Source organism: Vulpes vulpes, chromosome 12, assembly GCF_048418805.1.
Source record: "Vulpes vulpes isolate BD-2025 chromosome 12, VulVul3, whole genome shotgun sequence".
Lineage (NCBI taxonomy): Eukaryota > Metazoa > Chordata > Mammalia > Carnivora > Canidae > Vulpes > Vulpes vulpes.
Genome location: NC_132791.1, coordinates 165,708,579 through 165,778,492, shown reverse-complemented (window position 1 = coordinate 165,778,492; position 69,914 = coordinate 165,708,579). Strand labels below are relative to the sequence as shown.

The 69,914-nt window shown below is 53.8% G+C and overlaps 1 protein-coding gene across 14 annotated transcripts; it reads left to right on the top strand.

Annotated features, from left to right (window-relative positions):
* Positions 1 to 15,745: 15,745 nt before the first annotated feature.
* ACSF3 (acyl-CoA synthetase family member 3) lies at positions 15,746 to 66,969 on the top strand. 14 transcript variants are annotated; one of them, XM_072731332.1, is made up of 11 exons: positions 16,560 to 16,687; positions 21,355 to 22,178; positions 23,308 to 23,463; positions 26,641 to 26,767; positions 35,111 to 35,265; positions 36,384 to 36,529; positions 42,166 to 42,278; positions 52,927 to 53,053; positions 60,577 to 60,711; positions 61,321 to 61,432; positions 65,203 to 66,969. In XM_072731332.1, exons 3-11 carry the CDS (start codon positions 23,453 to 23,455, stop codon positions 65,378 to 65,380), a joined length of 1,104 nt encoding a protein of 367 aa, XP_072587433.1. In that variant the 5' UTR covers positions 16,560 to 16,687; positions 21,355 to 22,178; positions 23,308 to 23,452; the 3' UTR covers positions 65,381 to 66,969. The 14 variants fall into 14 exon arrangements, 11 of the variants coding, with proteins under 11 accessions (XP_072587425.1, XP_072587432.1, XP_072587429.1 ...); XM_072731333.1 differs by having other exon boundaries at positions 16,633 to 16,687; positions 21,486 to 22,178; XR_011996086.1 differs by lacking the exon at positions 16,560 to 16,687 and adding an exon at positions 28,606 to 28,798 and having other exon boundaries at positions 20,789 to 22,178.
* The last annotated feature ends 2,945 nt before the right edge of the window (positions 66,970 to 69,914 follow it).

Below are 69,914 nucleotides of genomic sequence, written 5' to 3'. Positions count from 1 at the left end.
TTTGGTTTCAATTTCCTGGCCTGTCTCATTCAACTTCAATGTCAACCTTTCTGATTGGCTCCTTTTACACCCTTTCTTACATATTTCAGTTCACTCTTGACTTTTTGCCAAATCTGAGAGCCTTTGTCTTTGAAAATGGAGTCAGATGTATTTGTAGTTATTGTCACAATGGCAGTGATGAGTGCGCTGTCCTTCTTGTGTCCCATGCTTGCCCTGCATGTTTGCTGTCCCTGCCACTGGGCCCTCGCAGGTGCTCTTCCTGTTTTTCATCTCCTTGTACTCACCTTGATCAGGGGTGAACCTGCCCTCCTGTCTCTAACTAGCTGCGTCAGCCACTGTGGGAAGCCCGTCCACCCCCGCGGGCTCCTGCTTGGCTGCCTTGCCTGACTCTACCCTCCTGGATTGTGGAGGGATCTTAGGAAAAGGAAGACTTGCTTGGTGTTGTTTTAGCATATTACATTTTCTTCGAAATTCTTTTATGGCGGGGTGCCAGTGGAGGAGGGGTGCTCCATCAGGTAAGCATCTGCCTTCAGCTCAGGTCAGGAGATCAGGGGCCTGGGTTTGAGTCCTCTGTCAGGCGCCCTGCTTGGTAGGGAATCTGCTTCCCCCTCATGCACACACGTTCTCTTTCTCTCTCTCCCAAATATAAATAAAGTCTTTTTAAAAATAAAAGTAAAATCACCTATGGCCTTGAGAGGTGCTGAGCTGACTCAGTCAGTGGAATGTGTGACTCTTGATCTCAGGATTGTAAGTTTGAGCCCCACATTGGGTGTAGAGATGACTTAAAAATAAAATCTTTGAAAAATTGTTGATGGCATTGGTATATTCTGTTATTTAACCACATCATACCGGTCATTTGGATTTGCTTCTGTGTTTAAGTTTTTGCTCTCAGTTAGTCTTCAGTAACACCATGTCCTGATTCTGATGGGATTTCCCCCGATTCCTCTCCTTAAATTAGGTTGCAGCTTGCCCTTGGCATAATATATGAGTTTCGCAGCTGTATATAAAATCTTGGATCAAAATCATTCTCTCTCAAAACTCTGAATACTGCCCTATGATTTTTAGAACATATTATTTTAAGGTTGTGACAAATTTAGTGTAATATTTAAATTTTTTTCTCTGCCTAGAGGTTTAATAGATGTATTTCTTTACCCTCAACACCTAGAATGCTTTTTCCTCTGAGAATCATCTAAGGGTTTTCTTCTTTCATTGAGTCATTTCATCCTTAGATGAGAAGCATCTCCTTCATATCATAGATTGTTGCTCTGTCCTGCCCATTCTTGGCTGTTTGTGGGGGATGTCTGCCACCTGCACAGGACCGGCCCACTGCCCACCCATGTTCTGTCTTCTCTTGGACTTCTGGGGTGACTCCTGCATGTCTGCTATCCTGGGTGCTAACACCATTTTTTTAAACAGCTTTATTGCAACATAATTTTTTTCTAAAGACTTATTTACTCATAATAGAGACAGAGAGATGCAGAGACACAGGCAGAGGGAGAAGCAGGCACCCCACAGTGAGCCCAGTGTGGGACTGGATCCTGGAACCCCAGGATCATGCCCTAAGCTGAAGGCAGATGCTCAACCACTGAGCCACCCAGGCGTCCCTATTGTGACATAATTGACATATGATTAAGTATGTATATTTTAGATGTAGGGTGTAAGTTTTAACATACGCATTCAGAAACCACAACCAAGATACTGGACACATCGCCTTTTGCAAACCCTCCCTCCCACCGTTTCCCATCCAGCGGCAGGCACAGAGCCTGGGTGACCTGTGACCAGTGGGTAATTGGGATAGGAAGGGCCCCAGGACAGCCCCCAAGGAAGGCATGACAGGGAGTGCCGTGGATGCAGATGGGTGGGACCAGAAGGATGAAAGTGCCCTGTCTGTGTGACCATAACAGAGCAGCTCTGGGCATGTTGTGGCTGGAGTTGGTCTGCTATGGGTCCGGGGAGGATGTGCTCGGCAGGAGGCAGAGGGAGGGTCTGGAGAGCATCCAGGCACGAGGGCCTGGGACGTTTATAGGGACTCCCATGCCCTGGAGAGAAGCTGTGACATGCTGGCCTGAAGATCCCCTGAGAGGCAAAGCCCTGGGAAAGGGAGTGCAGCTTTCTGCTCTGAGGTCATCTGAAGCCACATAGAAGACTGTGCTCAGTGCAGGGTGGAGATGAGTGTTTCTGAGTAGGGATGTGGCTGGGGGCCAGGCCTGTCCTGGAGGATGTGGGGTTCCTGAGCCTACATCATCTTTGGGTAATAGTGTCTCCAGCAGCTACGTGTTGACCCAAGGACAGAGAAAGGACACCTGGTGTAAAGGGTCAGCTCCTCACACCTCATGGGTCCTGAAGGCCCAGCACCATCTTAAGATGGGTCGTTATGGCCATGAGACTGAAGGCAATGGCCTCTGGGCCTCAGTTTTCCCTTCTGCTCCATGAGGAGTACAGGGTCTCTGAGAGATCCTCACCCCAAGTACCCCCTTGTGGGAGGAGACTTCTGGCCCTCAGGATGCTGAGGTGTCCACAGAGTGGGAAGAGGCTAAGAACGAGGAGGTGTCAGCATCGTGGCCGCAGGTGTGGTCCAGCCAGCGCAAGCCCAGGCCAGAGGAAAGAGGAAGGGAGACTGGCCATGGGGAGGCTTGGCTTGTGGGATTTTCCCCTGTTAGACACCCAGTGAGGCCCCGGAAGCGGGGGCTAACCCTCAAGCAGGCTGAGCTCATGACTCACCCAGGCCCACCTATCCTATATCACGAGACAGCGGACAGCTGTCCGCAGCCTGGGGTCACATGTTACCTGGGGGCACCCATGGCCCACCAGGAAGGAAGGTCACCTAGAAGCTCTGGCTCTGACCCAGGCTGCCCCATCTTCTCAACATGAGGCCTCCCTTGGGGTGCGGGCCCTTCTGCTGCTGTGCCAGAAGCCCTAGGAGCCTTGTTCCTGGCTGTGCCCGGCCCTGAGCTCTGCAAGTGACCACAGCTCGGCCCTGTCCACTCTGCAGCCTGTGGGGGTAGGGGTAGGGGTGGGGAACAACCAGCGACAGAAAGGCAGGGACCCTCGGGCCCCTAACTGGGCCCTGGGCAGGTGGAGTCAGCGGGACTGGTGCTAGTTGGAGCTCATGACCAGCTAACCGCTGCTGCATCTCTGAACCTTGGTCTCCCCATCCCTGGGCCGGGAACAGAGGTCCCTACCACAGCTGGCACATCTGAGATGGAGCCCGACCGCCTTCCCATTACTTCCTGCCCTGCACACTTAGGGCTAGGGAAGTCCTCCCTTCTCTTCCCCACAAGTGAACTCCTTTTGGGAAGGCCACGTGGTGATCCAAGGAGAAGATGTTTATCAGATGAATGTCTTCTCTGTGCCTAGTACGTGTGACCTTGAAAGCTTTGCAAACCTCCTATCTTGGGACCCCTGGGTGGCTCAGCAGTTTAGCACCGGCTTTCACGCCCAGGGGCTGATTCTGGAGACCCAGGATCGAGTCCCACGTCGGGCTCCCTGCATGGAGCCTGCTTCTCCCCTGCCTGTCTCTGCCTCGCTCTCTCTCTCTCTCTCTCTCTCTCTGTGTGTGTGTGTGTGTGTGTGTGTATCTTGAATAAATAAATAAAATCCTTTAAAAAACACAAAAAAACCTCCTATCTTGAGCACCATGCTTCTAGCATGAGCATCCCAACTGCTAATCTTAAAACAGATGGCCATTCAAAGCCAGTTGAGCCACGCCGTTTTGCCTGTAGAGCAAATCCAAGATGCCCCGACTGTGGGGGCCCAGGGCTCAGCCCCACCCCTCAGCAGGGCTAGGGTTCCAAGATGTGGGCACCTTGACTCTAGGTGGATGCTCAGCTCTGGGAGTCCCCGAGCCTGTGGGAATATAGGAGGTCCCACCACTGCCCCTGGAGACTGCCTCCTCAGAGTCAGACCCCTGCCAGCCCTCCATGCATTGTCCCAAGCCAGAAGCACCCCTAGAAGAGAGGGTGAAGGCTTGTTCATGGTCCCCCAGCAAATCCATGGCCACACCTGACCAGGACCAGGCCTTGCATCCCACAGAAGGGTTTTCCCTCTGGCCAATGCATCCCTCCTTCCAAAGCCCAGGAAGGCCTGGAGGCTGCAGGAGTTTGCAGGAATTGCCCTGAAGATGGCTAGGGCCACATCCCGGCCTCAGGCTAGGTCACTTTGCCCTGCTTCTAGAAATTTCTATGAACTTGAAGGCATGATCATGTGAGCCACTTTCTTTGCAATCACACATTGACCCTGCCGCGTGGCTGGGGAGGTGGATGGTAGTGTCCCAGACCCAGGTCCTGGTTTGGAGTCCCTGGCCAACCCCTCCCCCAGCATGTCCCTTATGTTGCTGTAGTCCATCCTTGCCCTGGGAGGCAACCATCTGCTCTGGCTGTAGCCTGGGGGGTGGTCCCAGCCGGCATGGGCTGGCAGTGATGCCATCCGGCATCTGCACCTGAGCCAATGTGTACAGTGCGTGGGCGCAGGGATGATCTGCCCCTCACCCACCCAGCACTGGGAAGTGAAATTGCTGGGTGTGCAGGCAGCAGGGGCCACCAGGTGGGTTTTTCAGGGTGGCACGGATGCTAGTCTCTTGCCCAGGCACCTGGGTAGACTCTGGTGTCCTCAGCAGTTGGTTTTGAAGGGCTGGGCCCCCGGGGGTGTGAGAAAGAGCCCTGTCCCACCCACACGCCACCAGCCACCAGCTTCCGGAGGAGGCGACTCTGTAGCCGGAACACCAGGGTGCCTGTGCACACAGCTTCCATGTCCCAGGATCCTACATGGGCAGCTGCAGGAGAGCCCATGTGGAGAGACACCTTCCCCCAGACCCTGTCGTCATCCCTGTCCACCTTGTCTTTTTCTTCTTCAAAGGGGGAAGCAGACTCAGAGCCAGAACTAGCCACACTCTCTGGGTGGGAGGTGGCGGAGGAATGAGCATGTTCACAGGAGCCTTGACCAAGTACAGACCCCTGGGGGCCTTGCTGAGCAATCAGTGCTTGCTCTGTTCAGCCCGCAGCCCCCAGGAGGAACTCAGGCCACCCCTCACTCCCGGGCCAGGCTGGGAAGGTCTGCTGTGCCACCCAATCCAGGAATTCTCAAACTAGGTTCCCGAGAGGACCAGGGTTCCAGGGGCCTCTTAGAGGCTGCCCTAGGGAGTGGCACAGCAAACCTCCCAAGTTCTGCCCCTACTCCCAGCAACTCTGGCCTTCCAGTTTACATATTCCTGGGGAGTATTGTTTAGAGTAAGTCAATGTTAGGCTTTCATATAAAAAATTTCTTTGGGGGCAGCCAGGGTGGCTCAGCGGTTTGGCACCTACCTTCAGCCCAGGGCCTGACCTGGGATCGAGTCCCACGTTGGGCTCCCTGTGTGGAGCCTGCTTCTCCCTCTGCCTGTGTCTCTGCCTCTCTCTCCCTCTCTCTGTCTCTCTCCCTCTCTCCCTGTGTGTGTCTCTCATGAATAGATAAATAAAATCTTTAAAAAAAAATTTCTTTGGGAAGAAGGATGGTTCCAGGAGATACATGTGTTAAAACTGTTAACCATGGATTTCATCCAACCCTATATTTCAACATAAGGGAAACTGAGGCCCCAAGAGCAGATGTGAGCTTCTGGGATGCTGTGTAGCCAACTCAGAATGCAGGCCCCTACCTGGCCAGTGGTTGTGGGTCACCCCATGGTTGCAAAGAGCTTGGCTGGATGGACTTGGGGCTGGTCCCCCAAGTCAGGGTCCTGTGGGTATGGCCTCACTGGTCTGAACTTCTCCAGGAATTAACCTGCATCTCACAGCCACAACCCCTGACTTGGGGAGCCCCTCACACTGCTCCCCACTGTGGCACTTACACAACTATATGAGTGACCACTCGTGTCCTGTTCATGGGACTGCGTTGCTGCATCTTGAGAAGCTTGTCATGCTATGGGATTGCCTGGTGGGGGAGGTGTGAGTGACCAGTTGATACCTGCCAGCCACGGGCAAGGAGCAGTGACTGGGAAGGAGAGAAGTGGAGGGGCGGGGGTAGAGGGTGGGAGGTCACAGCTCACCCAAAGAGAATCAAAGTTTTTTTAAAAGATTTTATTTATTTATTCATGACAGACACAGAAAAAGAAGCAGAGACATAGGCAGAGGGAGAAGCGGGTTCCTCGCAGGGAGCCCGATATGGGACTCCATCCCCAGACTCGGGATCACGCCCTGAGCCAAAGGCAGATGCTCAACCACTGAGCCACCCAGGCGTCCCAAGAATCAAATTTAAGAATGTGATCATTGTGCTGGTCAAAAGAATTGCACCTACGGCTGGGTTTGATGGGCCCTGGCTGTGGAGGACCTCCCTCCATTGCAGATGCAGATAGGTACCCCACCCACACACCACCAGCTTTGGCAGATACTTACAGGGCAGCATGTTCTAGACAGACACACCAGGAGCAGAGAGCAAACCTGCCCTGGGGGCAGAATTTTGTCTGTTGTTTGGGAGGAGGGTGTCCCTATGATCCTTGTGGCTAAAATAAGATGAGGGGTTAGGGAGGGGACAGCCTCTGGGGGAATCCCCAGGGACCAACCAAACATTGGCAGTAATGCTGCAACAGCGCCAGGCCCTAGAGCTGCAGCCACTGTGGAGAGCCATGACCCTGGTGTGCGTCTCCAGTGCCATCGTTCCTGGTGGGGCTGTGTGTGGCCAAGCAACAGGCAAACATGGGACAGGCAGCCTGGCACTGAACGCATGTGCCCAGCACTGCCCCACAGCTGCGGTTCTGGTTTGCCAAGTGTGTTGGCCAGAGGAAACGGGCCTCACTCGGCAGCCCTGCCCCTTACTTCCCCACCCAGAGCCGGAGGCCAATGCTGTGGCCCTTACCCCTCTTCCCATGCTGGCTCTGCCGAATACCACCCACACAGGAATTGCCAGCCACTGTACCACCCAAAGTGTCAGCCAATCACGGGTGATTACTGAGTGCCAGGCACCATGGGAGACCCAGAGTGGGGTTTGGGTGATCCCAATGCCAACATTGAGCTCATGCAAAGGCTCTCTGCCCTGGCTGCTGCATTGTGAAGCCCTGAGAAGCCTGGAGTAGTCTTGATGCCCAGGCACCAGCCAGACCAGCCCTTCCAGCACACTCGTTGTTGGCAAGCTCACAGGGTATGATTCAGGAGAAGATCAGGGAAGGGATGTGAACAGAGTCCACCTCCAGTCAATCCCAGGTTGCTCTCCCAGCTCCACCACCTACTGATCCTAAGTCCTTGGCCAGAACCTGTGCTCCCCAATTTAGTTTTTCCATCTGTAAAGTAGGTGCCTCCTAGGTCCCTGAGATCAAAGGAGGACAGATTATTTCCATTCCTAGCAAGAGAGGGCACCAACCCAATGTGCACTGTCATGTCATGGGCACAGGTTAGTACTTTAATCCTCACAGGGATGAGGATTAATCCTCTGGGAGCTGAGATGTTGTTACCTCAACTTATAGGAGAGGAAGCTGAGGCACTGAGAGGGTCAGCAGTTCACCTGAGACCATGCAACTAGTATGGAAGAAAGCTGACAGTCAGCTGATACAATGATGGTGGTCATGGTGGTCATGGTGATGGCAGTGATAATGGTGGTGGTGATGGTAATGATGGTGACAGTAGTAGTGACAGTGATGATGGTGGTGGTGATGGTGGTAGTGGTGATATCTAGCATACAGCACTAATCCACGGCTGGCAGCAGTTTATACAGCTTAACTCATTTAACTCTCACAATTAGCCACTGATTATCTCCAATTGTAGATGAGGACAGTGAGTCATGAGAGAATAAATAACTTGCTTGAAGCTGCACAGCCAGCCAGTGGCAGAGCAGGGACTCAGAGCGTCAGAGGCCTGACTAGTTTAATGTAATGGTGCCTGTGAGTCTCCCCCACAAGCCTGCTGCCCACTCCAAGTGTCCCTGCCCCACTCTCCTTGACTGTTAAAGGCAGGATATTGTGGCCTTTCTGTGAGCTTGAGAAGTCCATATGGGATGATTCTATGGAGTCCCTTGGCCCCCGCTGACCCAGGGTGAAGGTTCGGCATACTACCCATGTCACTGTAGTCACTGTCCTGCCTGTGCCTTGTCCAGTCCACCAAAGGCCCAGCTGTCTCTGCATGCAGCCTCTGTGGATGCCATTATGTTGGGCCAAGGACTGGTCTTCCTTTGCGGCTATGGCCACCAAGGATGCCAGGGGATGGCTGGCCCCTATACTCCCTCCCCAGTGTAGGGATCGGGGGGCAGGGATGGGATAGAGTCTTGCACAGAAAGGCCCTGGGAGGGCACAGGACCATCTGGTCCCACCTCTTGCTCTTGGGGAAGGGGGACTGAGGCACAGAGGGGCCAGTGGGCAGCAGGGAGAGTACAAGCACAGGGCATTTGTGCCATGGACTGGCTGGCATGGAGCCCACTCTGGAATGGGCTCGGCTCAGGACTGAGACTGCTCAGGTGTTCGTTTTATGAAATCAGATGCCCCTACTGCCAGTGTACATATGTTTCAGGAGTGTTGAAATGAAAATCATGAGCATGGGAGAAGTGTTCCCGGGAAGGGGCTTTGTGGGGACCCCAGAAGGGTGGAGAAGACTATGGAAGCCCCAGGCTCCTTGCTGATGGCCAGTAGCCCAGTGAGGGGTGGCCCTACCACCCACCAGCCTTTGACAACTTCTTCTAGCCTCTGACAATAGCCCACGCTGTTAGCCTCCCCTGCTGGGAGGCCAGGAGCTAGGCAGGTGCTAGGATGGGGCCCAGGGCCACTTTGCTCCCCCGAGACCACCCAAGGTAAACCTAGTGGGAACGTGGCTGACATGACTTGCTGTGGGTCTGGAAAGGGGATGTGGAGCCCAGAGTGACCTGAATTCCACAATCATTCCAGCAGAGAATAGAGAGACAACCAGCAGCCAAGGCTAGGCCTTGGAAAGGAGGGTGTGAGGTCAGCCACCCCCCGGCCCAGGAGCGGCTCTGGGCTCCCCTAGGGGCCAGCACTGTGTTCAGTCCCCCTCCAGCCCCAAGACCATGCTGAACCCGGAGGTGGGTGTGAGCCTGGGCAGAGCTGGGCTCTGGAACTGCTGGGAAGCTCTCCTGGGCCTCTTGTTTCCTGACAGTAAACATATTCTGAAGCCCACACCATCTCCCCACCCTTCAGCCCCACAGCTCTGTTCTGGGCAGCCCGAGACCCTCCTGAACTCAAGAGCTGTGGAATCTTGAGTGAGACCATGGGCTGTTGTCCCCTCTGGAGCTCTCAGCTCACGTTTGACCACAGGAAAAAGGCCATGCAGGTGTCCGGGTATCCAGGTGTCTTGTGTGGCTCAGCTGCTCCCACTCCGTGTCCAAGAGCTCCCTGTGGCACTCACCTTGCTGACAGCAGCCCCCTCTGTTCCTCTGGGGCCTATGCTGCACACCGCTGGTCCTGCTCTGTGTCTTGTTGGACGACAGGCCAGGTACTGTGCATCCTGACAGTTCACATACCCTCTCTGATCTGATCTCAGGGTGAGTCTTCCTTTAAAAAAGGGGGGAGGGGAATTAGGACATCTACTGTTAAGAGGCAGGACCTAAGAATGATGCAGCTGAGGTGACTACTCCTTTGTGCCCTGGCTCAGAAGCCCAGTAAAGTAGGAGGAAAGACATAAGGAACAATGCCCCTGTGCACCCTAGCTCTGTTTCCAGTCAGCTCAGTCCCGTGGTCCCCCGACTCCTGGCTCACCCGTCTGTGTGGTGCAGAGGCCCGTGGGGAGGCATCAGCATGCCCTAGTGAGAGAGCGGGGGGCGGGGGGGGGGGCAGGCTCTGCAGGTAGGAGTCCTCAGTGAACATGAATCCAGCCGGTAGCTCGCTCTGCGGACACCCCCATCTTGTCCCACACCACGTCTGCATCTGTTTCTGAGCCCCCGCCCAGTGCCCCCTGGCCTCGCCTCCCTTCCCTTCGAAGGGCCTGTCAGTGGGCCTGGGGATGACCGCATGGCCCCTCCTGCCCTCCTGGCCCATGTGCTCATCCCACGACATCCACCTTCCTGCAGTGTGCAGGTGCATCATGCAGGTTCTCCGGGAAACAAGCAGCAGGAGGTGTGTGTGCACCAGGAGACCTGTTGCTGGAACCGCCTCAGCCTTCATGGAGGCCAAGATGTCCCTTGGTTTGTTGTGCATGAGCTAGAGCGCCTGCGGTGCTCTGGTCCAGCCACATCCAGAGGCAGAGAACCAGTCTGAGGGCAGGAGCAGGTACATGTCACAGCCCACACAGACAGCAAATTCACCTCCCTCCACCTCGTTCCACTCAGGCCCTTGGCGGACTGGACAAGGCCCGTGCGCAGGTACCGACGCAAAGGCCAGCCCTTCCAGAAACACACTTGCAGACATAGCCCACCTGCACGTTCCTGAGTGCAGGCAGCCTGACCAGGGAGTTAACTGCCAGAGCTAGAGAAGTGGTCCCTGTGTACTTCCTGTTTTGTCACAGAAGACACTAGAAGATGATTCAGTATGAACAGTCATTGTTGCTGCTTCATGAAGGACCGTCTCAGGGGAAGCTGGGTCTCCTTGACTGTGTGTGAGCTGCCAAGGTCTTGGCGCTGTGGCCTCCATCGGGCTCTGGCTCAGCCCCTCAAAGCGCTGCAGGGCAAGGCCAACTCTGGAAAAGGCAAAACAATGGTATGTTCTTACGCAGGTGGTTGTGATCTTGCAGAGCACAGGATGCGTGGCGGGCGCCACAGCGGTGCCCACGTGGAGCGCCTGCCCAGGAGCCACACACAGGTGCCGAGGGGATGAATTTCTGCCCATCCCTGGCCTCTGGCCTTGATCTGAGGGCTTCCCCATCTGAGCAAAAGGTCCACCTGCCACAGCCGAGAGGCTCCCCAGCCTCCAAACCCTGCTTCTGGGAGTGGGGATCACAGTCCATACTTGCAGCTCTGGGCTGTGTTGTAGGGTTTGAACCCCAGCGGTGTGGCCCCTCCTCACTTCTTCCTCCCTGGTCCCTGTGCATTGAGGAGGGATGAGCCTGTCCTTCCTCCCACTGCCACCTTCAGGGAACTTAACTGTAAATAACAGAAAACCAAACTCAAAGTGGCCAAAGCTACTTAGCTCGCCTCAGCACCGGTCCAGAGGCAGGACAGTCCCTGATAAGTGCACTGGCTCTGCATATGGCCCAGGACTCAGGCTCTGTCTGCCTCTTCTGTTAGCTCCCTCTCCAGATGGTGCTTCTCACGGTTACAAGATGGCTGTAGTGGCTCCAGACATCACAGACACAGCATCCACCATGGCTGGGTGGGGGCTGCTTCTTCCCATGCATCTGGCTTTCACTGGTGAGAACAACATTCCCAGGCTTGCCCTCTCATCTCATGACCAGAGTCTCCACAAGGAGAATGAGCCCATTGTGACTGGCTTGGGTCAGTGATGATTTGCCCTCCAGGGCTGGGCATCTGGGGCCCCCCTTCCTTGAAGCACTCAACTCAGGGATGGTGGGAACGTGAACACAGGATCCAGAGGAAAGAGGGAAAGTAGACTGGCTAATGTTCGTCCAATGGTTATCAACAGAATCTGCCAGAGTGGTTTCCTGGGTTTTGTGATGTCAATCCCTGACCTGGTGGCAGTGGTCTTGATGGCAGTTCCTACCAATACCAGTCACCCTCCTTAATAATCAGCAGCTCGTGCTTTGGGGTGACCAGATGTTAGAGTCAGGAGGGCTCCATTCACTCATCCTTGTCTTCTGAGCACCTTCCTCACGCGGGCACACCCCAGGAACCAGACATGGCCTGGCCTCGAAGTGCCACACGGTGCGGTTCCTTCCAGCCTCTGCCCCCACAATGTAACTTCCAGATTCTTTCCGGCCAGTGCCAATGCAACCCCAGCTGCCCTCCACAGTCTGCTTGGGTCCAGTTTCCCCTGAGCAAGGACTGCTCCCAGCGGGCCCTGCCTGCCCTCCTCCTCCTCCCCATGTCTCATCCTGCTTGTCCTTCCAGCACCCGTTCAGATGTTGCTCCCAGAACACCTGCCTTGAACCCACCTGTCTGAATGGAGGTTCTCCTGTTCCCACCCTACTCCAAGAAGCACATGTTTATGTAGACGTTGTGTAACGATGAGAGAAACTACTTGTTCAGCCTTGGCCATATCATGGGCGGTGCTGAGAGCTTTACATGGAAAATATTCCTTAACTGTTACAATATCCTTTTGAAGTAGGCACCTCACCTCAGGTAGGAACAGACCCAGAGAAGTTAATCTGTCAGATGTCACACAGCTGTAACTGATTGGACCAGGGTGTTCATCCTTTATTGCTGTATTCAGATCACCCTGGAACCTAGTTCACAAGTGTTTATGGTCTCACACAGTTTCTGAGGTCAGTAATCCAGAAGAGGTTCAGTGGGGCGGGCTGATGCAGGGCCTCCTCGGATGTTGCTCTGGAAGGTCGGCAGGGGCTACTGGCTCATCTGGAGGCCTGAGCGGGACTGCCCGTGTGGCTGTGGGAAGGAGGCCTCACGCACTCAGTGTCCTGCAACGTGGCTGCCAGTGGCCCCCAAGTGGGCAGCTAACCAGGAGCAGGATGGAATCTTAATGCTTCGTATGACCTCGCCCAGAAGTCACACACTGCCGTTCCAAACCTGGTGTTGACACAGGCCAGCCCAGTCACGGGAGGTGATGTGCGTGGGCACAGGCAGTGGGAGGCTGACAGTGTGAATGGGATCAGAACAGGTCCTCCAGGTGCTGCAGGCTAGCCCACCCCCATATGTGCATCCAGGGCCCGACACCCGCTCCCCATGCCACAGTGCACCGGCCTATGGCAGGAAGGGAATGTGTTCAGACATTACCAAGTTTCCCTATCTGTGGAAGCTGCTGCCAGCCAGATCTGTGCTTTGCTTTAATCAAGTGAAAAAGTGCGACTCAGGTGCCCCCAGCAGTTTGGGATCATTAAGCTGGGGGTGTGAACAAACTTATGGGGAGGGGGCCGTGATTCCTACCCAGCCTCTCCGCACATTCCCAGAATGCTCTGGTTTCCTCTGGAGAATGCTAGGGGTTGGGAGTAGACTGGGGGCCTCAGGGTGAGGCTGGGCTGCACCTGATTCTGCCCGCGTTGTTGGGGTACCACTTGCCCCGCCATCTGCCTTCTGAAGGAGCCACCCTAATCCTCTAACTTCCACATCCTGAGCACCCACTCTAAGGCCTCTGTGGAGGGGCTGCTGACCAGCAACAGTGGTTAGTGTCTGAGAGCAGCTGGGAGCATCCTGGCCCCGCCGTCCTCCTAGCTGGAGGATGCCAGGAACGGAGGTGGGGCTGCCCCTACTGTTCTGTGGATGAGGGGCATCGGGCCACATCCCCTTACGCTCTTGGGGGCTCTGCTTGGAACCAGGAGCAGTCTGGGTGGCCAGGGCCACACAGCCTCATGGAGGCCCTGCACCCCAACTCCCTCCCAATGGCACTCCTCTTCCCAGGGTCAGATCCACGGGCAACCTAGGTTTGGAACAGGTAGGAGTCTCCCTCTGGGAGACTCTGGGGGTCTCCAGGGGAGGTGAGGAGCTCACCTGCCCCTGGATGACATGGGCCTGCCAGCTGTAGGATTCAGCTCCCCCACCAATTCACAGGTTTGAGGAGCATGTGTGGCTCTCAGAGTGGTACTGGGGGGCCATGCAGGAGCTCATCCCTTCAGAACACGCCTGCTTCCACTTCTCATGCTGTCCTATATGCTTTGCCCACATGCAGTGGGAAACCCTACCACACATGCAATTTTGTGTTCTAATTTTTGAATGTTAGGATTTTTTAAAGTACTTCTTTATTTTTAAAAAAGATTTATTCACTTATTTGAGAGAGCGCATGTACAAGTGGGGCGAGGGGCAGAGGAGGAGGAGAGAGAATGTCGAGTGGATTCTGCACTGAGCACAGTGCCCCCCGTGGGGCTTGATTTCATGACCTTGAGACCATGACCTGAGCTGAAATCAAGAGTCAGATGCTTAACTGACTGGGCCACTTGGGTGCCCCAGAAAGTACATAACAAAAAAAATTATGTATTAGATAGCGAGCACAAGCAGGGTTAGGGCAGAGGAGAGGGAGAAGCAGGCCCCATTGAGCAGGGAGCCTGATATAGGGCTCAACCCCAGGACCCCAGGGTCATGACCTGAGCTGAAGGCAAACGCTTCACCGACTGAGCCCTCCCGGTGCCCTGAGAAAGTACTTTATGCTATTTTTTTTTAGAACATAGGTGGTCATAAGCAGTTCTAGGGTTCTGTGTGGCTTCCCTCTTGTCTTTTCATGGCAACCCAGTGTTCGCCAGGCCATGAATATCTCTGAGGGCACACCTCATGGAGAGGACTTCTTATGGAAGTCATTGGTCTGGCATTGTGTGGGGGAGAGTCTCAATTTAAGCCAAGGGACACACATGTCTGGTGGCTCACCCAGCCTCACAGCCATGAGAAGGTGGGAGGAGTGCAGCAGAGGGACAGGACTGGGTTCTGTGTTCGAAATCTCAGCTCCATCATGTGGTAGGCATGTGAGCAGGGACAGGCGACAGGACTTCCCTGTTCGTGTGTGGGGACAGGTGCAAGGCAGTCATGACAGTCTTGCCCTTTGCCTGACAGTCACACAGCTCCTTGCCTCACTACCTGGACCCCTGCTTGGAAGCACCTGCCCAGAGGGGCCCCAGAGTCTCCTCCATGTTTGAAAGCCGTCGTGGTCACCTTGCCGGGCTTGATTCTAGAGAGCACTTACTGTCAGCCTCAGCCAGCATGGGCAGCCCTGACAAAGTGCCACAGACTTTGACTTCCCACGGTCCGGCCAAAGTCCTGAGGGATAGAAGGCCAACGGTTGGGCGCCGGCTTCCTGGCCAGGGCCTGTCGCCTGCTTGTGTCCTCACACAGCGGAAAGCATACAGGAGGCAAGCTCTCTGGGACTCATCATGGGGCTCTGCCTCACGCCTTCGTCTGTCCTAATTGCCTCGCAAAGACCCCACTTCTTCACATAAGGGGCAGAGTTTCAATATGTGAACTCTGGCAGGGGGGCCACATTGAGGCCACAACCACAGACGGCATACAACCTGTCCACCTACTCACCATCACCCCCACCCCGCAGCCCATGAGCCACGGGAGTGCCTGCATCCGTCTGTCTGCAACACAGCTGGGGATACACGAGTGCCTGCAACACCCACCCGCCCATCTCATGAACCTCCAGGAGGCCAGGGGCCCATGGAGACACTGAAGGCCCTGTGCTGGTCAGGGGAGGCTGGGGCCATGACAGTTTCCGTGTGGATGGTGACCCACGTCCTTGCCCAGTGGGCCTGCTGGAGAGCCCTCCCTTGGGGGTCCTTTTGGTGTGTAGGAGCCAGAGGTGAGAATACAGCCACGGTGGCTGTGCTGGGCAGGTGATCCCGAGGTCTGAGGAGTCATGCAGTTTACATGAAGTCCTTGTCCCCACCCCCTTTAGGAATTCTTTTGTAGTCTGTTTATCACAGTTCCACACAGTTTGAGGGACCACTGTCCCCTTTCTGCCCACAGAGGCGACACAACTTACCTCCATCTGCCTGCATGGTCTCCACAGCCACCCGTCACTGAGTGCTCCCATGGTGGACACTCAGCCCTCCCCCTACACCCTTCCTGCACCCCATCCCTCCAAGAGTCAGCATAGACATGAGTACGCCAAGGTGCGTCAGCACCGTATACAGGTTTGTGCTGCTGTGATCTGTAAAAGCTACAGGGAACAGCCTCCTAGGATGTCATGCTCTGCCATGGCCACGCGTCCTCCCATGGTCTTTGAGGGAGTCACCCCCCTTTCCCTTGATCCTTTCCTATGTCGCTCTTGGATGCCCAGACTTTCCCTGGATTATCCACATCTCCTCCCAAAGGAGCCAAGGCAGCAGACAGTCCACCGCTTCCATGTTCCCGGGGATGCCGGCAGGTGGAGGTTTCCCGGGGGCAGTGGGGATGGGACTCAGAATTCCACTGGGCCCGTCTATTGCTGGGGCCAGGAGGGGCTGCCTCAGTCCCCGGGAGTGAAGTCAGGCCTTCCCGGCCCCAGAGAGGTTCTGAAGGAGAACCAGGCAGGACTGGGCGTGAGGTGGAAAGGAAGGACGAGTCTGTCTGACCCGGCACAGAGGCGAGGTGGGGAGCCCCCCGACCGCTGCTGCGGACAGTCCCCCAGATGGAAGCTGGAGACCAAGGCACCAGCGGACTCGGACTCGCTGAGGACCCGCTTCCCGGTTCAAGGTCTGTGTCCCCCCAAAGGGCAAGGGGGCCCCGGGGCCTCTGCTGTCAGGGCAGGAGGGTCCCCATGACCAAGCACCTCCTGGGGTCGGCCTGCTGGTAGCATCTCAGGGTGGGGCGGGGCGCCTAGGATTCAGCCTAAGAATTCTAGGGTCACCCCTGCCCTGCAGAACGGGGAAGCTGCCCCCCGTGGGCCCGCGCCCTCCCCGCCCCGGCAGGAGCCAGCCGCAGCCCTGCAGCCTCTTCGGTTGACTTCCCCGCCGCTCCGGAGCCGGGAGCCGCTCTCTCCCAGCACACCGGCCCACTGGTCTCGCCTCTCCGGGAGGGTCGGCTCCGGGGCAGGCAGCGCGGCCGCAGGGCACGAGGGCGGGGCGGGGCGGGGGAGCCGGGGAGCGGGGGAGCGGGGGAGCGGGGGAGCCGGGGGACCGAACCGCCGCCGGAACTGCCGCCTCCGCCGCCGCCGCTCCCGGAGGACCCGCTGGGGAGGGACGCAGCCGCGGTTCCGGTTCCGGCCCCGAGTTGCCGCGGGGAGAGGAGGAGCGGGCGTCCCTCCGGCCAGGTAGGGCGCCCTCCGCCCTCCGCCCCGCGCCACCCCCCACCCCCGCAGGTGGCCGGGGTCGCGTGCAGGGACCCGGCCGGGCCGCCGCTCCTGTGCCGCTCAGGCCGCTCCCCGCTCCCCACCCTGCGCCCAGTGCGGGGTGCACCTGCACGCCTGGGGGCCAGCCGGGTGTGGGGGTGCACCTGCTCACCTGGGGGCCGGGGCGGGCGTGAGGGGAGGGCCAGCCGGGTGCGGGGTGCACCTGCACACCTGGGGGCCAGGGCGGGGGTGACGGGAGGGCCAGCCGGGTGTGGGGGTGCACCTGCACACCTGGGGGCCAGGACCGGGTGTGGGGGTGCACCTGCACACCTGGGGGCCGGGGCTGGGATGGGCGTGACAGGGGAGGGCCAGCCGGTTGGGGGGGGGTGCACCTGCACACCTGGGGGCCCTGACGAGAGGGCCAGCCGGGTGCGGGGGTGCACCTGCACACCTGGGGGCCATGATGGGAGGGCCAGCCGGGTGTGCGGCTCTACCTGCACACCTGGGGGCCAGGGCGGGGCAGGTGTGACAGGAGGGCCAGCCGGGTGTGGGGGTGCACCTGCACACCTGGGGGCCGGGGCGGGCGTGACGGGAGGGCCAGCCGGGTGTGGGGGTGCACCTGGACAACTGGGGGCCGGGCGTGACAGGGGAGGGCCAGCCGGGTGTGGGGGTGCACCTGCACACCTGGGGGCCAGGGCCGGGTGTGACAGGGGAGGGCCAGCTGGGTGTGGGGGTGCACCTGCACACCTGGGGGCCGGGGCTGGGATGGGGGTGACAGGGGAGGGCCAGCCGGGTGGGGGGGGTGCACCTGCACACCTGGGGGGCTGGCCCCCGTGTGTGGGCCAGGGGCTCCAGTTATGGGCAGTGACCGCAGGGGGCCAGGTGCTTGGAAGGCCCTGGGAGCAGCCCCCTTCTGGGAGGCCGGGGAGACTGTGATCCAGACTGAAGACTTTGCTGGGAAGAGAAGGGGTGAGGAGTTAGAGCCCTCATGTGGGGAGATGTTGTGCCAGGGGCCCAGGTGGGAGCATGGGGGCGGTGGCGGGAGGTGACCACCCGGACCAGAGGGCCCATGCCCCGGCACCTACCCTTGTCGAGGCCGACTCAGTCGTTGGAGTGGACGCCAGACTTGGGATTGCAAGCCTTATCCCTCCAGATGGCTTTTTTTTTTTGGATAATTTTTCTTCTTTTTTTCTTTTTATTTTTTATTGGAGTTCGATTTGCCAACATATAGCATAACACCCAGTGCTCATCCCGCCAAGTGCCCCCCTCAGTGCCCGTTACCCAGTCACCCTATCCCCCGCCCACCTCCCCTTCCACCTTGTTCGTTTCCCAGAGTTAGGTGTCTCTCATGGTTTGTTATGGCATTTTTGAGACGGCTTTTGACTTCCTAATACGGATATGGGTTTAAGCATGTGTCTTTCCCTTTCAGTGTTTTGATTTGAATGTAGTGTTCATGAATGCAGCGTGAATGTTTTAAGTCTGTCACTTAAAAACATAACCTTGAAAACAGCCCCCGAAACCCGCAGGCATGGTGTTGAAATGAATGCCTTCCGCCGCCAGGAGAATGCGGTCCACTCGCACCCAGGCCACTGAGGCAGCAGACGACAGAAAGTGCTGGGCTCCTCATTATGTTCAGGCTCTGGGGGGCGTGGGGCAGGCTGGCGTCGGCCCATCAGGTGCCATTTTATTCATTTTGAAACCAGCCACCTTCGTTTGAATGCAAGTATCACTTATGAAGTGATCTTTGTCGCGGGGCTCCCTGGCGAGCACCAGGCTAATGGTGCTGCAGCCGTTGGGTCCCCCTTGCATGCCGACGGTCCCTGCACTGGCTGTGCCACAGTCTTGTTATTACATGGGGACGTGAAGGCTTCCACACGTGAAGAAACCAGGAGGAATGGGGCAGACGCCCAGGGGTGTGTTGAGGGAGACCACAGGTGCAGCGCTGCGTGTTGGGCAAGGCTTCCGAGAGGCCCACGTGCGCTGGTGGTCTGCCCTGGAGTCTCACAGTTAAGGTAACAATGGTCTCTGCCACGTCTCTGGCCGGACACCTGCAGCTGGGGCAATCTGAGAGTGTCCCCGGAGGGAGGAGGGGACGCTCTGTTTCCCAAAATGCGGGTTTCTGTGCTGTTGGCTGAGGTTCTGTTGCACTGCTGCACAGTGACGCTGCTTCTCCCGGGCTGGCCCATGTGCAGAGACCAGTTTTGTGAAGTTGGGCCATTGAGACAGAAAGCCCCATGGCCTCACTGCATGTCCTTGGTGGCCGTGTCTCTCCAGGCTGTGCTGCTAGGGGAGATGGGGAGCCAGCCCTGTGACCAAATGAGGCCCCGTGATCGGAAGGTGGGGTCTCTTCCTGGGCGTTCTGGACCTGGGGGTACCTCACAACTAAAGTAACTTTTAATTTGGGTAAATATCACCACAGTCCCCTCCAGAGAGGCTGCGCTGCTTATTCTCCCGCAGAACGTGTGGGAGGATGAGGCCATCCCTTCAGAGCGGCTTGTGAGTCTCTCAGGTATGTGACCCCCAAATCACTTGCTCATTAACAGAACAAAGCTAAAGTCCTCAAGGTCAGGGGATTTGGGCCCTGCCTTGAGCAAGCCAAAACATCAATCTCCTCAGGGTAGACTGTGGTCTCCCTGCCAAGTACCTCTTGGCGAGCACTTCCAGGCGAGCACCTCTGGGGGAGCATTGAGAGGGCCTCTTCTGGGCATCTATTCCTGGAACTACCCGCTGTGAGTTCAGGTGCTGGCACCTGGCGGCCCTTCCTTCCCAAATTGGCTTTCTCTGCGGGTGCGCAGTGTCCAGGCAGCAGGGCTGATGTCACTGTCGACACAAACTGTTTAGGAACCAGTAGTTCTAATGAATAGAAGAATGCCATTCGCTGCTGGCTGTTTGCTCCTATCGCTTGAGAAATCAGAGCTATAGATAGTTACAAACACCCTTAGATCCACCATCCAGAAAACTTTGTTTTTTGTCTTTTGTGTGTAGAAGAAAATACTAATGCTGAAGCAGAAGCATCTCCAGTTTTAAAAAATAAATGCCACCAGAACCAGCTCACTGAGGGGCTCGCGTTCAAAGCATAACCCCCTGTTCTGGCAATTCATATTGCCGTGGAGCTTGTTTGTTTTGTTAGGTAATTATAAAGTGTTGTGTGTAATCTGTTTTTAAATTAAGAACAGAGAACAAAGCTGTTTGGCGCACATAACAAACAATAACACATTAGTTTCCCCCTGTAGCAAGTTACTGAGAGAGAGCGGTGTGTGGATCTGTCAGGGAGCGAGCCTGCTGATGGGAAAGGGGCCTCGCCGTGTGTCCCTGGGGTGGGGGGTGGAGGGCAGGGGAGGCGGAGCAGGAGGGAGGCATCTGGGGCACTTCGGGCCCCTGCCAGGGTCCTTCCTCAGCGTCTTTGTTCTGCTGGGCCTGCAGGAGGGGCACAAGATGTACGGCTTCTGTTTGACAGTGTGGTGGGCCACCAGGCATCCCACTAGCCCGTAGCACTCAGAGGTGCCCTCTGGCCCAGGAATGCCCTCTGCCTACGGGATTGGTGGGTGTGTGGTCCTGAGCTGATGTGTGCTTCGCTGCGGGAGAGATGGTGCAGGTTGGGCTCTGTCCCTGACCTGGAGGCTAAGCAGCTATGAATTTTTTGTGCATGACATGGGGTCAAAGGTGATCTCTTTGTTTGCTAAGAGGGTGGTAGAAGGTGAGGTCATGAGGCCCAGACTCGTAGTTTGAGAGGTGCCTTCTCACTGTCAGTGTCGAGTGGTACTCATGAGACATGCCTGAGGAGCAAGTGTGTCCACTCATGTGCTTCAGGTCATGGGGCCCAGAAAGGGGCAGGGCACTTGCCCAGGGAGAGAGGCACGGTAACCCCTGAAGGAGCTGTGCAGGTGGGGATTTCAAGCCAGGGTGAATGGCTGTGGCTGACCTCCCAGGCTACCCTGACTCTGGATACACAGGAGGCAGAGTCCAGGGTAGCTGGCAGGCTCCTGACCTCTGGAATGGGGCTGAACTTCGGTTATAAACTGCCGTCCTTGCAGAAGCCATGTGGACAGTGTGCACCCATTTGGGTCATGTCCCTGTGAGGCCATGTCCCAGAGTAGGACATGGGCACAGAGCCAGAATGGCCCTCAAAGGCCAGAGCTTCAGACAGACCGCAGGAAGCTGCCCGGCTCTCCCTTCTCTCGGCGCTCAGGACATTCCAGTAGGTGGCTGGCTAGCCACAGCCTCTCCCAGCAGGCTCTCCCATCTCTCTCTGGCCACACTGGGCTGTTATTTTATCATCATGTTAGCCGGGGGAGAGGGAGGAATCATGTCTTAGCCTAAACCCAAGCTGACACTCTTGGGACACATATGTTCACTTTATTTGAGACTCTTCAGGCCACCTCATTGCCAAATGCCCTCCCTGTGGGAAGCATGCAGAGCAGGAGCGAGCCGCGAATCTGAGCTCTGTGTGCCAGAGGCTCCAGGCTTTGCCCGCTGGTGGACAGAGAATGGGTGCTTGGTGGCCCTCAGGACTTACTCCTCTTTGCACGTGATTTCCCAGCTCAGATTTTATTCAGAATTTACTTTAAGGGCATTGAATTTGCTTTTCCTTGGTTTTACCAAATTTAGTTGTTTTAGAATCTCATATATTTTGCAAATTCCTGTTTCAGGACGGCACCTGAAATGCCTGGATGAAGCCAGGCAGACCCCATCTGGCCAGGTGTCCCACACACTGCTCTGTGGTGGAACAGGTCTGGTGGCAGTAACCTGCACTGCTCCTCTCTCTTCGGCCCCGCCCCAGGTACCCAAGTGGATGTCTATAGGTGTGACGCTGGGCCACCTGGCCATGTCCTTCTGGCGCCTGCGCTGTGCTGTGGCCTCCCGCTGGCCGACTCCCTTGAGACGCGGCGGAAGCAGCCCCCTACACACGGCCCCAGCCGCCTGTCCTGACAAGAGCGCCCCTGTGTTTACCCGCGCCCTGGCCTTTGGAGACAGGATTGCTCTCATCGACCAGTATGGCCACCACACATACAAGGACCTTTACTACCACAGCCTCCGCCTGTCCCAGGAGGTGTGCAGGCTCCGCGAGTGCACTGGCGGGGACCTCCAGGAGGAGAGGGTCTCCTTCCTGTGCTCCAACGACGTCTCCTATGTGGTTGCACAGTGGGCCTCATGGATGAGCGGAGGCATTGCTGTCCCCCTCTACAAGAAGCACCCCCCAGCCGAGCTGGAGTATTTCATCCGGGACTCCCGGAGCTCCGTGGTCCTTGCGGGCCAGGAGTACATGGAGCTCCTGCGCCCAGTGGTCAAGAAGCTGGGGGTCCCACTGCTGCCTCTCTCGTCCACGGTTTATGGCGCGGCGGCGGAGGAGCCTGGGGAGGGGAAGGTTTGGGAGCGGAACTGGAGGGACCGTGGTGCCATGATCATCTACACCAGTGGGACCACGGGGAGGCCCAAGGGAGTCCTGAGCACTCACCACAACATCAGGGCCATGGTGAGTGCTCGCGCGCCTCATGCTGAGGCCTCCGGGGTGGTGGTCTGCTTGCCTTTGCTTTCCTCTGTGGTGCCATAGCTGCCACTGTTCTGCCGACCCTCCCTGACGTGTGCGGCCAGAAGTGACCGCAGCCCTGGGACCCATGGGCCCACCAAGGCATCCTCAGGGCTATGCAGCAAGTGGATGGCACTGTGGCCGTGCGCAATGGTGAGGGTTCCAGAGACAGCACCAAAATAGGCCTGACCTGGGAAACCCCCGCACAGGACTCAAGGATCTTGTTCCGTGGCCTCGGTGTCTCAGCCAAGCCCTCCAGCTGCTTTATTTACCTATAACTTATATCCTTCCTCCTTCCAAAAAATATGAGTATGTGCGAGCAAGACTCTTGTATGCTTGGAGCAGTAAAATAGAGTCTCAGAACCACAAAGATCAGGTATGAGGTCAGTGCCCTTGGGTCTCAGGCTAGTTCGGTCCCCTCCATTGGGGTAAACTGAGTCCAGGCTGCAGGCAAGGCACCATTGATAGGTCTGCTCTGTAAGGAGACAGAGAAGACACACTTGTCCAGAGAGACCATCTGCTGATTGGTCTCTGCAAGGGGGTAAGTATGTCACATGTGTTTGCCACAGCAGTCACTGAGGCATGCGGGGCGCCGTCCTCACTGGTACTTTGCAGAAGATTCCACTGGTCACATTTCACGCTGCTCCTCAGTAACAGCTAAGCATATGGTAGAAACCCAACTCTGGGTTCTGTGACCATTCAGCTGGGATGAGGGAGGCACCAGAACCAGACAGGCGGTGCAGGGTGGGTGATTGGGTTCAAGTGTGGACTCTGCTAAGGCCCAGGATCCCACGGGCGGGCTGGAGCACCTCTGACTGCCTGGCGGTAGAGCCAGCAAGATACGTGGAGGACTTGGGACACCCCCCTCCCATCTAAGCCCTGACCGTGTCCAGCAGTGTTCTTGGACGTGGGAGTCTGAAAGTAAGCCAACACACCCATGGTCACATGACCACTGTCACCCTCAGAGGCTGAGAAGGGCAGGGCACCAGAATGTGAGCCTCCCCACTCCTCTTCCTCACCGGCCTGCTGGCTTCCTTCCTTCCCTCCTGTCTGAGGTTGTGCTGTCATCCCACAGGTGACGGGGCTGGTCCACAAGTGGGCGTGGAGTAAACACGATGTGATCCTGCACGTCCTCCCACTGCACCATGTACACGGTGTGGTAAACAAGCTGCTCTGTCCCCTCTGGGTGGGGGCCACCTGTGTGATGCTCCCTGAGTTCAATGCTCAGCTGGTAAGTTGGACTAGATGCCCCACTCTGCAGTATAGACTTTGCCAGCTGTGCCAGTCCCCTGTTGCTGCTGGAACAAATTATCCCAAACTAGAAGAGCTTAAAACAACACACGTTGATTCTCTCAGTTCTAAAGTCAATTCCATGGTCTCGTGGCATGAAAGTTGGGGTGTGGGCAGGGTTGCTTGCGCCTGGAGAGGCCTTTCCTTGCTGCCTCCAGCCTCTGACACCACTGCGCCCTTTTGTGGTAGCTGCCTTCCCCCTGCTCTGCCTGCCTCCTGTAGACCTTGTGATCACATCAGACCCACCTGCATGTCCAGGGGACCCTCCTTTCTCAGAAGCCTTACCTTAAACCATGTCTGGAGAGTCCCTTTTGCCACATGAGGTGACATGTCCATGTGGACTAGATGGGACGTTGGGTCCATTGCTCAGCCAAGCACACCAGCTTTCCTTTGTCCTGGAGCAGGAGGTCCAGCCGGGGGCTCTCTTGCTCTTCTGGTATGCCCCCCAGCACATTGTCCCCACCACCCCCCAGCCGGGCTAAGCAGCATGCAGTGATTAGGGTGCCACTGTGCAGGGAGGAGAGACCTGGGTCAGATGCCGACCTGCCGCTGGATACTCTGTGAGCCTATGTCACCTCTGTCGTGGTCAAGGCTGGGCTCTGCACAGAGTGCCCTTGCTGAGGTCTGCACGCACGTGTCCTGGGAGGAGCCACTCCGCAGGGAGGCCGTGAAGCACAGTGCTTTGAAAGAGACCTGAGATTTTTGTTGATTTTCACTATAACTTACATGGTGAATAGAACTTTTATTCACAGGTGAAAGGTTGAAAAGGAGGATGTGGAAAAAAACCTTTGTGTTCAGGTCTCCATACTAGTTCTCAAATCACAAAATGGCTGGATTGCCAAAGCAGAGAGTACAGGAAACCACAGGCCCGGGCCCCTAGTGTGCACAGGCTGCATGAGTTGGTGGCTGTGCAGGGGCCATCCAGCAGGGTGGACCATCCCCACAGAATGGACTGTCCCCAGCAGGGTAGACCACCCCCAGCAGCCAGGGACCAAGCACACACTGCAGCTGGTGCTCACCTAGCACTCCAGCTGTTTTTTTTGTTTTTTGTTTTTTTTTTAATTTTTATTTATTTATGATAGTCACACAGAGAGAGAGAGGCAGAGACATAAGCAGAGGGAGAAGCAGGCTCCATGCATTGGGAGCCCTACGTGGGATTCAGTCCCGGGTCTCCAGGATCGCGCCCTGGGCCAAAGGCAGGCGCCAAACCGCTGCACCACCCAGGGATCCCTACTCCAGCTGTTTGAAGGCTCTCTGCCCCCTGGAGGGTCTGTCTGATTCTCTGCCCAGCAGCTCGGAGCTTGCATTTTGGTCACCTATTACTTTCCTCACAAAGGGGCCCTGGGAAGCCAGAGTCCCTGGTCTCCAGCATCAGCAGCATTCAGCAGCATCCACCTTCCTGTCTCCTGGAACAGGGCAGGGATCAGGGGCTTAAGCCTCATCACTTCCTGCAGAGCTCTGGGCTTGTACGTACATGTTTGTCTGTGAGTGTCTGTCCTTTATTTTTTGCATCCATTAGCAAGATGTATTCTAAGGTATCAGAAAAGCCTCAGATTATTTTTGGGGCCTGGAAATGCCAGACATTTTGTCTGTAGAAATTAACAGTGGTTACTGCTTTGCTTTACAGGATTTCGGCTCAGGATTGTTTTCATAGGTGCTGCACTTTCAGACACTGGGCTTAGTCTAGGCCTCTATTAAGGAACCCATTTAGAGCTGTGGCCAGGTTTCTGTAATGGTATTAGACGGCCTGGGGTCCTGGGCTCTACAGGTCACCCCATTGAACCCAGTGTGGCTCTCCATACCCTGTGATGTGGTCTGGTGAGATGGCAGTGATGTGAAGACAGGCAGGAAGGTGGGTGGGTCGACAGCCTGCTGTCACCACCTGAGGGACAAAGTATGGCTGTTGATTAGGCTGAGTCTCTCCTGCATCTGTATGGATTCCTGGGGGCTGACTCCCCAGTGTCACCGCACGTCATAGAGGGGGCTATTTCCACCAAAGGCACTAAATCAGGGTAGGGCTGTGGGACGGACCTGCCAGTTGGGCAGAGGCTGTGCCAGACAGATGAGGTAGGAGGATGCCCCAAGAACCCCAGTCATGTGAGGTCAGGGCTCTGAGCACTGAGACCACTGCTCCCAGGGGCTCAGCCATGCAGGCTGCCAGGTCACCCCCTGCCCAGGACACCGTTTCCCTTGGTTAAACATGCTGCCCTGGGAGACCAGTGGCCCCAGAACAGGTTCATTCTGGGATCTGGAAAACGGGCATCTTGGTGAGAGGTGGAGCGTGGGTGGTACTTCCAGGCAGTGTGTGTGTCAGGGTGCCTACAGTCATGTAGGCCTCAAATGGGGGTCTCAGGGGCAGGGCGTGCACAGGAACCACAGGACCCGACAGCAGCTGTTTTCCTGCCTCTGCTCTCTGGTTGTGGGGTGTCCTCACTGCCCACTTTTGGCCAGAGTAGCTTCACAAGAACCTCCTTCTGTGTTGTTAAGGATTACAAAAAAGAATGAGTAGTGGTTTGATCCTTGGGGTCATTGCTTTAGGCTGATTCAGCCTTGCCTGGAGTACCCAACCTGCCTAGCAGCCCTCCAGGGCCAGGACCTAACCCCAGCTTTCCAGTCCTGGCCACACAGCAGGCCATGTGGGGAAAGGGTGAGTGACCCTCACACTGCTGCAGCCAGGGGGTCTGGGGCCCCAACTCATTAAATTTTAAAGCTCCCAGGGGTTCCTGGGTGCAGCCTGATTTGGGAACTGCTGTCTGATCTGTGCTGTGACATCTCACTGCAGAGCAGGGCCCAGTGGTCTCTCTGCCTCAGAAATGCTTTTGTGAATAAAAGGGAGGGCCGAGGAGGCTTGTTTTCTGCAAGGAATCCCCCAAATGTGCAGTTTTTAGTTTATGGATGCGTTGGGACAGCATGGAGGAGACACTGCTGCTGTAAATGTCATGCTTCAGGACAGCAGCTACTGCCTCTGCTGACTTGGGTAAATTCCGAGACAGGCGTCCTCAGGAGGCAGCATCTGGTAGATGTCCTCTGTGTGCTGGGGTCACATGCCAGCATGAAGGTCTGTAGGACTGGTCAGCACCCTTCATTTGGCTGACCATGTGCTCCATCCTTCCTTTAGCCTCATGTGGGAAGCCTGGGGACCACGTGTACGGCCAGTAGAGAAGGCCTGGCCAGGACCATGGGACCCCGGAATGGATGGACAGCTCATGAGCCCTGCCCTCCCTCCTCTCATGCCAGGGCAGCAGGTGAGGGATGAACCCCCTCACGGTGCCTCCCTGGGAAGTGGTACAGTGGAAGTCTGTCCCGTTATGTGCCCTCTGGTCCACGTATTGCTGATAACAGGCAGGCCCTGGGTGGGCAGGGTAAGATCTGGCCAAGTTCAGGGTGTTGTCAGGACTCATCAGGCCGGGAGGTGATGGGGTCTGCAACAGGTCAGCCATGCATTTAAATGCTATGTGGCATCAGGCAGTTCCTCCTCAGCCAGATCAGGACATCCACACTCATTTCGGCCGCAGTCCTCCCAAAGCCGCACCTTCCCCAGTGACAGGTGGCCATGAGGGTGCTGCCCAGGACAGCACTGATTTGACAGACCCATGCTTCTGCTCCACATGGAATTTCCAACAAGTCTGCATTCCAGAGCTTGGAAGGGACCTTAGGTGTAGTCGGATCAGTGCCATGGTGGGGGGCAGAGATGGAATTGCAGGCCCAGGTCATGGTCATGGCCACGCCAGGGCTGTGAGGACCCTGTCAGGCAGCTGTCCCATCCACATGGATTTCCTGTCCTTGCTGGGCTTGCTGCTTGGTACCCCCTGGTTTTGAGCTATTAGGTCTGTCCCCTCTCTACTCAGCAGGAGGAAGTGTGGATTGCAGGAAGCTTGCCATGTTTTATCTTCACTTCTCGTTTCTCTGCTCAGTAATAAAGTGGGGTCATGTCCACCTAAGTGAACTTCCTCAGTCATGCCAAATGTTTGGTTGAACATCTATTCTTAGTATTTTCTGACTAATAAGTATTCAGTTCATTGCCTGTAAAGAATTGTACATTATCAGTTTTAGAGGCCTTTAGAGAGATAATTTAATCTAAACCCTTTTATCATAATCTTAAAACTTGTTAAAGTAGGTAATGTTTCAGACATCTACAAGAGAGAGGAATGCCCATGTGCCTTTGCCCAGCCTCGGCTGCTCCTGACTCAGGGTCATTCTTGTTTGAGCTGGAAACACCTTCTCCCGTGTCAAGGTTAGTTTGAAAGGAATGCCAGCTATCAGATGATTTCTGCATCTCTAAAAGCTAAGGATGCTTTTTCTTAGAGTTGACAGCACTGTCATCACGGAGTAAAGAACAAGTCTCTGCTGTCATGTGTCACCAGCAGTACCCTCACCGCCAGGACCACCTCAGTCTCCATTGTGTTGGGATTAGATCTAAATGATGCCTGCCTCGTGCAGACACCACCTGTGGCTTCCCCTGCAGGTTCCTCTCTGTTTTCCTGGCATGTTGAGTTTGTTTAAGAAATCAGGCTGTGGGTCCCATAGACTTGGCAAAGTCTGTTTTATGCAGATTGCATCCCGATAGCGTCATTAAACGTGTTTCCCTGTCCCCTGTATTTCCTGAGAATTGGTGATGAGATTCTGGGTTTCTGTGTTGCTGTGGTGATGGTGGGGAGACTTTAGGATGGTGAATGTCTGCCTGCAGGGGCATGTTGTCATGGCTGCATTTACTTTCATTGATAACAGTTTACGTACGTTCAATTGTATGTACGTTAGGTGTGCAACATCTGCCTTTATGTCTGTGACACACCTGTGCAGCCATCCACACCCGGATGAAGACAGTGGACATTGTCTTCACCCCAGAAGGTCTCCTCCTGCCTCAGTGCCCTTCCCAAACCCACCAGAGCTAATACTGGCCCTACTCCTGTACTGTGGACGCCTTCCACATGCTCTTGTGGGCATGAGCTTTACAGGGCATGCTCCTTTGTGCTCTTTAGCTCATCGCATGGTACTGAGATGTATTCTCACACTGCATCACTTGTAACTTGGTCTTTTGTGTTGCTATGTTTTGTCCTCTTGCTTGTCCATGCTGCCCCTGAAGGATGTTGGGTTGTTTCCAGTCTGAGGGACATTATGAATAAAGCTGCAATGGACATTCTCATAAGGATCTTTTTGTGGACACCTCTCTTGGGTCTCTGCTGGACGCCCACCAGGCCGGACACATCTTTAATTTTGGTGAAACTGTGGAAGAGTTCTCCAGGACAGCTGTATGTTTAATCGCCCACCAGCAAGGGGTGAGAGTGGCTCCATGTTCTCACCAACACTTGACATTGATAGTCATGTGACTTCCAGCCATTTCAGTGGGTGTTGAGTATGTGTGCATTTCTGCTTCCTTTTGTTGAGATGTGGTGCACACACCATGGGATCTCAATATACATAGTTCACTATGTTGTGGTGAATGTGTGTGGGCCCTCTGGGCTCAGGATCTAAAATGTTCCCATCTTGCCGGGAGGTCTGTTGTGCCTTCCAGCCACCTCATCGCATTTTATTACCATGACACCACTGATCTGTTCCTGAACCTTACACGTGCTGGACTCACAGTGACCATAGTCCTGTGACTATGGCATGCTGTCACCATGACATCTTTGAGATTTATCCACATCCACCTGACAACAGTTAATGCCTCCTCATCAGCAGGGGTCCCACTGCTGCTCATCCATTTTCCTGTTGGTAGACATTGGGGTGGTGTCCATTTTGGCTTTATGAGTAAAACAGCCGGGAACATTCCATTGAAGTTTTTCTACAGATGTACATTTTCATTTCTTTGGGGTAAATACACAGGGATAGGATTACTGGGTTGTGGAGTCATGTAGTTTGACTTTATGAGAAACTGCCAAAATGTGGTTTCTGTTTTCTGCTTCTGTCAGCAGTGACAAGGGTGGCAGAGCTCCACCCCTGCCAGGCTTTTTGCATTTTGTCCACCCTCCTGCATGTGCCCTGCTACCTCATTTTTGTTATAGAATTTGCATTTCTTTTGAGTACTTTCTCATGTGCTTGTTGGTCAATCAAAAATCTTTTCAAATTGAGCTGTCTTTTTGTTATTGGTCTGTAGGTGTTCTTTATATATTCTGGATAAAAGGCCTTTGTCAGAATAACATATTGTGAATCTTCTCCAGTCTGGTTTTGGTTTCACAAACCAATGTCTTTTTTAAGTGTCTTGTGATACAGAGAATTTTTACTTTTGTAACTCTGATTTGGAAGTGGTCATGGTGTGGATATCATTGACTTATTCACAGTTTTTGGAGAAAGCATTAACATTGCACAATTGATTGCTAGCTGTTGGTTTTATAGTTGCTGTATATGAGCTCAAGGATGGACTAGCTCCTCCTTGTCTGCTGAGAGCTCTTATCTTAGAGGGGTAGAGTATTACAGACGGCCTTATCTACTGTGATGATCACATGGCATCTGCCCCTTTATTTACTTATTATCTATTTCCCCCTTTAGTCTGCTAATGCAGTTACTTACACTGATTAAAGTCTGTCGTGTTTCTAGCTTCCTAACCTTGCAGCCCTGCAAGCAGACTTCCTAATGGTGGGATGAATTGTACTTTTATGTGTTGCTAGATCTGATTTGCTGATATTTTGCTTAAGCTTTTGCATCTATATTTAGAAGGAATAAGGGTCTGTAGCCGTCTCGACCTCCTTGCTGGGCTTCTGCGTTGAGGCAGTGCTTCCCTTTTCAAGGCTTTTCCTCCCTGGGCAGGTTGGTGTAAGGCTGACACTGGTCTTCCCTTGAGTGTTTACTGAGGTCACACTGGAAGCCATGTGGGCCAGACCTCTCCAGAAGGGCTTTTAATTAAGGGTTCAGTTTCTTTAACATATGTAAGACTTCTAATATTTCCTATTTTGTTTCTTATGTCAGTTTTAGTAAGTTTTTGTTTTTAAAGGAAATTGTCCATTTCATCAAAACCGTGAAATTCATGGTAGTTCATAGTTTCTCTCCTGTGTCCCTGGGATCTGTGGTGATGCCTCCTTTAGCTCTGAAACAGGTGGTTTATGTTTTCCTCCCATTACTGTGCTCACTCTTGTGTCACAGTTTTTCTCTAATGCACCCGTGATTTCTGTGCCTTCGACCTCTTGTTCTTTATTCCTTCGTGACTTCGTCTTCATGACACATCATCGTTGTTACTTTAAGTTGTCAGGAGTCTATAACTTCTATGGTGATTACCAGGCCTTTCCTTTTGTGGCCCTCCCCCATGCTCTTTCAGGTTCATGAGTCTCCAAGCTTGTTTCCCTGAAGTGTTCATGTTGTGTCTTTCTCACAGCTCTGCCGAGATGTAATTCTCATACTGTGAAAGTCACTATTGTACATGATTAAGTGATTTTTCATAAACTTAGAGTTGCCCAGCCATTGTCTCACTCCCTACTCCCCTGCAGCCCTGTCTGCCTCTGTCTCTGCATGTTTCCTTTCCTGGACACTGCATGACACCGAGTCCTATGGCTTGCAGGGTCTTATGTCTGCTTCCTTCTTTGTGCAGAACGCCTCTGAGTCTCACTCATGTTGTAGCATGTGGGCCAGTGGTTGCTCTTTTTGTTTCTGAAGAGCACCCCATTGTGTCGCTTCACATGCTCTCTTCGCCTGTGAACCATCCAATGGGCTTTGGGTTGCTTCCAGTTTTTGTCCATTAGGAATAACGCTGCTGTGAACATTTGCACCCAAATCCCTCTGTGGTCATGTTTTCACATACCTTATAGAGATATGCGGGAATAGATTGTCGGATTATAGGGCAAGTTTATGTTTTGTATTTCAGGAAACTGCCCAACTATTTCCCACATTGGCTCTTGATTACATTCTCACTAGCAGTGTGCAAGGACCCTAGTCTCACCACATCAGTGCCAGCCCTTCTTGTTGTTTAAGTTATTGTTAGAGTTATTCTAGTACATATAAAGTGAGATCTACTATGGTTTCAATTTGCATTTCATTTTCATTTTTAAGATCATTTGAGATAGAGAATATGAGCAAGGAGGGACAGAGGGAGAGAGAATCTACAACAGACTCCACACTGAGTGCAGAGCCCAATATGGGGCTCAATCCCACAACCCTGAGATCATGACCTGAGCTGAAATCAAGACTCAGACACTTAACCAACTGAGCTGTGCCCCCTCAATGATGTTGAGCATTTTTTTCATGGTTTTGTTTGCATCCTTATATCTTCCTGGGTGAACTGTTTAGACCTTTTGCCCATTTTTATACTCATTATTTATCTTATTGATTAGTAAGTATTTGTATATTCTGGATATGTCTTTTGTCAGATGGTTTGCAAATATTTTCTCCCAGTCTGGCTTATCTCTTCTTTTTTTTTTTTTTTTTTTTTTTAGATTCTATTTATTTTTTCATGAGAAGCACAGAGAGAGGCAGAGACGTAGGCAGAGGTAGAAGCTGGCTCCCTATGGGGAGCCCAGTGTGGGTCTCCATCCCAGGACCCTGGGATCATGACCTGAGTTGAAGGTAGAAGCTCAACCACTGAGCCACCCAGGTGCCCTATCTCTTCATTTTCTTAATGGTATCTTCTGAAACACGTTTTTAGTTTGATGAAGTCCATTGTATCAATTAATTTCCTAGATCATGCTTTTGGTGTCATATCTGAGAAATCTTTGCTCAAACAACATCATGAAGATTTTTTTCCTAGAAGTTTTATAGTTTGAGCTTATGCATTTAGGTCTCTGATTCAGTTTGGATTAATTTTTGTATGTGACAAAGGTCTAAAATTCATCTTTTTGTATGTGGTGTTCAGTTGATCTAACACTGTTAAAAAAATTATTCTTTACCCATTTGAAATGAGGGCTCCTTTGTCAAAAACCAGTTGGGGGATGCCTCGGTGGCTCAATGGTTGAGCATCTGCCTTTGGCTCAGGGCGTGATCCTGGAATCCCAGGATGGAGTCCCACATCGGGCTGCCTGCATGGAGCCTGCTTCTCCCTCTGCCTGTGTCTTTGCCTTTCTCTCTGTATCTCTCGTGAATAAATAAATAAATAATCTTAAAAAAAAATCACCAGTTGGCCATGGGGCACCTGGGTGGTATGGTCAGTTGAGCATCTGACTCTTGGTTTCAGCTCAGGTCATGATCTGAAGGTTGTGAGATCAAGCCTGTGTCAGGCTCTGTGCTCAGGGGGGAGTTTGCTTCTCCCTCTCCCTCCTCCTCTGCCCCTCCCCCGCACTTGCTTGCACATGCAGGTGTGTTCTCTCTCTCTCTCTCAAATGAATAAATCAATAAATCAGTAAGTTTTTATTTTTATTTTTTTTAAAGGAAACCAGGCTTTAAAAAAAAAAAAAAAAGAAAGATTTTATTTATTTATTCATGAGAGACACACACAGAGAGAGAGAGAGGCAGAGAAACAGGCAGAGGGAGAAGCAGGCTCCATGCAGGGAGCCCGACGTGGGACCCCATCCCCGGTCTCCAGGATCACACCCTGGGCTGCAGGCAGCGCTAAACCACTGTGCCACCAGGGCTGACCAATCAGTAAGTTTTTAAAAGAAACAATTGGCCACACATGTATTGGTTTATTTGTGGGCTCTGGTTGGTCATTCATCTGGAGGTCTGATCTTCCACCAGCACCACGCTGCACTGGTCACTCTTGCATTAAAGCAAGTTTAAGAGTTGAGAGGAATGAGCCCTCCACACTTACTCTCTCCTTTTTCACGCTCGTTTTGGCTCTTTTGAGTCTCTACCCTTCCATGAGAGTGGTAGAGTCAGCTTGTCGGTTGTTGGAACCAGAGTTTGTAGGGGGGAGTATGTTGATACTGTGGCTTGGGTGGGGAGACTTGCCATCTCATCCATGTTGAGGCTGCCTGCGCATGGACATGGGGAGTCTCTGCCAAGCCCCCAGGTGTGCTGCGCTGGCATGTCTTTCCCACTACCCTGTCTCCTGTCTGTCCTGCCTTGCTTTGGTGCAGATCTTTTCCATGAGCCCATGTCTTGTGGCTTCTATCCTTTCTTCTGCATGGTCTCATCCATGTCTGAGTCTGTCCAGTGAATTTGTGGCTTCAGATGACTTTTCTCCGAGTTTAATAATGGTTCTGTTTTATGTTTCTACTTCTCCAATGAAATCCTTGATTTTCCCTCGTTTTGTTCATCTTTCCTTCTAAATTTCATAGGCCTGTAATTATCTTGAATTCCTTGTCTGGGGATGCCTGGATGGCTCAGCAGTTAGGTGTCTGCCGTTGGCTTGGGCCATGATCCTGGGGTCCCGGGATCGAGTCCCACATTGGGCTCCCTGCATGGAACCTGCTTCTTCCTCTGCCTGTCTCTCTCTCTCTCTCTCTCTCTCTCTCTGTGTGTGTGTGTGTGTGTGTGTGTCTCATGAATAAATAAATAAAATCTTAAAAAAAAAGAATTCCTTGTCTGATAATTCCAGCATCTTCTGAGGGTCTGCTTCTGTTGACTTTTTTCCCTAATTATGGCTCACATATTCCTGTTTCTCTACATGCTTTGCAATATAAGGGGCACTAATCATTGTCTTTAAAAGAATGATACTATTTCCCCTCAGAGACACACCTGCCCTCCACACAGCCTGTCCATGTAGGGGTCAGAGTGTGTGGGATTGGCCCCTCGAATGTCAAGGGGCAAGGTCTGTATGTGTTTGGGGTCCTGTGAGCCTCCTGCGTTCATCCTGGCCAGAGGCTTACATGGCAACACTGGGGTGAAGAGAGCCACAGAATGAGGGGGCTGTGTCAGCTTTTCTTGAACACTGGGGGTCACACCCAAGCTCTTTAACCAGTGAGGCACATAGAACATCTTTATATTAAAACAGGAAGCAGGGTGCCTGGGTGGCTCAGTCAGTGAAGCATCTGCCTTCGGCTCCAGTCATGATCCTGGGGTCCTGGGATCAAGTCTTGCATCGGGTTCCCTGCTCAGTGGGGGAGTCTGCTTCTACATCTCCTGCTGCTCCCTCCGCCTGTGCTTGCTTACTCTCTCTGTCAAATAAATAAAATCAGAGAGAGAGAGAGAGAGAGAGAGAGAGAGAGAGAGAGAGAAAGAAAGAAAGAAAGAAAGAAAGAAAGAAAGAAAGAAAGAAAGAAGAAAAGAAAGAAAGGAAAGGAAAGGAGAAAGGAAATGAAGGAAGGAAAAGAAAAGAAAAGAAAAAAAGAGGAAAGAAAGAAAAAGAAAAGAAAGCATCTGTTACCAAGTGAAATACAAAATTCATGTGACTTTTTCTAATATAACCAGACAGTCATATGTTCACCATCTTTGAGCAGCTGCTGGTGCCGGGCCTTATGCTGACCCAAGGCTCACAGGTGCCCCTTGGAAGAGCATGAGGTGCCCCATCTCTCCTGACAAAATCCAACACCAGGGCTGTGCCTCTGCTCTTGTCATGGTTACCCTGTGGCCTGACACCTGTATCTCCTGGCAAAGGGGACTCCCACGGCAATAGCCAGAGGCTGTATCAGCCAAGTGAGAGGCCTTGTATTGGGAGCCACTTATGGATCTTTAAAGAGAAGGAAGAGGGTGTCTCCATTAAGATGTGCTGGAGCTGGACGAGCCTGCCTGCGTCAGAGTGTGTGCATGTTTTCTCACGTTTTGCTCTTTCCTTTTTTTTTCCTTTCTAGGTTTGGGAAAAGCTCTTAGGCTGTGAAACTCCACGGATTAACGTATTTATGGCAGTGCCTACAATCTATGCCAAGCTGATGGATTATTATGACAGACATTTCACCCAACCTCACGTCCAGGATTTTGTCCGTGCAGTTTGTGAAGAGAGGATTAGGTAAATGGAAATAGTCCATTCTCTGGCCCAGAAAGCCTTAAAGATCAACTAACATCACATATGTTTAGTAAAACAGCCCTAAGTTTTAGAAAGCAGTGTATTCCACTCCCTTTAAAGTGTACAGCGAGCTGTTTTCTGCATGTCTGTCCGTATTCCATCTCTCTCTCTCTCTCTCTCTCTCTCTCTCAGTCCAGATGCACCTGTCTCTCTGTGTCCTTCTGTCCTATGGTCCAATCTGAAGGACAAGGGCCCGCTCTCACCCGTTCTGACCCGTCTGACCTCGCTTCATCTCCCTCCACCTCAGTCTCTGGCCCTTGAGCCACCCCCTGTGGAGCACCCCCACCCTGTCCTGTGCCTCCCAGATCTGTTCACAAGTACCCTTCCTGATAGAGGTGCTGGATCTTGCGGGTCCTTCAGTGGCGTGAGGCTTGTTCTGCTTTACCTTATGAACCTGCAGACCCAGTATGCTTCTCCCCGATTTTCACCCAAGCTTGAGTCACTTAAGAGTGCCCACCCGAGCTGGCGTGGTGAGTTTTCATGGGACCAGAGAGACGTGACATGCTGTCTGAGGCGAGCATAGCCTTTTACCAGCTCAGAGCGAGCTGCCTGGCCAGCGTGAACTGGAAGTTCTGAATGTGGTGGGGTGTGTGTGGTGCTGGAGTGATGTAAGCAGGAGCTCTCAGATGCTGCGTGGTGTGTGTCACACCCGCGAGTTCATCCACTGCAGCATCACTCAGCTGTGGTCTCTCTCCTTTCATCTGCCCCTCCTGCTCCTCAGGCCTGGAAGCAGTTTATACACAAACCAAATTCTTATTATTGCTGTGATTTAGGATTGTTTATAGACAGTGTATAGTCGTGTGCAAAGAATGCCTCCAAAGACCTGAAAACTTTTTTTTTTATCTTGATTACCTGTTCCTTTTAAAGACCTGTTTATACTGTAAGATGCACCCAACAAATTCTTTTTTAAAGAACAGAGGTAAAATTTGGCCCCCGATACCTTGTTTATCATGAACTTGAGGATACTGGAGTTGAATGAAGAGCGCTGTGCACAACAGGTTTTTGTTGTCCTGGCGAGGGCTACCCCCAAGAAGCTAAGGCTGCCTCTGTTGTGCTGGCAGGTTGATGGTTTCAGGCTCAGCTGCCCTGCCTCTGCCTGTGCTAGAGAAGTGGCAAAGCATCACAGGCCACACTTTGCTGGAACGGTACGGGATGACGGAGATCGGCATGGCGCTGTCCAACCCTCTGACCACAGTGCGCGTGCCAGGTATGAGCAGCACCTGCCTGCTGTGTCTTCCCCTCTGCCCCGAGCTCCTAGGTGGGCCAGTCCTACTGGGCCAGAGAACTACCTTGGGGTGCTAGCCAGGTGGCTGTGCTATCCCCTTGTGGGCTATCCCCCTGTGGGCACTCACATTTCTCCCAAGTGGCCAGTCGGGAACAGGAGAGAAGGGTGTTCCTTATACAGTGTCCTTCCCTGGTGACCAGTGGGAAGAATGGGAATGACCAGGACCCATGTGCTCAGCAGAGTGCCTCCTGGGGTGGGCACTGCTTCCGTGTAGACCAAGGGGCCATCGGCCAGAGCCTCCCTCCCATCCAGGCCCCCAGGGTCACGCAGGGCGTAGGGACAGCAGGTGAGGGAGCCCTCCATCTATCTGGATGATGTGGGCTGCCGACAGGGCTTCCTGCCCTGGGCCTACCATAGAGCCTTCTGTAAGATTTCCCACTCTGACTTTAACTCAGATTTTCACATCCTGGGTCCTCAGCAGGGAATCCGCCAGCAGAGCACAGACCTAAGGTGTGAATGTGTGGTGTGCTGTTCTCAGTGCTCTCCCAGTCTTCATGAGGCACCTCCTCCAGAGTGTCCAAAACAAGAGAGATCCCAATTGGAGGCAAGAGAAAAACAACTCTGTGATTCTGTCTGTGCGTCCATTTATCTTGCACACACAGTAAAATTCCCCTTCCTGTGTGCAGTCCTATGAGGTTTGCAAAACACATAGCCAACCACACTCTTGGGACATGGAGTGTCTGGCAGCTCAGTCCCTCCCCTGGCATACTCAGCACCTCCCCACCCCAGGCCAGGCAAGCAGGTACCTGTTTCTCTTCTAGCACCTTTTCTGGAATGTCAGTCAATGGGAACAAGGCCTAATGGGTCGCTTAGTGGGACATGTCTGAGATTCATCCATGTGGATGCGAGTTCCTTTCCCTTGCTGAGTGGGATACCACAGTGTGGACAGGCCACTGTTCTTTGCCTGCTCCTCTGCCGAAGGACACTGGATCGTGTCTGGTTTGGGATGGTTGCCAGTAGAGCTGCTGTAAAGGTCTGAGTGCAGGTTCTCTGTGAACATGTGCCTCTATTTCTCATGAGTCGGTACCCAGAGTGGAGTTGGTGGTCAGAAGGTAAATGAGCACCTGTCTTCCCAAGAAGCTGCCACAGTGTGTCCATAGCAGCCCCTGATGCAGAGGTGATCTTGCCCAGGTGATAGACGAGGACACTGAGGCAGGTACCCAAGCTGCCCGGGGCCACACAGCTGGTGTGTGACTTGGTGGACATACATACTATTACACTGGGACACCCGCTTTGCCAAGAGCACAGCAGCATGGCACAGTTTCAGGGAAGAGAGAGGGCACAGAGATGCATGGGGACCCTTCTGGGCCCTAATTATTATAGAAGCAAACATAAGGCTGAGAGCCAAGACTAGGAGCCAGGACAAGATGGAGGGCACAGGGAGCTGGGTGCTCACCCCAGGTGGTGGAGGCGGAATCCCCAGGTGAGTGGGGCAAGCAGCCACCCTGGACAGAGGTCACGCAGGGTCTCTGGCTAGCCTGGCCTTCTCCAGCCCTGTCTGAGGAAGGCAGAAAGAACCTAGGCTCTAGACCTCAAGGCTTATTGGGCAGAAAGTTCTTGAATCTTGGGTGATGGCTGCAACTCTCGCCCAGCCCTTGGGGCCATCGTGAGGAACAGGAGGGCACAGCCACCGTCTCTCTCCCTACCTCGGGATCAAATACCCATGACCTTTTCTGTAATGCAGGCTGCTGGCAGTTAAGTGCAAGACTGGTTCTTTGGTTTGGAAAAAAGTAGAGTCATTTCTGGAGAAGCCCAGTTGAGGGGTTTCCTTGGCCCCTTCAGGTCTTGTCCGTGTACTTCGATGCCCAGGCTGGGCTTCTGTTGCACTTGGGACACGGCCGACCAGCCTCAGACCCGTGTCACACCTGCTTGCAGCCCCTTCCTTCCCACTGCCTGCATGGCCTCTGAGTGTTGCTCTCAGGGTCATTGCAGTGACGACCAGGATTTGTTTTTAAAGGTTCTCAGAACCTGATGGGGGCACATGGGCCAGGCCAGCCTTGAAAGAGAGACCTGCCATACAAGGAGGGTCGTTTGCTGCCGGTCGATCTTCTGATTATTCCTTCTCTGTGTCCCTGGTGGTTACTGTGAAGGGAGATGAATAATTCATGGCCTGGCGCTGCCGGGCCTAATCACGCTCTAATTGGAGGTGGAGATCAGAGGCGCTAATGGCTCCTGCCGCGGGCTCCGTGGAGCGCTGACAGGAGCGCCAGGACCTTATCAGCCTGTTTCCGTTCTCTGGGGACCAGCTGCAGAGCTGCCTCCTTTCCTAGTTGCTGGACAGAGCCACAGGCCAATCACAGATATCTGGGACAAGCCGACAACTGTCTTAGATGCAGAAGAACGACATGCACTCCTGACTGTGGCCAGCACTGACCCTGTGTGGACACTAGGAGAGAGGCTGTCCCCGTGGGTGTGGGGGAGGGGGCACTGCTGGTGGACCTTGGTCTTCCCGGCCAGCTAGGGCAGGGTAGACGTGGGCTCCATGGCTGCCCCACGCAGACTGCAGCATCTTCTTTGCTTGGACCTTACCCTCCAGTACCTCCAGCCATGAAACTAGAGTCATTGTCTCTCTGCCTGGAGATTTCAGTCACACTGTTGTGTATGATGCTGTAATTAATTAAGATTCTGTTAGCACTTCCATTACAGATCTTAGTTCACTCGAGATGGAGAAAAGACCAGAGATGGGCAGGAGGAGCCTGAGAAGAGGGTTTTTCCTTTGTGAAAAATATTCCAAGGAGAAACCAGTGGATTGAAAGAAGGAGAGAACGGTGGGTGGAGAGGCTGGCATTTTTGAGTTGAGGAGGATGGTTAGAGGACCTCCTTCTTAAGAGAAATCTGTATTTGGTCTTTGCCACTCTTGGAATTGCTTGGGTGCTGGAGCCGCCAAGGGGTCTTAGTGATTCTCAGAAACCCCGTCCCCAACAGTGGAGTCTGTGCTGAGATGACTGGGAAAGCCACTGAAGGTGGGGTAGACCCTCTGGGCAGGGAAGAGGGTGTCCTGAGTTGGTACCCAGTGGCTTCCTCAGTTGTGGACCACCAGAGAAACCAGAGGAGGTGCTGGAAGGGGTGCCCTGGAGGTCATGGGAGCTCAGGGACCCCCTTCCTGGGCATGTCTTCCATCTGCTTTTCCTAAGTCCCATCCTTCATGGTGGTGGTAAATCTAGTGCTGCATTCTGTGAGTCGCTCTAGCAAATTATTGAGCCTAAGGAGAGGGGGTCGTGGGAACCTGTGATATGTAGCCGGGCCAGACAGTTGTGGGTCATCTGGGACACAGCACTATAACTAGCTCTGAGGCAGCACAATGTTTGGGTTGAGCCCTTGACCTCCTCCAACAGCTGCTGCAAGTCCTCAGACACAGCAGGGGCCATACACCTCCCCTGCCCTGAGGCCAGCTGCCCTGTCAACACACCTCCTCTGTGGTCCCAGGGAAAGAAGGAAAGGGGAGGAAGAGCCAGTTTTTGTTTCTGAGTGAGGCTATGGGTCCTGCTTAAGATCCTGTAGTGAAGGGATCCCTGGGTGGCGCAGCAGTTTAGCACCTGCCTTTGGCCCAGGGCACGATCCTGGAGACCCGGGATCAAGTCCCACGTCAGGCTCCCGGTGCATGGAACCTGCTTCTCCCTCTGCCTGTGTCTCTGCCTCTCTCTCTCTCTCTCTCTCTCTCTCTCTGTCTGTGTGTGTGTGACTATCATAAATTAAAAAAAAAAAAAAAAAAAAGATCCTGTAGTGAAGTTGATGATGTCATCATTCTTCCTGACGGCTGGCTGAGTATTCATGGGACCATTACCTCTGGCAGGTACCTGAAGAAGTATCTGACCTGCCTTAGGAGGTGGTAAATCAGCAAATGACCGTACTCAGCCTCAGCATGGAGGCTGCTGACCTGGTGCAGCCACAATAAACTTGTCCTGTCGGGGACACGGGAGCGTCGTGAGTACTCCAGGGCCTGCGGCAGCACTGGGCAGCCAGTGGGGGAGGGCTGGGCAGGGCGGCCTGTCTGAGCATCCTCCTGGCTGGCCCTGTCCCACATCAGCTTTCCTCCACTGCCTCCATCCACCCGCTTTGGCCATAATGTACCAGGAGTGGGAAGTGGTCTCCCAGCAGGCAGAGCTCTGGCACCGGCCGTCACCGAGCTGCGTCCCGGTTAGCATAGGCCTGAGGCCTAGGGAGGAGCAGCATCTGTGGCAGAGGAGTTAAGTTTGTTGCTGAAAAGCATCCACAAGGAGAGGGACCATTTATCAACTCTAGAAAGGGAAAGGACCTCAAGGTCACCTGGAAGGCGTGTCTAGACCACTGGTCCGGTGGCATCTGGTCTTTGCTATGGCCATGGGTGTACTGAGCCAGGCCAGAAGTGGGGTGTGAGGGGCAGGTTCACAGGCCAGTTTTTGCCTCTGGCCCCCATGTCTCATTTGCACACTGGGGATGAAGCTCCCTCTCTTCCTGGCTGGCATCTCAAGTGTCCTGGTGCCTGTGCGGCCACATGCTGAGAACAGATACATCTCCAGAGGACCAGGGGGATCCCATGTCTGAGACTGTGGGGATTGTCCAGAGTGGGCAGACCCACACAGGCAGACTATCAGCATGACTGCTGACAGCTCAGGTTTCCTTTGGGGTGATGGAAGGTTCTGGAACTAGATGGCTGCGACAGTTGCCTAGCATCATGAATGTGCAAAATGCCAGAGTTGTGTGCTTTGTGTTGATTAATTGTATCTCCTATAGATTTAACTTTTTAAAAATCTTTGGAAGCAAAACAAGAAGACAAAGGGACAGGAGGGAGCTGGTTGTGTGCTTTCCACCAGGCAGGGACACGGGCTTCTGACCAGAGTGAGGCGTGAGGCCACCAGGATATGAGACAGCCAACAGCCCTCTGTGATGGCACTGTAGGGAGGACCTCAGATACAGAAGACAGGCCACAAGGATAGTATGGCACCATGCTAGCAAACCAAGGTCCTGTTTAACTGACCCTCCTGGGAGTTTGATCCCAGAATCCTGATCGTATGTAGACTTTTAGAGTCAGCCTGCCGGGCATGTGTCCCATGACAAATCCTCACTGATTTTAATGATTAAGATAAAGAGCCTGAAGCCTCGATGTGAGTCTTCACAGATACCGAGCATTTGGTGTGGGGACCTCTGTCCACATTGGTCCCTTGTTATTATGGCTGCGGGGCCTTGCTGTGGCTGCCTCAGGGCAGGACAGGCTGCCACACTGGGTGCTTCGGTGGGGATGAACACACTGAGCAAACCCTGAGTGCCTAATAAATGAACCAGAATGCTAATGGAATCCTCTGCCTGCCAGCTCAGTCCCTCTTGGACCATCTGTGTACCAGTGCTTTCCAATGGCCCCCGGAGACAGTCCACCATTACCAGGGCCTTTCTGGAGGTGGCAGCAGCCCCAGCCTCAAGCCTGGGCACCAAGAGTCTCCCCCATGAACATCCAGAGCCAGTCTCACAAACTGTGGGCAGCTGTGAGTCTTAGCGGCCACCTGCACACACCACGTGGAGCCCTGTATCCTTGTCCCAGGCTCTTCTGCTGGCCCTGCAGCCCTCTCCTTTCTCTTCTGCAGGTTCCGTGGGGACCCCGCTGCCAGGCGTCGAGGTGCGCATTGTCTCAGAAAACCCGAAGAAGGAGGGCTGCCCCTATGTGCTCCATGCAGAAGGAAATGAAAAGGAGACGCAGGTGGGCTGCTCTGTGCTGCACTGGCGGTGCACACATCACACAGCCATACCAAGTAATAGTGACAGATCTGGTGATCATAAGTGAATGGAAATCATAGACAAGGATTGGTGGGAACTGGAATTTTGGTTTAAGAGGAGATAACTTCGTCTATAGCCAACACGCAGACTAGACTTAAGAGATGTCAGCAGCAGTGGGTCTGGGTGTCAGCTTCTCTCCCGCTCCACACTGGCCTCCCCTGTGGTCTCAGTGTCCATGTCTGAAGGAGATGTTTGAGGAGATGGTTGAGCAGATGGGTAGAACTGGGTGGTTTTAGGTGTAATCTTACGAAAATGTCCACCCAAGAAAACCCCTCACCAGGTCCCCCGAGTGGAGGTCAGCCTGTGGCTCCTCCCCCTGTTCCCTTGGCCTCCAGACCCTGTCCTCCGTGTGTGCGGGCAGGTTCCATGCTGCCCTCTTCAGGACAGCCTTGAGGTCCTGAGGCACAGCCATCACTCCCTGACCGCCCTCTGCCTGGGCTCTTACCTCAATAATGGCTGGCCCGGACCTTCAGCCTCAGCTGAAAGGTCAAGAAGACCTTGAGGTCTTCTTCTGGCTCACAGACTGCACCCTGCAGCCCCTTTGCCTCCTCGTGAGCCTGCTCATGCTCCAATAACCTGCGCCAGCATCCGGTGGTCCAGCCCTCCCTACAATGATGGCCTGCCTCCCCCTCTGGACATGCACCCTGTTTGCTGGGTCAGGGATGGCTGGGTGTGGGTTCAGGGACCCTGGCCCTTCAGGGCGTGTGGGTCAGTCACATACCAGCAGCACAGACAGCATCACCCACTACTGCATCCTCCAGGTGCCATTCACCTGATGACTTGGCCTCCATACATACCTGGAGACAATCTCCCCCTAAAATTATAATAAAATCCACTGCTTCACCTGGAAGGCAGGCAGCCCACCCACCTGCCCGTGCTCCTCATCTGTCTTTACTTGCCTCCATGTGCAGAGAACTCTGGCAGCCCAGCCCTTGACCATCAGAAGGAAACGTGTTCCAAGGGTAGCCCTGGGCAGACCAATACCACTGCCAGGGCCTGGGGGGTCATGGGGATGGGAGAGGCTGAGGGAGCCAGAGTCCCACTTCCCCACGTGTGAGCCAAGCACACACGCACCTACGACCTTCTAAATGTGAAGACCGGGGATTCAGTGCTCTTGATGGCATGTTCTAGAACATTCTCAGCTTTGTCAAGAAATCAGTATAACCATCTAGAACAGAGCTGCCTCGATGACCATGTGCAAGCTCAAGGCCACTGTGCATCCCACACACAGGCCTCAGTATGCATGGCCCACTGTGGGGCACTGTGACCTGGGAGGCTGCCCTCTCCCCCATGGTCCTGCTCGCAGGAACCCCCAGCTGTGGCCTGAGTTACTGACCCCACCTCCAGACCGTGGGACTCTAGGCCTTGTGCATGTTACCCAAAAGGGCCATGCCTCACTCTGCATCTCCCTCTGTCCTTTCAAAGTAGGGACTCAGACTGTTGTCACTGTCCCCCCAGGACCTTGTGCAGCTTCTGTCTGGCTCCCCACACTGTGAGGGCCAGTTATAACCCACATCTTTCCCAGGAACCCATTGGCACTATGACATGTGCATGAACCCTGGGCAGGCTCAGGTCATCCTGGGCAGGAAGCGTCATTTTCATGATGCATTACAGTGGAAACGAGCTAACCTGTTATCTCATCGGGGACCTAAGTGAGCCACGCATGGGGACATGGTCTGGAAGCATGATTCCTCCAAAGCCAGGATCTACTGTATTTACAAGGACTTGCAACATGTTGCTTGAAGTGCGGATGCCCTCTCTGAAAACGAGATTTGCCAAACAAACCTTTCCAGTCCTCCCATGACACGTAAATTCTCAGTACACTCCAAACTGGTGAGGACTGATGTGTTTAATGTTTCAGAAGTCAGGACAGCTAAAGAAAGCTTCTCAATGTTTTTTAAGTTTTAGTTGGAAATAATCTCAAACTTCCAGAAAAGTTGCAAAAATAAGAGTATGAAGAACATCCAGCCTTGTGTGTGCCCTCACATAAACCCACCTGTTGTCTGCACGCCCTGCCCTCTCACTCTGAGCTGGGTGCAGTGTCCCATGGAGCCAGCAGGGTCAGAGATGGGTGTCGGCCGTGATGGCACCCAGAGGCAGTGCAGGGCATGGTGGGCTCTGGGGTCTCTGCCCTACAGAGAGGAGACCCTGGGGAGGGTGGGAGCAGAAGGGCGGCTAGGCCAAGTGGTACTTTCCAGACAGCAGGGAGAATTCACGTTTGCTCACAGGCCCAGAGCAGGGGGGAGAGGCATTCATGCCTGTGGCACCCAGTGACCATGGCAGTGGGGCAGTGCCCGAGTCTGAGAAAGGCCCTGACAACTCAGGAAGGGGGCTCACAGGGCATGTGGTGGGACACCTATGCACTCTCATGTAGTGAACCTATCTTGTCTTATCCGTGTCCCCATCGTGTGGTTGCCCTGGCTGTGGCTGGTTGGTGACAGGGCTGCCTTCCCTGCCATCCACAGCCCTGTGCTGGTGCTTCCTGAGCCTTGCCGCTCTGTCTGGCAGGACTTTAGGTGCTGGAAGAGTAGGCTCCCTCCTCTCCCCGACCTGGACAGTTCTCTGGCTCCATTTGTCTGACTGCTGTCTTGTCTCCCTGCTGGGCCGTGGTCAGGCCACACCTGCCCAGAGGACCCAGTGACTTTGTTTACCATAGTGCCTCTTTCACATGCCGTGGCCACCCAGCTGGCTTCTCCTTTAACCCCCGTGAGCATGCCACACATTGTCTCTGTGTCTCTGTCTATTTACCTTCAAAGTGTTCCCTGTCAGGAGAGCCAAGCACCGGCCAGCAGCAGCGGGTCTCTCAGCAGACAAATGGCTTCAAAGCTGAACGAAGCCCCAGCTTGTACACAAAAGTATCTTCTCTTGCTGGGGCTTCAATGACCACAAGCTCAGGCTGGAGCAGGCAGCGACAGCGAGCCCTCCTTCCCTTTATTTCCCCTTAAAAATTAATTATCTTGTTGTTTATTTACATGCAAGCTGCCACTCTGGACAGCAGCCTGCTTGGTTGCCTCTCCTCCCGACGGCCACCAGCATCTCCTGGGTTCCCCTCCTGCATCTTCTCCTGCCCCTGCCTGTTGCTACCATCTGTTGCTGCTGTGTGCCACCAACTGCTGCACATGACACACAGTGGGGCATGGCCTGGGGGCAGGGTGCCACAGGGTTTGGACACGCTCTGGCCCTGCCATGGGTGGGGTGTGGAGACCATACTATCCCCACAGAAGCACGCACCTGGACAAACAGACTGTCATCAGCCATGTGTTCCTTGCCTCTTGGGATGAGGTGGGTGTACCACCTCCCTACAAGGACCAGGTAGGAGGCGGCACTACCCCAAATGGGGGATCTTTGCAAGGAAAAGGCAGGCCAGTGGCACTCATAGGCACCCAGACCTATGTGTGTGCAAGCTCTTAGCTTGTGTTTCTCTGTTCCCAATAACCAGAGCCTGCCCCCAGATACCCTGAGAGGTGTGCTTGAGCAGGGGACGATAAGGACCCACACCTCCTTCCTGCCATGGGCCTCCTCCTTGCATGTGTGTCCAGCCCATGTCCCGAGGCCTGACAAGTGGGCAGCACTGAGTGAGACAGCCGTTCATCAGGACAGCAGAAGCCCACGGCCAAGGAGGGACCCAGGGGACTTCAGGGTCAAGAGCTCTGCTGTGGGTCCTGCCCCTCCTCACCGGCCTCCGTGGCCCATAAGTTGCCCACCTGCATTCCTGCACCTTCCTCCACCATGCTTTCCCCCATTCCTTAGTGTGAGCTTGGGCAGGTGTCAGGGGTTCTACCTGGCGGCTTTCCAGCAACATCTGCTCATAGAGGAAAAGACATTCAGGCTGCTTGCAGATGAGGGAGCTGGAGGTTCTCTACCATGGTCCTGGTCACAGTAAAATGGGGTGGCACTCGTACATTGATGCACATGCCCTGGGGCACGTGGTACCCTACATGCCAGAACCCAGGAGCCCCCTGTAGAAACAGCCCAGGCTTTGACTGCAGTGTGTGAAGCAGTGTTGTGTGTGACTGCAGGGCTCCCAGATCTGTGTGCCCCATCCAGCCTGCCCCTGCCCCGCCCTATGCTCTTCCCAGCACAGGTGGGGTGTGAGCTGCACAGCTCCAGCTCTGCGGGGACCTGGTGATCTAGGCCATGGGTTTTAGTCTAAGCGAATGTTTATTGTTATGCATCATCTTAGATTATTTCTCTATGATACTGTTCTCCTCAGACTGTTCCTCTTCTCCTGGTTTATCTTCACTCTTGATAACACCTCACACCCTTGTCTCTAAAATTTACAATGTCAATGACCAAAATTAATCTGTCTTTATTTTTGTAGGGTCTGAGTCAGTAACACAAGCTACTGTGTGATGGATGAATGTGTACTTAGAGCTTCATATTGCTGCTTCACTTTTCTCTCTCCCTAAAGAAAGGAAAAATGCTTTTTTTTTTTTTTTTTTTTTTTTGCATAAGGAAAATGATGACATATCTTAGTTACTTGATACTTGCTTTCCCTACAACTGAGACTCCCTGGCAAATCTGTGCAAAAATTAGGATTGATACAAATTCTGTCTTTATTGTATTGAACCTGTGATGGGTACCACGTATTTGAGCAGAGTCTGTACATGGTTATATGTTCTCTATTGACCTGTGTATCTGTTTCTCTGCTCACACCAGTCTTAACTACTGCTGTGTTATGGTGAGTCTCAGAATGATGGCATTATGTCACCGACTTTATTCTTCTCATTTAAAGTTGTCTAGCTATTCTAATTATTTTGCCTGCCATGCCAATTTTTAAAATAGCTTGTTTATATCTATACAAAAATCTTCTTGGGATCTTGATGAAAACTGCGTTAAATCTGGGGTGCCCAGATGGCTCAGTTAAGAGTCCAACTTTTGGTTTCGACTCAGGTTGTGATCTCAAGGTCATGAGATTGAGCCCCACATCGGGCTCTTAGCTCAGCATGGAGTCTCCTTCAGATTCTCTCTCTCCTCCTCCCACTTGCCCCTCTCCTCATTCACATTCTCACTTTCTCAAATAAATAAATCTTTGTCTAAATTGCATTAAATCTGTAGATCAGTTTAGGGAGAATTAACATCTTCACTCTGCCAAGTCTAATGATCCATGAACATGGTATGCCTCTGTACTCACTTAGGTCTGTTTTAGTGTGTGTGTTTCATGCCCCACTAGATAAATAACCAGGTATCCCTCCTCTCTTCTCCTTTCCTCCATCCTCCTCCTTTCCTTCTTTTCCAGTTATTGTAGGTGTGGGGTTTTCTGTTTTTTGAACTGTTCATTGCAGGCATATAGAAATACATTGATTTGAGTGTTTTGGCTTCATAACCCTTAGTAACCTTGTTAAATTCACTTTTTAGTTTTAGAAGGTATTTTTGTAGGTTTTCTGGGATTTTTAAAATATCAACAACCATGTTTTCTGCAAGTAGGAACAGTTTTACTTCCTCCTTTGCAATCTGTGTGTTTCCATTTCTTCTCCTTTCCTTAAATGCCCTGAGGAGGATTTCCAGTGTGATGTCAAATGGAAAAAAAAAAAAAGGGAGACACCCTTACCTTGTCTTTGATCTTATGGAGAAGGATTGGTCTTTAATTATTAAGCCTCACATTAGCTAAAGGCTTTTTGTAGATTCCATCCTACTTATGATATGCTGAGTTCTTAGCATGAATGGATGAGATATTTTCACTTTTTTTTTTTTTTTGAGAGGATGGGGAGGTGCAGAAGGAGAGAGAGAATCTCCAGCAGACTCCTCACTGAGCACAGAGCCTGACACAGAGCTTGATCTCATGACCCTGAGACCATAACCTGAGCCAAAACCAAGAGCTGGATGCTTAACCCACTGAGCCACTTGGGCACTCCTGGATAAAATATTTTCAAGTGCTTTTTATTTTTTTTTTTTTACATCAACTGCTTTTTCCTCACTAGGCTGCTAATATAGTGGATCACATTGGTGGATTTCCTAGTGTTGAATCAGCATTGTGCTCCTAAGACAAACCGCACTCACTTGTGGCGTATTGTTTATTTTATATTGTGCTAGATTGGATCTGCTAGCCTTTTGCTGAGGACGTTTACATCGAGATTTCCTTTTGTTGTGCTTTTTTGTCTTGTTTGGGTGTCAAGGTAATGCTAGCATCATCAAATGAGTTGGGGATTATGCCCTCCTCTCCTGCTTTCTGGAGGAAGCTACATATAATTGGTATCATATACTTATTGAGATGTTGGGTAGAATTTACCAGTGAAACTATCTGGGCCTAGAGGCTTCTTTTTTGGAAGATTTCAACTATTAACTCATTTTCTTTAATGGTTATAGGACTATTCAGATCATCTATGCATCTTGGGTGAATTTTGGTAGATTGCGGTTTTTGAGGAATTGGTCCCTTTAAGTTGTTGAACTGATGCACGTAGGATTTCTCACAATGTCCCCTTATTCATCTTTTCGTGTCTGTATAATCTGAGGTAATGCCCTTCTCATTCCTCTTATGGATAGTTTGAGACTTCTGCTTTTTCCTTTGTTGTTCTTACCACAAGATTATCCTTTTATTGAACCTTCTTCAAAGAACTTGTTTTTGGATTCCTGGGGTTTTCTCTTTACTTTCCCTTTTTCCAATTCATGCATTTACCAGCACAGATTTCCTTGCAGCACCCAGGGGCTTGCCCTCTCCCTGCAAATTTTCGTATGTTTTCATTTTCATTCAATTCAAAATATTTTCTGATTTTCTTATTTTCCTTAAGACTTATTTGACTCATGGATTTTTTAGAAGTGTCTTTATTTTCCAAGTGTTTGGAGAGTTATCTTCCTGTTACTCATTTTTAGTTTTGTTCTGTTATAATCAGAGAGCATACTGGGTACAATTCCAGTTGTTTTGTGAAGGCATGTGTGCACCCCAGAATGCGGCCTTCTTGGTGAACATGCATTCTGCTGGTTTGGGATGCTGTGCAAATGGCGGTCCGGGGCACGTGGTTGGTGGTGCTCTGTGCCGCACATCCATGCCAAGTAACCAGTTCTGTCACAGAGGAGGGGTGTGTCTCCTCCATTGTAATTTTCTGTTTCTGCTTTGGGGTTTTTGCTGATATATTTTGAAAGTCTGTTACTTGGTGAATACACATTTTTAATTGTTACAGTTTCTCAGTGACTTGACCATTCTGTCGTCAGGCAGACCTGCTGGTAATGATCTTTGCTGTTAAGTTTGTTTGGTCTGGCATTAATATTCCAGAGTCGATGTAGTTTGTTTGGAGGGTGTTTCATGGTGTGTAGGGTCCCATCCCCTTGCTTCTAACCTGCCTGTGTAACTGTACCAGAAGTGAGTTTCTTAAAGAGAGTAGATGGTCAAATCATGTATGATTTTTCAATCCAGTCTGGCATTCTTTTAATTGGTGTGTTTAGAGCGTTTACACTTGACTTAATTATTGAAACACTTGAACGTATGCCTGCCGCCATTTGTTATCTGCTCACTGTTGTTCCCTTGGTGTCTCGTCCCTCTTTGGACTTATTTTTAGCATCCCATTTTAATTTACCTGATGAGTTTTTGAACATATGCTTTTGTACAGTTTTTTAGTAGTTCTAAGGACTACAATAAATACACTTCACTTTTTGAAACCTACTTAGACTCAGCACTTAACACTCCCAGAAGAACATGGAATTCCTCCAGTCAAAGAGAAAAACATTCAGTAACGCTTGTTAAAGATGGCGAGGCAGACTTTATTCAGGAGCATTGGGGTGAGTGAGGGCCCAGTGCCGTGGGGTTTTACAGTACAGGCGAGAGTTGGGCTTAGCTCTGAATGCAATGTGGGCCAGAGGAAATGTCCTACATGTAGCCACTGGGGTCTGTGGATGGACTTGCTGAGGGAAACACGGGGGGGCAGGTTGTGAATCTGGCTAAACTACCTGCCCAGATCTCTGGTGAGGGCATGCCAGGGTGATCAGATGTCACTTGGGGGTGGTAGCACATTTGAGGGTGACCAGTTATCAGGATGGGGGGTCTCTTGCTAAAGGAATAGAGCAGAGTTCTTGCTAGAACTGGATTTCACAGCAAGGGCACAGATGGGCCTAGGAGAAGGTTCAGGAGCCTGACTGCAGTCTGGTCAGGCAGAGTCTTTGTCGCCACCGTATGGTCACTTTGCCTTTTCCCCATTTAGCATTGTGTGTAACGACTGCATGTGTTATAAACTCCATCAGACAGTGCTACAGTGTTTGCTTTCAGCCTTCAGGATGGTTTTAAAGAACTCATGAGGAACAAAATGGTCAGTTTTGTTCACCCAGGTATTTACTGATTCTTTTGCTTTTATATCACTTCTGAGTTTCCGTATTTCCCCCTGGAATCATTTCCCTTCTGTCTAAAGGACATTCTCTGGTAATTCTTTCAGATCAGATCTGCTGGCCACAAGTTCTCTTGTTTTCAGTTTATCTAAGAGCATCTTTGTCTTTTCTTCCAAACCTGAGCGTTACTTTCACTGGATCTGGGATTTGGGGCTGAGGCTTGGGAGTGGGTCCCCCTTCTCTGGCCTGTATGGTTTCTGCCCAAAAGGCAGACGTCGTCAGAAGCATGGCTCCTCTCTGGCCACTGCCAGACTTTTCCTTTATCCTTGGTCTTCAGTGATTGGATTATGATGTGTCTGAGCCTGTGTTTCTTTGGGTTTGCCCTTTTGGGGATGTTCCTGGAGCTTCTTGAATCTATAGGTTTGTGTATTTCACCATACTTGAGAGTTTTCAGCCAAATTTTATCCAGTTTCTCGCTGCTCCTGGCATCTCCTCTGCTGGGAATCTGGCAGCAGCAATGTTGGTGTGCATGGTAGTGAGGAGGACGAGTGAGCATGTTTTCCTGTTGCTCGAGTTAGGAGGGCAAATCCTATTGACCGATCTTCCAGTTCAGGACTCTGCTTTGTGACCTTCTGCTATGAAGTCAATCCCGGGAATGTTTCCTACTTCTGTCATTGTATTTTTCAGTTCTAAAATTTCCATTTGATTTTGCTTTATAACTTTTATTTCTCTCCTGAGACTTTCAATTTTTCATTTACTTCTTGGGTATTTGGTCTTCCTTTTGGAGCACATTTGTAGTACATGGTTTAAATTCTTTGTCAGGTATGCCTAAACATCGGTGCCGCCCTGCATTGTCCTGCACCAATGGCCTTTTTTTGTTAAGAATTGACATTTTGATGGCTCTTCACATGCTGAGTAATCTTGTGTCCAGGAAATTTCAATGTTACATTGTAAGACTCTGGATCTCATTTCTGTCTGTTGGAGGAGGCTGGCTTCTGTGTTGTTTTATTTCACCCCATTGGCTTCAGCCCACAGGTTTCAGCCTGCCTTCTTGGGGGTTGGCAGCCATGCACACTTGTTTCAAGGCCTTTACCCCACAGGTTTGCTGTCCTGTGACCACTCTGACCTGAGCAGTGGAATCAGATAAAGGGCAGAGGTGGGAAGATGGGTGGGGTTCACATGAAGTGTGTGGTTTGGCTGGAAAACAAACACAGACCTCCTCTAAGCAGGCTGGTTGACGGGTGCCCGGCTGGGCCCCAAATGTGGAGCCCAGTCCCCTTAGGGCAGGGGCACCTGTGTCAGTAGGAAGTGGGCTACAGAGTCAGTGGGGAGCTGCTGATGCGGGACAGGTTCTGGCTGCCTGCCTGCCGCATTGGCCTTGGAAATGTGGATTGTGTCCAGGCCTCAGACAAATGAGATGTTTTTACAGCCTCTTTAAAAGGGACTCTTAAAAAAAAAGGGGGGGGGTCTCTGATTTTTATTTTTTTTAAAAAATAGAGGGGGCTGGTTCTTCCCCAGAATGAGTTCATTCCAGGTTGGAGTTGATGAGTAAGAACAGAGCATCCCTGGCCCCTTTCACTCACCTTTGCTCTGTCCAATGACGGCTTCACACAGGGCCTGACATGCACGGGCCTCTACACATTGTTTTTCTGACTTCACTGAAGCCCTACTCAGGTTCTTATAAAACTCAGCCTCCCTCCTGCCCTGTACTGTGGTCACCACGAGAGATGAATCCCCTGCTTCTGGGACCACATAATCTGGGTGCCACTGTGTAATGGGTACCTGGGGCTTACCCACAGAGCCGTCCTCTCAGTTGTGCTCCGCCTCCTCCTTACCAAGGAAAGAGACCGACTCCAGAAGGCCCCACGGGAGCCTCCGAAGCCCAGCTGCTGCAGCCCCGGTGGGTGTGGTGGCTGCCCATGCCTCCCTGAAGCTCCTGTGTGCCATGGTTTGTGCAGGAACACCCTGAAGACGGAGTTTCATGGAGTATCAGGAGCACAGTTTTAGAAGAGGATGGGCAGCTTGAACCTTGAACCCTGCCAGGCCCTGATTATGACATGGGTCAGTGACTCATGTCTTTAAGTCTAGAGCACGGGGCTTTTTAGGATGAATGTGGTGACACACAGCTCCCCACCCTAGTGGGCCAGCACTGCACCGTGTCGTCTGATGGAGTTCCAATGTTGAAAGATGCATTTTTCAATCATTTCCAACAAAGTGTCTAATTTCAGAAGCGAGTATGATCAACTGGGGGAGGGGTCACGAAAAAGGCAGATGAAGCCCCCATCTTGAGAGATGTGTGCTCTCTCCCTTGCTGACAGGTGACCCCAGGGTTCAAGGAAAAGGAAGGGGAGCTCTTGGTCAGGGGACCATCTGTGTTCCGAGAATACTGGGACAAACCAGAAGAGACGAGACAAGCCTTCACCTGGGATGGCTGGTTCAAGACAGGTAGGAGAGGGGCCTGGACACCCCAGAATCTTCTGTCCAGGACAGAAATAGGGGTGTACTCTGTCTCACCCATCATGGGTCAGGAGCCCCTGGATGTCAGACCCTCCTTGCCCCTCCCTCACCCCAAGGCCCCTACTTTAGAAGTCTTCTCCCCCCGCCAGGATCCAAGTTGTTCTGGGGTTCCTTTTCCATTTGGGTCATTTCACATTCTCCATGCTATGCCTGGGCCCTGCCTTGGTGTGCAATTGGCACCATCCCCGCAGGATGCAGAGCCTGCCTAGGATCACCCTGCATGCCTCACTTGGCCACAGTGGTCCTGAAACGTGGACTTTATAGCAGACACTGTGAATATTAGGTTTGCAACATATAGATTCACTGGTATCCCAGAACACCAGCCCTGGCCTGTAGGTGGTTGGGTTCTGAGTTCCAGGTGGTTCCTACTCTTCTTTCTGCCCATCTGTATGTCTAAAACTTCTCTGCGACAATGCATCATTTCATAATAGTCTTAAGACAATGTTTTCCAAAAAGAAAGGCCTGTTTTCACACATCACCACACATGGCCCCATAATCACAAATCTGCCTCATCTCCTGTTCTGTGGGAAGCAGAGGTGAAGAAAAAGGCAGCAAATGGGCAAAGCGGAAACCACGAGGCTACCATGTGCCCTTAGGAGATGGATGGTGGCCACACAGCATGTGCAGCTCATGCCTGGCATTCGCTCAGGCACCTCCCTGGGCTCAGGTCGGCATGGCTCTGTGTGGGGCGGGATGGCATGTCCTCTGATCTGCTGCTGTTAGACCTGAGGTCACCGAGTGGTAGAGTGGGGACCCGCATAGACCCCGGCAGTCTCGGGGTGCCGTGTGGACCTGTCGGGTGAGGGCTTGGTGTGAAGGGGCAGACAGAGAGTCTTCCTGAGGAGGTACGTGTTGGGGGCCCCCTTCTTGTCCCACTGTTAGGCAGCACATGGGTCCAGATTTGCTGGTCCCAGCCAGTCCCATGTCCACACTGTAGGTCCTACAGCTGTCTATGCTTCTCCCTCATGCCTGCAAACCTCATGTCCTGGCAGCTGGGTTGGAGGTGTCCAGCCTCCCCTGTCCCTGCCTGAGGAGCAGAGGAAGCAAGCATGGGTGGTTATGAGGGTTTGGAGAGGGGACATCTCTCAGCCTTCAGAGCAAGACCAGTAAGAACCTGGTCGAGAGCCCTGACAGGTGAGCAGAGGGCTCAGTGGTCGAGTCCCAGGAGCCCCGGTCACCTGTTCCAGGGCCTCCTAGTTCCGTAACTCAGACTGCCTGGATTCTCTTTGTGAGCATTGCATTCACACAAGCCAGCCCGAGAGCAGCAGACCTCTCCCCATCACTGTCCTTCACGTGAGGTGTTTGAGCTAACCTCGCTTCTGTGTATATCCCTCCTCTGTGTGGTCCCAGTGTGGAAACCTGACTTGCTTTGTGGCCATCTTCTTTTATTTTTAAATTCAGATAAAAGCTTCAGGGTTTTTTATTTTTCTTTAAAAGCACAGGAACCCAAGCCCTGTGGATTTTGTGGGTAGCAGCTCCCTGAGCGCCGGGCGGCGGCAATGCAAAATGTGGGGCAGTCAGCGTTAAAACGTTCAGCCACTGCTGCTGATGAATATTTGAGTTGAAAAGGAATAGCATGCATTAATTATTATAAAGAGATGTCTTTAGGAGAAAATGATTTTGAAACTCAGTTTAATTTCATTGTAATGCGCTGCAAACAGGAAGGGAGTGTGTGTGTTTAATTGGCTCTCGGGGGTGAGGCCTGGAAGCCGTGTGCCTTTGTCACAGGCCATTAGCGATACAGGCTGCATAATGAGCGGGCGCAATCAGCTCGCAGCTGCTGGCTCCTGCGGGGAGAGCATGATATTAAATAGAAATCAGGATAAATTAAACTTAACCCTTTCCCTGGCCAGCCCCTCCTGCCACAGAATTCTGGCGGGAGCAAGAGAGCCGCTGCTGGTGGGCCATGAGGAAGGGCTGAGTCCATGTCTGGATGAGGGGAGAGATCACCAGCCAGTCCTACTGCCCCCCAGTCGCCCATGTCCACCTCCTTCTCCAGATATGCAGGGGGCTCTCAGCAAGCCCTCAGGCATCGTGGCCTCCCCCCTACAGAGGAGACCCAAGGTCTCCCCCAAGAAACTCTGCTGACAGCCACGGTGACTCCTCCCAACTTTTGTTCACTTGAGCATCACCACAGCCAGAGAGAAGCTATTGGACATGCACACGGCACCAGTGCTAGCCCAGGGTAGGGGGACAGCTGATTCCAGGAGCCAGGCATCCTCAGGCCTTTATGGTGAAGCAGAGGACACAGAGGTGAGGACACAGAGGTGACATGGGATGGGGACGAGGACATGGAGGTGACGCAGGATGGAGATGAGGACATGGGACAGGGACAAAGACTTGGAGATGACATAGGATGGAGATGAGGGCATGGAATGGAGATGAGGACATGGGACAGGGATGAGGACATGGAGGTGACACGGGATGGAGATGAGGACATGGGATGGAGATGAAGAAACACAGGACAGAGGTGAGGACATAGGATGGACATGGGGACAGAGCTGAGCAGATGTCACAGTTCCTACTACCTTTGACGCTTCCTGCTAAGCAGATCTGTGTTGGAGACACTGCTAACTGAGCATAAGGAAACACACAGCCTCTCTGACTTACTGTAAAAATACTTCACCATGCACTGTTTAGTGTTAAGTGACCTAGTAAACAGTGCATCATTTCCACATCAGCGTGTCAGTCAAAGATAGTTCAGGGTTCTGGGAAAATCCACCAGAACATCAACGGGTTCTTGCCTCCCTCCATGGCAGACGTGACGTTATTCCTGGAGACAGACATCACAGCACCAGCAGAGTGACAGCGGAGCCCTCACGGGCCTCGGCACCCATGTGGGGCTGCTCTCCAGAGCCACACCTCCAAACGACTGCTCACATAGCCCAGGCCCTAGGGGGAACAGGCGCAGGTGATGGGCACATCACAGAAGAGCAGAGCTCTGGGCCTAAAAATACACAAGATACCATCTCACTTCCTCGTGATGAACAAGAGAAATGCGGAAACAGTGATTGACTCCTGTCACCAAATGTGAAATTCTGACAAAGCTGGGCCTCGCTGCCGTGAGGCGGGTGCTTTCCCTCCAACAGGTGACACTGTGTCCAGAGTGTTTCTGGGAACCTGTTCATCAAGGGTGACGAGAAGCAGGCAGAGCCAGGTGCACAGGCACCTGCGGCGGCATTATTTCTAAAACACAAGGCTAGAAGCTGTGTTCAGATGCGTCCAACAGCGGGTCTCAGGAGGCCTTTAGACCTTGTGCTCTGAAGAGCAATGACATGACCTGATGACCTGTGTGTTGGGTGTGGGCATCTGCGCGTCTGTCACCTGCTAGGCTCCTGTGAGCCGAGCATGGCTGCTGGCCACCATCACTTACAGAAGGGCTCCTTCCATCCTTGTATCTCTGGTCTCCAGTGTTCCCTCGCTGAGCTTCACTGCTCTCAGGGACACACTTGGTACATGCTCTGCTCACGTTTCACACCTCTCCAATGGAGAAGGCATCAGAATGGCACTCAGGCACAATCTGTTCTGCTCATCTCCTGCCTTGCCACTGTTGGGAGTTCTGGGTTACCTCTCCAACAAGGAGATCTCCCATCTTGACCTGTAAGTCCCAGTTAGGAGCTAGGCCAAGTGCTGCATGTTAGCGGGTATGGGTACGTGGAAGGGATGGCTGCCCCTGACCTGTGCATTTCACTGAGAGGAAGGCAGGGTCACCATGAAGGCTATGCCAGATGACAGAGCCCCTCTGGGATGCTGGGTGGACCAGCCATGCAGTCTGCAACCAGCCCAAGCCCTGTGCTGGTGACTCCTTCTGTGCATGGAAAGTTTGGATGTGTTGTGTCTTTTATTTTTATATCTTGCTTAAGAATCCTTTGTTTCCCAGGGTTCGCGGGGGTGCTCTCCTGTGTCTCTTCTGCCGCTTTCCAGGCTTTGCGTTCATAAAGTTAAGTCCCAGACCCCCTGGAACATGTTTTCGTGAACCATGACACAGTGACCCAGTGGCAACATGAGACCGTCTTCTGTCTCCTCTGTTGGATGTTGAGCACCTGCTGCACGCGGGCTGGCTTCTGGGGCCACTAGTCAGTCCAGACCCCTGGGCAGAGGATGAGTGTCTGTAAGTCTTCAGTTTTTATCACAGTTATACACAGATGGCTTGAAGACTCCACTAGCTTTACCAGTGTGAGAACAGTAGCCATTTGCACCTGAGCTGATTCCATCTCTATACCTGTCCTCCCCCTGGAAGCAGCACATTCAGTGACTGCAGCACTGTCTGTGCCATGCGGCAGTGGATGCAGCACTCGCTTGAGCCTCATGGGAACTCTGGTCCTTTTGTCCTCTCGCTCCCTGAGTGAGGCGCCCTGGTGCCACCATGCCTGCTTGGGGGGGACTTCGGGCCCTGCTGCCCTACATAGGCCCCCCTGTGTCTCACAGCTTCCTCCTTCCCTGCTGCTCTGTAGTTGGGAGAGCTGCATTCTCCAGGAGTGAGCCTCCTGGCGGTGCAGTGTCAGCTGTGCGTTTTGTGGGGGAGGGGTGTCTAACAGTGTCTTCACTAGGACAGGCAGATAGAGTTCAGGGTTAGAGATCATATTTATTGGTTTCTAGCTTCACCATGCTTGCTGTCGGCTACAGCCGCTTCCTGCTGGGCACTGTATGACCTTCCCCCTCTTGGGAGTCCCAGAGAATCTTCTCCATCCCAGATTCCTAACATCCGACAAGTTGAGTGCCTTGGGTGCTCTGACTTGACTTCCTTCCTCGTCCTCACACTCTGGACACCACGTCCTGTGATTGTGGGAGCCTTTCAGCTGATTGTCTTCCCTCCAGAACCTGGCCGGCACCCGGGGGCTAAGAGCAGGAAGGGCAGGTGGGAAGAAGTCCCCCCACTCCAGCCCCAGCTTGGGGTGATGCCAGGAATAGCCCGTGCTGGAGTCCAACAGTGTCTAACAGGTGCCAGGCACAGAAAGGATGGCTGAGTTCTCAGCTGCTTCCCTGCCCGCCCAGTGCACACCCCCTGTGCAGCCGCCCCTTGTGCACCCGCCCCAACCCTGGGCAGCCCCCACCCCCGAGAGCAGAACAGGTCTTTCCCAGCAGGGGGGATGCTGATACCTAAGGGACAGATGACTTCGTTGGACACATTCATTAGTATCACAGTGAGCAGTTTCCTGTGCTTGCCTCTCAGCCGGGAGCTTAGTTAATACCAATTCTTTACCTAATAAGTGATTGCTTGATCACAGCGAGTTGCAGACATGGGACATAACTTGGGGATGAGTCCCCCAGGGTCGGCCGGGAGCTTCTCCACAAAGCAAATAGCGGTTTCTTAACCCTCTCTATTTGAGATGGGTACAGATTCATGGGAAGATGCAGGTGGCGTGCAGGGTGGCCCCTTACACCTTCTCCCCATCCCCATGTCCACATCCTCGTCACCAGCGTGACAGCAGGGCCTGTCCCTGGGCTTTCCAAGGCCCGCCAGCCCTACACAGGTGTGTGCACATGCATGTGTGTCCTCTGCTCACTGCCCTCATGTCTGCTGTGCTGCAGCCTGTCTGTTCCCATCTACCCCCACCCCTCATCCCAGCCGCCCTGTCACTTGTTCAGGGAAGAGGCACCCTACAGGTGCCACCTCTGGAGACCGGCCTTTTCTCCTCAGCATAATTCTTTGAATCTGCATCCCTGGCGAGGCCTCCAGCTCCACACCTAGCCCTGCAGGAGGCAGACACTCAGGGAAAGCATGGAAGGATCTCCTCTGGAGGAGGTGCAGCCCATGGTGCGGAGCAGGCATGAGCTGGCACATGCCAGGTATCAGTGCCTGAACACAGGGCCCTTGTGTACACCTGACCAGGCTCAGCCCACATCTCCCTGGAGGCAGGGCCAGACACAGCTGCAGAGCTGCTGCTTGGTGTCCAAGGTGAGGCGGGGCCTGAGGTGCGTCACGTGGCGCCAGAGCAAGGCCTTGGGCTCCCCATGGGAGCACAGGGATGGGGAGCTCACCAGAGTATCTCAGCCTCCACCGAGCATGAGCATGCCAGGTGGGTAGGTGCTGTCATCGTGCCACCTGCTTCCTGGAGGCACATTAGTGTTTCTTCCTGCCATGAATGGCAGGACACCACCTGGCCACACGGAGCCTACACAGCCTGCCAGCACCTTCTCAGACGCCCAATGGTACATTTAGGGATTAGGTAGCTGGGGGTCAGGAAGCTCTTGGGGGAACATACAGCTGTCCAGCCAAAGCTGGGCCTGCACCCCAGAAATAGGGGACTCAGTGGGTTTGCAGGACCCAGGTCAGGTGTGTCCACCCCAGTCGTACCCGCAGCCACACCCACGTCCCTTCCCACCAGCCAGCCGCCACCCAGTCACCGTTTCCAAAGGTACACTTGCAGTGCCTCTGTCAGTGGGAGAGAACCCACCACACTCCTGGCCCTGTGCTCTTGGAGCCTGGCCTTCCCGCGCCGCCATATGTAAGCCAGTCACCCATCCCTGCACCAGCATCTGTCGTGTTCAGTAGACCGGATCATGCCCTAGGCCGCGGCAGGTCGGGCAGTGGCAGATGATGGATGGTGCCTTCCTGCGTGGGAGGCGTGACTCGTCATGAAACATTGATGATTTATTCCAGCTAATGACCCAGCATGGGTCTCAGGGTGTGTGAGCATAGGCAGGGAGACACCAGTGCTGTTCCCAGAGGGCCGGGTAGGGGCATCCCCACAGGCACACGCTCACATGTGTGTGCCCCATGGGAGCACTTACACATGCCACACGTATGGACATGCATCCACCCACATACTTGGGCCCGCCTCCCCTACACCCTCCCTGTTCTGGTCTGGCACTCACTGTCCCCCACCCTGCCACCTGCCTGTGCTAGGATGCCTGGTGAGCATCACGTGGCCCAGTGCTGCCCAAGAGAGGACCAGGTGGACCTCCGGGCCTGGCATGTGAGGAAAGCATGGCAGGAAACCACGCAGTCAGTGTGGAGGGGCAGGAGAGCGTTCTCCTCCTTCAGAGACCTGGGTGACTACTTGCAGCCCAGGAGACCCCACGAGTGAAAGCGGGCTGCAATGATGCCCAACTCCACTGGGACCCTGCTGTGACTGGGACCCCCACCCTGATGGGATGGCAGGAGACCGCAATTCTTGTTCTCTCTGCTCAGGCCTGAGAAAGAGCAGGAAGCAGTGTTGCTGAGTGCTGACAGCGGTAGGTGTCCTGCCTCTGAGCCCTGATCTCTGCTCTGAGACACTGCTGTGTGCAGAGGGCCGTCTGGGGTCAGGCCACAGGCTGAGGTCACAGCCCTTGAGTTCCATGCTTGCCCCCTTGTTCTGAAACACCCCACATGCACCCCCAACACCCCGTGGGTCCCGGGGTAGGGGACCTATGCTCCCTGACACAGGCACGCAGCATGCATGTGCCCCTCAAAACCTGTTGGGCCCTGGAGTGCACCTCTTTGTGACCAGACCCCCTTTCCTCAGGTGACACGGCCGTGTTTAAGGACGGCATGTACTGGATCCGGGGCCGCACATCCGTAGACATCATTAAGAGCGGTGGCTACAAGATCAGCGCCCTGGAGGTGGAGCGGCTCCTGCTGACACACCCCAGCATCACCGGTACGTGGCACCCAGCCCCATGGCAGGGACTTCCCACCGCGAGCTGGGTCCAGACCCGGCCGGCTTGGAAACATTCTGAACATGCTTCCATGTGTATTTCATTGTAGATAGAGCCAGACCAGGTTACTTACCCTTGGGGCACAGTTAGGGACCTCCCCACCCCTGGCACGTCCATACGCCCTGCCTCTGCGCCATGGCTAGCATCCAGGCCTGAGCAGGTTGCACTGGTCTGCACAGCCCATATGCTCAGGAGCCCTGGCTTGCTCAGGAGGGCTGTGGTGGGGGGTGGTCTTCGTGCTGCCCCCATGCACTGGTGGTTGCTGGTCCGGGAAATGTGGGCGCTGCCCAGACCTGCTCCTACCTCAGGTCACAGGCTGTGAGGACCATGGGGATGGCAGAGGCTCCCCGACAGGACCCATTTGTTATCATCCCCAGCCCTCCTACCAGTGATCCTGCCCTAGGACAGTGCAGGGGGGTGGAGGGCAGAGATGGGAAAGCCAGCCCCCACTCTGGGCTCCACCCAAAAGACAGTGTCCCCTACAGGACCCCCATGTTGACCCCATGCTCCCCAGCTGGCAGCAGTCAACATAGCATTTCTTCTGTTCACAGATGTAGCTGTGATTGGAGTTCCAGACATGACATGGGGCCAACGGGTCACCGCAGTGGTGACCCTGCAAGAGGGACACTCGCTGTCCCACAGAGAGCTCAAAGAGTGGGCAAGGTAGGGGCAGGCAGGGGATGGACTGTCCCGGGGTCGAGGGCGGGGTGGGCAGCGGGGTCCTGAGTCTTGCAGGGACGGCGGGGGAGCCAGGAAAGCCAGATGACATGTTACATTCCTGAGGCTGCAGGGAAGCTCCGTGATGGTAGCTGGCGAGCTGTAGTGAGTGGTACGTCCCCTCCCAACCCTCTCCTGGGCAGACCACCCACCCACCTGTGCTGAACAAGACAAGGATTTTCATGTAGCCTGGGGTGCTGGGGCCACAGCTCTGCATTCCATGGGCTCACTTTCACCTTACCGTAGACCGTCCCCAGAGCTTCGTGCCATGTGCCATGGCTCTGGGGCTTTCTCTGCATGCTGACACTCACAGGCCCCCTCCCCTATGCCTGCAGCACCCTGCAGTCTGTCCCACCAAAGGCCAATGGGATAGGCAGCAAGAAGAGCAGTAGCGCCGAGTTCAGAAAGGAAGCTTGTCATGATACCCCCAGTCTTTATTTCGAACCTGAGAGGTTTCTCCTTCCTCTGCCCTCTCCCTGCACCCCCTTACTTCCCAACTTGCCTCCCGCTCCTCAGCGCTAGAGATATTTTTGGCTCGTCCAACATGATTTCACAACAGCAGGAGCCCTTGTTTCATGAGGGGACAGCACAGCTGGGCGATTTACTTCCCCTGGATTTACAGAATCATGCTTGCAGCAAGCTGTTTAACAAAGGAGAAGCTTCTAGTCGCCCTCTGCCAAGCTCTCCACCAGAGAGGGTCAGGTCCAGTGTCAGGGTGACCCATGGCTGTCCCCAGCCAGAAGCCCCCATACCCCATGTTCACACTTATCCCCTTCGGTGCATGCACACCTGTCTGGCTTGTGGCCATGGCCACTGTGTGTGCTTGGGGTGGGGGGGCCGCCCCCCGGGAGGTCAGGGCAGACAGTCTATCCACCATCTCCAGGACTGTCCCTCAGTGAGGCCGGCATCCAGGCCTCTGTGTCCTCAAGCCTGGCAGTCATCAGGCAGTGACGTGGAGGCCACTTAGCCTGTGGAGAGCAGGTCCAATGTGGCTCCACCTCTCCCAATGTGGCTCTTGAGGAAGATGTACTCTCTCTCTCTCTAGGTCATGTCCACAGCCATTTGGGGGTCTTTTTAGAGGTTTCTTTAAATAACATTTTTCTCTGTGCTCCCGTTTTTTTTCTTTTTGGAGATTCCATGCTCCATCTCTACCCTCCAGGAAGGGCCTGACCCTTCTTCCTTGTTCTGTGCCCCAAGCTGGAGTTGGGGGTTCAGGCTGCACATCCCCTTGCAAGGGTGAGCATGGCCTGGAGTGGGGTCTGGGACCACCTGCTACCACTTCCATCCCCCCAGATTCCAAGTCAGAAAGGGATGTGGGATTTCTACACCTGGAAGGAATCTAGGCTCTGTGATCTTGAACACAAGTGATGTCTGATGAGACCACGAAGGAGTGGTGGGCATCCTTGCTTTGTGCCTGCCACACCTTCTCCCTGGAGAACATGTCCGTGGTTCTCATGCATGTGTCCCTGGGGAAGCCTGCTGTTCACAAATAACTCCAGTCTGCCTTGATGCGCGTCTCATTTCCTGTTGAACCTGTTGCTAAGCTGTGGCCCTTTGCACATGTCCAGGGCTGGCCCATGTTCCCAGGAAGAGCCCTCAGTCCCCAGGGGTGAAGGCCTGCTGTTCTCAGAAATGCCAGGCCCACAGGTGCCCTTCAGAACGCTTCCACGTCATTTCCTAGCTTTTATGGCTTTCGTTCCTTTTTTTTTTTTTTTTTTTTAAAGACTTTATTTACCTATTCGTGAGAGACACAGAGAGAGAGAGAGGCAGAGACACAGGCAGAGGGAGAAGCAGGCTCCATGCAGGGAGCCCGACGCGGGACTTGATCCCGGGTCTCCAGGATCACACCCCAGGCTGAAGGTGGCACCAAACTGCTAAGCCACTGGGGCCACTCTCATTCCTTTCTTCTAAAGTGGCTGCCACGTTAGGGTTCATAAGGCCCGGCTCTATCGACTCCCCCATAACCTCCTTCCCCCGCTTCATGCACCAGCAGCACTTCTGCCGCTCTGGCTCTGCACCCTACTACTATTGATGCTCCAACAGACTCAGCTGCAAAAGGCCAACTGTTGAGCAGAAGCCCCGCTGAGAACAGTCAACCCTCATGTGTGTTGTATGTTGTGTGTTGTGTATAGCATGTACCGTGTCCTCATGGCACATAAGCTGCAGAAGGAGGAAGAAAATCACAAGAGGGACAAAACACATTTTCAGTTCTCCTCTATTGAAAAATCCACATATGAGTGGATTCATGCAACTCAAGCCAGTGTTGTTCAAGGGTCAGCTGTGTTTCTGTTCAAGCGTTGTCTCTGGGAGAGGGTTTAGTCACCAGGAAATGCCATGTGTGTCCCAGCCTGGCCCCCAGGCCCAAGGGCCTCAGCAGCTGCCTGGGGACTTGGCAGCGTCTCTGTCTGAAAACACCTTTAATGTGGCCTTCATTCCCGAGTTCTGTCTGTGGATTGACGGGAACCCATGCCCCACAGCCTGCTCACCTGGCCATCCATCATAGGGATCGCTGTGCCTCGGGTGGCACCCGGAGCTACCTCTGCCCTCCCTCTCTGGGCCCTGGCACCAGCTGGATGCTGGCCCACCAACAGGGAAGACAGAGAAGCAGGCGTGGGGAGAGCCACCCTAACTGGAGTACCCAGGTTTGGGCAGTGGGGCTGGGGCACGGGAAGGGCTATGTTCTGTGATGGGGCTGCAGGGGTGCGGCCTGCCATGCTGCAAGAGTCAATCGGACAGTCCTGGTAGCTTGTTGCAGCAAAGTCCAGCCAGCTGCATGTGTCCTCTGGGCCCTTGTGGACAGCTGCCAGGACCATAGGTGGAGGCACCCTCTCACGCATGAGCCCACACCTGCACCCCAAACTCCCCACTGGCCTGCAGCTGGTGCATTCAGCACGAACCACCCCAAGGTAACCATGCATCACTGGGGTATTGGTGATACTTGGCACCTGTGAGCACTTGGACCCTGCCCACAAAGTCAATTATCATGTGTTATTCACGAGCACCCAGCTGCTAAGGCTGAGATTTGGGGGTTCTCTCCTACCACACATCATGAGCTCACCATGATACCTCCCCAGTGGCTGAGACCCCCACTGCCTGGCAGTATCTTGTGCTTTCCTTAACCTTGGGGCATGTGGCCCCCATGTGCAGCTGTTGGAGGGCAAGGAGTAGATGGCTGAGACGGGGTCTCAGGAGAGAACCAGTGCCCGCAGCCGAAGGAGTAGTTTCTCAGAGTAGAGCCTGGAGGTGACAAGATCCCACCATGTGGCCACTCACAGGAGAATGCACCGTGTAATGGGGGGACCCTCCTGAGAGTACAGGATGCAGGGCAGCTGAGACCAACAGGCCAGTCCCTCCCACTGCTCATCCCAAGGCTCTGCAGGAAGGATAGCACCAGTCCACAAGGCCACAGCACCCAGGGGTCTGCAGGCATCCACTGGCCCTGCCCACCTGCCTGCTCCACCCATGTGGCCAAGGTCTGCTGTCATGACAGCCAGCTGAGAGTGGGGCCTGCTCTTCCCGGCTCTGGGAGGCCTGGCCCCAAGGAGGGCTCGTCCTCTGCCCACATCCTCTCCGTGTTAGCATTCTGCAGCAGAGATGCCCTCCTGGGGCAGGCACAGGTATGGTTGGACTTCGGGGCCCCATGGGACATCTGCCCCCCTTGCCAGGCTGCCTGTCCCATGGTATGCCTGCCACTCAGACCCTACTTGTCTCTGCAGGGGCTTCCTGGCCCCGTATGCTGTGCCTTCGGAGCTCCTGCTGGTGGATGAGATCCCGCGGAACCAGATGGGGAAGATCAACAAGAGAGATCTCCTCCGGCAGTTCTATCCGAGCAACCAGGGTGACCTGAGACCAGGCGCCAGTGAGCCAGATTCCCCTTTACCTAGAGCCCCCTAACCCAGAGAGAAGCAAGATCACGGTGCTCTGCCCAAGGCTGCTGGGGAGTGGCACTCACAGCACAGCTGCAGTCGAGCTTTTCCAGAATGTTTGTACCCAGAACGTGTGTCTAAAAAAAGAGCAGCAAAACCAAGTGGAGGGGCCACTGGTCCTGGGCAGGGGGAGGTGACCATAGGAAGGCCATAGACGCCGGCATGACCACCCCCCACCCTTACGCCATGCAGCCTAACTCCCCTCCCAGGCTCCCAGGGGCCATGTTTGCTCCGGTGATCAGCCCACGCTCCTGCCTGAGGCCGGGGCACACACCTACTACTAGTCACCACCTACTGAGCAGGCTGGCTACCCAAGGCCAGCTCAGCTGGCTGCCTGCCATCCAGCTCTTCTCAGGGGGACGGCCGTTGGCATCACATCCAACACTGCGTGACCAGGCTTCTGGCTGTCCGAGGTCTTCCCTTGTGGTGACTAGGGAGCCACATGCCACTGGAGACACTCCAATCGAGCCCTGCAAGTCTTCACTGAGTCTCACTGGTTTCCACTGTATCTGTCATACTACTGGACATTTTGATTTCTGAAAAAGTTTATGGAATTATTTGGTCTATGCTATGATCTGTATGAAATACTTTCAAAAAATAATCGTCCTCAACTGACAAGACCACAGAAGGATGTTGACTTGTCTTTGGAATGCACACGTCTAAGAACACCAAGTGCTCTGCCCCACTTGCTGTGTCAATGTGACCAAGCATCATGAGGCTTCCAGAAGGTTCCCCCTTGGCTGGAATGGCCTCCCACACACACAAACATGTGTGCCTGCTTCCTGAGGGCACGGCCTTGGCTGGACAACACCCCCATCCTGCACTCCAATCCCAGTCAGAAGTCCTCAGTGCTGAGTCCTCGGGGTCAGGACAGATGCCCCTTGTCTCTTGGGTGGGGGTGGGGTGTGAGTCCCTACAAGGGCCTGGGGATTGGACTCTCCAGGTGTATCCATGGGCAGAGCCACTTGCCACCCTCCCCCCGCTCCCCGCTGCCCCTGCAGCCCAGGGCAGGGGCCAGGCGCCCCTGAGGGAGGAGGTGGTGCCAGCACTCCAGGCCAGCTGAGGCAGGGCGACCCCAGGAGTCAGGTCCTGGTGCACTAAGCCTGACATTCCTGTCTGGGGAGGGGTGTAGGAGACAGGCTGTGCTCCGCTTCGGGAGGTTAGCATCTCCGTGTAAAACAGAGTAGTGCCTGATGGATGGAAGCAAACCCCACGTGGGAGACACGCACCCCTGCCCTGCAACACGCCCCGGCCCCTGGCTGAGCAGCCAGATCGTAAAGTCCTCCAAGAACTGCTGGAACCAACTTATGCTCAAAAACTCCCACTACTTTTCTGTTGAGTTTCTACAGTTTCTACATAAAAATGTTCTTGGGCAGCCCGGGTGGCTCAGTGATTTAGCGCCGTCTTCAGCCCAGGGCGTGATCCTGGAGACCCGGGATCGAGTCCGACATCAGGCTCCCTGCATGGAACCTGCTTCTCCCTCTGCCCGTGTCTCTGCCTCTCTCTGTGTCTCTCATGAATAAATAAATAAATTTTTAAAACAATAAAAAATAAAAATGTTCTTGAAGAAGATTCAAGCACTATATTATAAACAATAAATTTGGAAACTGTGGCTCCAGTTCTTAAAGCAGCCATGGCTTGTGTGTGACCTCACCACTGGGGCCCTCGCCCTGGCCCCCCAGGTGACTGTGCTGTCCCCTGCCCACTTCTCCCAGCTGCCCCTTCCCTTCCTGGGCCTGTCTGTGCCTCCCCTGCCCTGGGCCGCTGGACACTTGGCTTGCATCTCCCATCCTGTGTCCTCAGCAGCTGCGGTGGGGCCCGTCTTTCTACTTGAGGGCTCTGCTTCTCTGGTCAGTTGCTCAGGGTCACCTTCATCATTGTGGTCCTGTGTGCATTGCCGTGGCTGCTCGGTGGCCCTTCTGGAACCTCCAGAGCCCAAGCAGCACACTGGGATCCCTGTGCCCGACCCTGGTGTGCCCTCTGGGCCCACGTTCCCCACCCCAGCCTGTGGCCTGCAGGGCACAGCATATACTCCTTTAAAACATGACCAATAAGTAAATTCTGGGCTCACCAAATAGATCAATGTCAGATTATCACACCCACATCTGTGACACATCCACATACATGGGGACATGTCTCTGGGGAAGACCTGGACATTAGTAAAACTGGTAGATGGACGGCCACAGGGTGGGACAACTGCCTGGGACCCTCTGCCACGAGGTTGGGGGGTTTGCACCCCCTGAGTAGGAGCAAGAGGAGGGCAAAGCAGCCCCACTCAGATCCCCACTGTGTGCAGCAAACCTGACTGGCTGTGTTCCTGGAGCCAGGCTCACAGACGGACTCCCAGGGGGTGTGCCCAGCCTGTCATGCAGCCTGGCAAGCTGTGGCCATGTGCTGAGCGGCTGTCCAGAGTCCCAGGAAGAGGGAGAGCAGGTGAAAACCACACTGTGGCTGAGGGGGGCGGTCAGATACACAACAAACTGAGTGGGGCCGTGTGACAAAGGGCATGGGCAGTGGTCGGGGCAGGAGGGCCAGGCAGTGTTCCCAGGAGCAGCCTGGGATGTGCTTTGGCAGCAGGGGTAGGAGGCTGGTACAGCGTGTGCCTAGGAGAGGGGTATTGGCTCGGTCTCCACAGGCCAGAAGGTCACCTCAGTCCTGGCCACACCCTGGAGCTGCAGCAGCAGGACTGTCCCTGAGGAGCCAGAGCCAGAGGGACCAGGTGACACTGGATTGGCTGGTGCTGGCCTGGACGATGAGAAGTGGGGGCCACAGAGGCTTCTAGAAGCCAGGAAAGATGGGGAAAGATTCTCCCCTGGAGATTCCAGGAGGAACTGGCCCTGTGACAGCAAGATGTTAGCACATGAGGCCCCGGCTGGACTTCCTACCCCTGGCCTGAGAGGACCAGCCTGTGTCCGCCCCCAACCCCATCTCCTCTCCACTGGCGTTCTAAGAGGAAGAAAGGGGCCACTAGAGGTCCTCTAGAACCCTGTCCAGGAGCCTCTGCATTCTCCTCTCACAGCCAGCATCCTGAGAACTTGGCCCCCTTCACACCCTTCGCTGTCACCATGAGAGATACATGGAAGTGGGTCTGGCATCGGAATAGAGGGGTGTGGGGCAGAGGTCTCCGGGCGGGGCATGGGGGGCTGGCTCATCCTTGCAGATGCCATCACTCAGCTGGGGCAGGAAACCCCAATTTCATCTTTGCCAACACCTCCCAGCAAACTTGCCTTCCTTTCCCTCCTCCAGTTCCTGAATTGGGGACATTTCCATGATTTGGAAAGCAGTGGGGTGGGCGGCCAGGGCCTAAGGACCCACCCTGGCACCTGCACACCAGCCTGTGTGCCTCTCAGAGCCTGTTTCATCAGGAAGACAAGGACAAGGGCACCCACACTTGGGGACAGAGGATTTGGTGGAAATCACATTCCTGAGGGTCCCTCCCTGTGCTTGGCCCAGGTCATGGGCGTGGAAGCCCCTACATGGCCCTCAACCCCTAACAGGTGTATCTTCCAGACCCTCCATTCAGGGGCCCCAGAACCTGGGTGTGCAGGAACAGGGCTCGGGATGGTGGGGAGCCTGGGGGCCCAAACTGCATGGGAGCGGTAGAGCTGGGGCAGGTGGTTCCATCCCTATGTTTGTGCTGGTGCAAAGCGTTTGCTGCGGGTGTGTGCAATGTGCACATGTGCGTATAAGGGGCTGAGCACAAGCGTGTGTGGGGCTGGTCGTCTGTGAATGTGTACATACAGGGAACGTATCTGTGGGCTTGCATGTCCACTTCTGGGTGTGACCTGCCTGTGTGAGGACTGCACGCCCCTCCACGTGGTGGCCTTGGCCCTCTGCGGCCCTCCAAGCGGGAACCAGTCCCACCCAGGCAGTGTCTCTCGTCATTGGCTTGCAGGGCACGTCGTCCGCTAACAGTCTCTCGCAGACGCACAGCCATTCAATTACTCTGTAGCGGCTACAGGCCATTAAGCCATCAGTCGGCTTCATTCCAGGTTGCCAGCCCTCTCCCCCCCCCCGCCAGCTCGCTGTCGAACCACTAAAACAGCAATACAACAAGCAGCCGCATCCCTGGTGCCCCCGTGATGTTCCGTTGGCACCTGCCTCAATGGGGAAGAGCCGCTGCTTAGAAAGAAGATGATGTCAGGCTGCAGCAGCCGATGGACTGCCTCCTGCACACACGCAAGTACACACTGCATGTGTGTGAATGGACAGATGTACACGCCTGAGCACATACACACAGACATGGTCTGGACCCTGAAGTCCCCTGCGAGGTGTCGGCTGCCTCTGAGCCTCCGGCGGCCAATGAGGGCCAGAGCAGGATCCGGGGTAGCTCCGAGATGTGCTGGGAGCCAGCCGCAGGTGGCACGAGGCTCCAGCCTGCACGTGGACCCCAGCTTCTCTCACCCCAGATTGTGAGTCTCCCACGGGACGGGCCCATGCTCTGTCCATCCAGCTCAGCGGGTCTGGGCCTCATGCAGGACTGGCCTCCTGTCCTATTCAAG

What these genes read in the sequence shown, in the direction of transcription:
- ACSF3 (XM_026004989.2), top strand. Translation starts at nt 21,096, where the DNA reads ATGCCCTCCCTGTGGGAAGCATGCAGAGCAGGAGCGAGCCGCGAATCT. An exon ending in GACCACAGTGCGCGTGCCAG is followed by an intron (nt 36,530 to 42,165) that starts GTATGAGCAGCA and finishes TCTCTTCTGCAG; the next exon opens with GTTCCGTGGGGACCCCGCTG. An exon ending in GACACACCCCAGCATCACCG is followed by an intron (nt 60,712 to 61,320) that starts GTACGTGGCACC and finishes TTCTGTTCACAG; the next exon opens with ATGTAGCTGTGATTGGAGTT.